Below are 65,047 nucleotides of genomic sequence, written 5' to 3' on the forward strand. Positions count from 1 at the left end.
CCGTCGACATCGTTGTTTTTGTTTACGCAGACGACAGGTGTATCACTAATAAGCAAATCCAAATACGAAAGTGGCGCCATCCGGAAATTTGGGTGGGGCTTTGTAAATCAATCTTTAAATTAATATTCCATGAAACGGCTTTTTTTCCATGCCAACAATTCGTTTGTTTACATTAAAAGCAGACAACAATAAGCGGAAACGGCAAGATCCGGAAATTAAGGAGGGGATGTGATATCACTTTTCTAGGGGGTGTGATATCACTTACAAGGGGGTGTGATATCACCCGGCCTGATATCAACTTGTGGAAATTTTAGACTTATCACATATACAAAAAGGGTGTTATTATTAGTAAACATATGATAAACCTCAAAGGTGTTAAGATATATATTCTACATTCTCGATGTAAATTAACAGTTAAGTATAGTTTAACACTGACAAGTTTTTATGTGGTATACATTTATTGTAGCACTTTTACAAACAGGAAGTAATATATACGTTATACAGGGTAACCATATATTCTTATGTGTAAGTGTGCATAACACATGCTTTGTTATTGATGTTGCTGCACGTACTGAGTCTGTTGTTTTAAAATAGTTCATCGCCGTAAAAGTATTAATGATAATATGTATTCATGAAAAGGCATACACAACATTTCAGTTCAAATAAGTAGGTAATTTAAAATGTTAGTATCTATAAGTAACGTATTTTGCCTTTCCCTGGGGTAGGCCATCAAAGCCATAGAAAGGCTATTCACAATGGCGTCCTCTATGTCTGCCATTTGTATTATCGTCATGTTAAAGATATTTAGGGGGGAAATGAAGGCATTTTATTATTTGATGTTTTTATTGGTTGAATATTAATTTTGTTGAGATATTTTATTTGTTAAAAGTGTCCCTTTGCATGAAACATGCTATACATTTATCTTGTAGTTTGCATAATGGCAAATGTATTTATTCATTCGACTATCTCCCCTGAATTTTGTTTAGATATATATACCTGTAGAGAGACAGGGCTTTGCTTCTTAGCGCATACATTGAATGATACTAATTATAACCTATGGGATATTGGCGCCATCGTAAACATGAAGATAGTTTGCACGGCACGCAAACAATTCTGTACGCAATAACATGACTTATTTGGTGAATGGTATTGAATCGTATCCGTTATTCACCTTACTTACCATGTGAATTACTAGAAAATCGTAAAATTCGTCTGAATCACCTTACGTATCGTGGGAATGGTTAGTGAATCGTATTATAGCTATTCACCTTACGTGGCATGGGAATAGCTAGTGAATAGCTTTTGAGGCGCATGTGAATGGTAAGTAAATCGCATTAAACGTGCCATGTGATAGTAAATCGTTGAATACCTCCTTTTAATCTTGTTTACCTTTTAAATGGCTAGTGAATATACCCGCTACACTACAACCATGACATGTGAATAACTAATGAACCGTAATATACGTGCTATTCACCTTAAATGTCTTGGGAGTAGTAAGTGAATAGTAATATACCGTTCACATGCCACGTATTGTAAATACAGCAAAAACAAAAATGAATTATACTGAGGATGGTACTGCGAGAATGATTGAGTTCTCGGTTGACAACATCTTTGTTAAGTTCGGTCGTAAGATTCCCAAGCAGACTGTAGGCATTCCCATGGTAACAAACTGTGCCCTTTCTTTGGCCGAGTTGTTTATGTTTTGATATGAAGTTGAATATATTGATGAGTTTACAACGTCACTTCAGTAATGTCTTGTTTTTGTTACAGTTCAATAAAGCGATTGAATATACAATATACATATTAGCATATTATGGTGACGCTCTCTCTGTATTTTAAAATTAACACTTTACTTAAAATATCACAGGATTGAATAGTATGATCTACAATATACTTTGCACTATTGGAACTAATATCAAGCTGCTATCTAAATTGATAATGCCTACCGGAAATATGTCTACTTTCTCTTTCGGTTTTGCGTTGTATAGTCCACTAGTAACTGTGTCCTGATTACGAAATCTGTATAAACAGCTGATAACATGACATTTGTGATTGTGATATTTAACAGGTGTGTATAACAGTTATTAATATAGGCAATAACGAAAATAGGGCGGGACGTCATGTTTTGCGGTCATGGTGTGTTTTTCGACTGTATATAAACCGGTATTCCCTATCATTGTTAAGGTGCAATCATGTCCTACGTGGTCAATTTAAACCCGAAAGTTGATGAAATTCTAGAATTTTTGAGCACATTAATATATTTTACGTGGCACCTACAATATCAAGATTTGGCATATATTTGTATCGGTTTACAATATTGACGCTGATTGATATAGTCAGTTGAATTGTCTATTTGATAACGGAGAACACACGGAGGTACTTTATTGTTAATACATATAAATTGTCTCTTTGTTTACTAGTATGTTGCTGTTAAGGCTATAGTATAATTCGATTTATTTGTAAAAGTGTCTCTCTGCATAAAAATACTATAACGTTATCTTGTAGTTTTTATAACAGCAAGTGTATTTCTTCATTCGACTATCTTCTCTGAACTTTGTTTAGATAGATATATCTGTAGAGAGACAGAGCCAGTGGTAAGGTTATCATTAAACTTTCCGCGTTCTGTCATATCTAGTATGGGGCAGTTAAAGGTTATATTTAGGTACAGAACAAACACTTTTTATTGTCGGCCTACGTTATATAATATATATCGATTAAACTGGCCGCGTAGACAGCTATTATAATCAAACAAACATTTGAGGTAACGTTATTGTGTCAATTATTTATCTTTTATAAGTGCTTTGTTTATACTCCACTGCATGAGCTAGATTTTTTAATAGATCATCGTCTGCTATCGTGTACTATCGTCTTTTTGTAGAATTTCAGACACAAATCAAAGGTATTATATTATTTGTTGTTTTAATAGTTGACTATTATTATTGTTAAAAATAATTTATTTGTTAATAGTGTCCATCTGCATGCAAATTACTGTAAAATGCGCCTTTAGTTTTGATTACAGCAAATGCATTTCTTCATTCGACTGTAACTATATGTGTGTGTTACAAATGGTACATGGTAGAAGGCTGTATAAAAGACATGGTCGTGCCAGATAACATTTTCCAATACACACATAAAGTTACAGATTTTAAGAGTGGTAAAGGGATCTATTAAACAGCTCGTGGTCTAACATATCTAGTGTCAACCAGTAAACGGAAAGGATAGGTACAGACAAAAATGACATTAACTTTTGTAAGAGAAACCTTTTTAAGCTTGTTTTTAAATCTATTTGGTATGTATATGTAATAAAGATGTTGGTCAATTAAAAATGGATTCTTATTGTAGCTAAAACTTATAAATATGTTAGAAGGACTATTTCGTTAAGCAATTGGTTATAATCTTGTCAAAAATCCTTCATGATAAACAAGTAGGTACTTCTTATGAGCAACTCGTGTCGGGAAATTTACAGGATTCATTATTTTATGGCGCTCTGAATCGGTAATGTTTTTGGTGAACTTTGAAATAACATGTTATACTTGTATACACAAAAATACTATTTTAACAATTCAAGCTTTGACTGCCTAACGTCTTTGAAATACAATTACAGGCATATATTCTTTAAATCAATATCATCTTCAAAATAACATCAATTATCATTAGAAAAGCGTTATTTACTTTACGTTTTAACCTACTGATATGGTATTTTGAACATTCTCAAATTATCTCTTTAGTATCCTCTTGTATTTTTCATTTAACACATATTTACTTCAAATTTCAATCGTGAAAAAAACTTATTATGCTGATATATTATGATTATATATGCATTGCTTGTGTTGTACTAAATGCTACGAGTGACATCACATCCTAAGGCTGAGTTTGATATACAAGCTTTTTTTTTAAAACATCCATAGTTACTGACAGTGGATCTTACACTGAGCTAACATGACGTCACTTAGGAGGACAATGAAGTTTTCGAAATCTTGTTGCAGAAAGATTCCGATGTATACTAAATGTAATTTCTAAACCACAGAAGAAGTTCGATAGAAGATCATTTGTAAATGTTCTACAATGTATGTTTTTTTGCCGTCAAGATTAAAGCCATATATTACATATCTCCATGACTAAAAATATCTCTGTTTAATCGATACCGTTTACCTCTCTTAGAACGATTGTTTACCTCTTTTGTAAACATACTTTGTTAGTGCTTTCGCTTTAAAAAAGAAAGTATGTTTGTATAGCCAAACTATCCTTCATTGTTTCTGTAACATGTAATTATGTTTATATTTTTTTAATGTCAGGTGAACGACGTTACCAGCTTATTATGGGTTAGAGTGCAATTATTACCAACATCACAAACAAAAGTTTATCTACAGGTCAGTATCCCTTTTAATCTTCTCCAATGCATGCTGAATTTCAAAATGATATATAAATAAATATTTGTATGTAGATTTACCTCTCAGAACGAGTGTGTATTTCTCTTTTATTCATCCATTATCAAAAAGAAGAAACACAATTTCATTGATTATATTTCATTTCTTCTATGCAAGTCATTAATGTAATTGATTTCAATTCACGCAAAAGTTAAAACACTATTAAATACATATAGTTACGCTACCGTTTCCTTTTTTTATTTAGGAAATTGGAAAAATATTGAAAGGTTTATGGTCGCCATCATGAGGTTTTTGGGGAAAACGAATAATATTTATATTGTTGATAATTTTTATTACTGTGTGTCTCTTGTTTTTGAAGCTGTTTGATTTACATGGCGAGTGTCGTGAAGTAGAGTACGCTAACCCTTCCGGAATATCTGGTCTGGTCCTCCCCGTACGTTTTCATTTCTCTATTTTGACTTGAACAAGTCTACCTGCTCTTTACCATAAATACAGTTTAGGGAATATAGTTTAGGGATATACAATCAAAATAGGGTTTATCGGTGTACTTCCGGTATTTACATCTTTCTCTGTCCTTGACTTCAAGGTAACTGTGGATATATCTAAGACAATAACAGCTTTTACCATAATACTTCTGATGTCTTTAAGAAGTGATATATATGTATTTCATTTTTCAGAAATGAATTCTGATGATGATGACACTGAGGAAGCGGAAGTGTACGCAGTCACTGACAACATGGCACAACCGACATCAGATATACCCGGAACCGGCGACGTCTACNAATCATGTCCAAATCTTCACAAGAAAGGATAACAAAACAAGATGTCTTACATGACGAAATTACCAGTGAGAAATTTATACGAGACAGCACTGGCGCAGTTTCGGCAGTAGATATATTCACCAGTGATAACGACAGCATATATACTTCTGGCGAACAGGATGTTATCGACCACCATACTGTTGAGGTTGATGAGCAGCAGGTAAGTGTTACATCTGATACACCATTTGCGGGTTCTGATGAGCAGTTTGACAATACATCGACAGCTGACGATGACGGTTGTGAGAAAGAACATCGTTCGTATGCCCATTCAGAAAAAACCCACCATGATCACCGCAAAGAAAAACTCTCAGTCACTCATCCGCGTAGCCAGGATAATCCTACCGAAACTCGAGAGGTAAGTTTTGGTAAAACATGTAATAAATCCTCAGATTCAAATTTACTTCTATACAACTAAGTTCATAATATGTTTTTGATACAACTACATGTAAATTGTAATAACAAGATATTCAATTTCATATAATCATCAATATCGATAACTTGTGGTATTATTTTAATGACCCAACATTTTCATCTTTACATTTAAGAAGATTCCAATCAATATTTCTCTTTTGTTGTAGAAAAAGGCAACCGAAAGAAGAAAGTTGCGCAAAAAAATAAAATCACTATATAAGGAAGGCAAATCATGGTTGGAAATTAAACAGTACACCAAAGGACTTGCTGTCTTTGGGAAACTTTTGCAAAGCTCACATGACCTTTCCACGAACGAGTACATCTCAATGACCATCACTCAAATTTGCACAAACCTAGATGACGCTGGTGATTCAGGTAAGTTTGTATTCCTTTTATTAGATATTTCTCATTTTGAGGTAAACCTAGCACGGACCGCAGAGACCGATACCTATATAAATACAAACAGGTGTCATCTCAAAAATGATTTTATTTTATATCAAACGTAGCGTATATTATATGTTACAGTGTGTACACACACTTGTACGTGATCACAGGTTATATCGTATGACACATTTGCACGACATTTCCGCAACGCCCGATACAAAATGCGTGACCAAAGTCGTTACAGTCTTTGTATGCTCACTGCAAGCATTGTATATAAGCCACATATATGGATTGTAACAGTAGTAATTATATTTCAATATATCCGCTACGTATCTCACACAGGACCTATGTTGCATTATTTGCAAGCAGAATGAGAATTAAACATTACTCGAGCTAAAACATCTAAAGGAAAAAGCTGGAATTTTTCCAGTGCGACAATGATGATATATAGATAACAATAATAATTCTGACTGTACAGAAAACTCCCAATGACCCGGTATTTTTTATGTTACCCACGAAGGAATTTGCCAACGCTTACATGGTGTCTATGTGTATTAGCGCTAAGCTGAAGGTACTTGTTCCACACATTTTCGTCTCTTCGTTCCTTTGCATTCTCGTAAAGAGAGGTGATGGGACGAAACGATGCCTATTAGCATCCCTTCGCGACATAGTAACGTTAATGTAATGTTAATGAATGTAAGTAAGAATAACTTAAAGATAATTATCTTGTGTTTTGTGACCTGGATACAGATGTATTGAAAAATGTCTTATTCTGTTAGTGAAGTTAATAATTCGTTTTATCGCTCCCTTTTTATCATTAACGTTTTCTAAAGCTATCGACAGGGATTAAGATACCACGTGATAAAAGTAAACAAATCAATCGTAGGTATATTTTCAACATTTTTTAATTGAATTTTCTAGCTTACAAGAGTTAGTTGTATATATCATGGTTCTAGATGACTTGTTGAATATACCTTTAAATGTATTTTACATACTGTATATTATTTAGACATTCCCGCAGACCTGATACAAGTTTCCGATAGCCACCTGAACCAGATTTTGAAAGGTCTACTGGACAGGAGAAAATGGTTCCCTTTTTTCAATATAGTCCGTAGCCACCGTGAATGCAATGCCTCCAAAGAAACGTGTATGGATCTCGTAGGCGAAATATGTTTGGAGACTGTTGTGGGAGATCCACAGTTTCTAAGAAAAACTGAAAGATTGGAAAATTTGATGACGGGATTATTGGATATAGGAGCAACTATACCGAATGGTAAGTAATCATACCCCTGTATAATTTGAAATAAGATTATTTCTTATCCGTCTTCGTTAGGAAATATATTCTTGTTATACCAATAATGTACAGAAAATTGAAACATTACAAATGAGCAACGAGTTTCATGAATCTTTTATAAAAAGGAAAAGGATTGAAGATCCTCTTACAAATCAACTGTTTATTGCTATATACAATGTTCGATGGATTTATAAAAAAACAAACACCAAACACTTATATTAACATAGTAACAGCTTTTCATTGTTTTGTATTTAATGTTGAAGTCCAATATCTGCTGGACTGCTAAAGTAACTATTACCATATGTTTTATAATTATATTATCAAACAATTATGATTATAAAACAATTGTTTTTCGTTATATATATATGTTATTGTATAGACATTTGTACGACGGCACAACGCACCAGACATGGTGTGCGCACAGCGTTCGCACATGATTCGCATAACTGTGCGAGTAAACAATCGCTTGCCCCGCTATGCGCTTCTCTCCGCACAAGTGTGCGCTTTGGTACAATTGGTTGATCAATTTTACAGGGGGAAAATCGTAAGGCTCATCACAATAGTTAAGATTATGTTTTATTTTACAATGCTTGTTACACAGTGTTACAGTGCCCCGTAAGACTGTCAAGAATATGTTTGGCTTCGGTAACAGAACAGGTAAATAATAGTTTGATGATTAACTGGAGTTTTTTTCCTGGCCTGTGCCTAACACAGAGAGCTGATATGTGGTACCATATGAACGTTATGGAAACACAACTGGACATTAGGCATTTGTTAGTTGCCTTCGTATTGGTCTATAGCTGCCCTTCACTTGGGTTTTCACTCTTCGGCGAGTTACGTAAGTGCCACGGGTGAGGAACACTACGGTTCAGATATATTTACAGCGTGGCAATGTTTAATTGTATATTGGACCGTGTCTATTTGTATTATTATTTAACATGTGTTGATTTGGGTCGTTTCAAAATCACAAAAAAACAATCATTTCTAAATAAAAAAAATAAAAAAATACATGTAGCCTATATAAGTAGCTAGAAACATACTAAAAAGCAAGTTTCTATGTTTAAACACGAAACCATATCTATTGTTAAGCCATTCCTAAATTTACACCAGCCACGATTTATTTTGCACAATGTTCGTCCATCGTGAGCACAAATGCGCGCAAGGAATAATCTTCCAGATTTGTATCATTCGCACATGGTTCGCACATTCTTCACACACCGTGCGCACACCGCACATCGTGTGAAGTCGTGCGATCCCATAACTATAAATATCGATAAGTTAAGTAATCTCATTAATATTTATTGATATTTTTTTCCTTAATCTTTAGAGGGACAAAATTGTATCCACGCATGCATAACAAATGCCCACTATAGGATCCTCCCCTTACTACTGTCGAGGGGCGCTCGTCCAAGACACCTGACCATATACAGCGGTGACACGCCTGTACATGCTGCATTAACGATCGCGCTTCAAAAAGGTCAGTTTTGTTTGTTATAACCTCAGTTGTACTCATGCATTAACGTCTCCTTAAAGCTGCGATTTTTACAAATGTGCTATGTCGATGGTGTATTTTATAAGAATAAATGTTCCATGAAAACTAATAAATGCCTTTTCCTAAATGAAAATAATAGGCCATCACATTGACCTGAAAAACAAACACTTGTTATATTATTATATCCATGTGATAAACTGGTACAACATTCGTGAGGTTCGATGACGACAAAGTATATATTTAGATGTTATCGTATGACAAGATTCATATCAACACGAAAACTCCTTTTAGATAAGATTTTAGACCAGTTTTACTGCCAGAGAAGTAGAATAAACGTTAGAAAGTATAGTATTTTAAACAGGATTCAATGTAATTTTAACTCTCTTGATTTTGCACCAGACTACGATATGTTTCGTTCCTCTCTCGCCGAGTTCAAAGTACGGTTAAAGAATATTTGCTATCATTAATTCCTTTTGTTTTACATATGAGTATCTTTTGGTCTGTGTTTCATGCATAACTGACTGTAATATTTTATACTTGTGTTGAAATGTTGTAAGTGGACCCTTGGGGTCTGTTGAATTGGAGATAAATAAATAAATAACAATAGCATCAATAATACAGATCGAGTGTAATAGAGGCGTGATTTTCCTGAAATGTTTTGAATCGGGAGTAACATTAATATGGTGGGTACTCGGCAGATATGGCGCGTGCCTGGAAGATATGGGCCGGTCCGGCACATTACCTTTTCACAGCTAGCAGTATTTAACATGCAAAATAATCATATCACGGTTAAGCATCTGATCATTTTTGTTGTACTGTAGTAATTTATCGTAGTTATGATTTTATCCTTCAGAGACTTCGAGACTTTTGTTGAGTTTCTGTTGTTGTCAAACTGACCTAGTTTCCTCTGTTTATATATGACTTTATCATGAATATAGACCATGTCGTTGGTCCCTATGTCTGTCATGCAAACTTTCCTATAACTGTTGGCAGACATCGTGAAGGGTGCCACGTGTGGTGCAGTTATCGCTTACTCTTCTGGAACACGTGTTTCGTCGTTATGTAGCTTGTGAATCAAAGCTAATTAGGTTCAACTTTCAAACAATATCTTCAATTTCAAGTATTATACAGTTACTTAATTTTATCCCATAAATGATCCATTTGATCCTTAATGTGTTACGACTGGACAAAACCGTGGGAACATATTCCTACGGCTCTACAGGGATACCGATATATACTATACCACACTATATGAATTTAAAATGGTTATTTTATCATTATTGATTGTTATTGCATTTAAAATTGTTCATTACTAAAAACAAAATCTGGAACTATTTTGCACTGTGCGGAACGACAAAACTGTAATCGGGGTACTTTGGTTTCACCTATATCGAGTCAGCTGAAAACACATTGTTGTGTTTGATTTTTTTTAATTATGTGATTAAAAGAATCTTACATTCGAATCCATGTCATACTGAATTTATTAGACTCGTTCAATTTATTCAGTAGAACATGAACACGAATGTAAGTTCCTCTATTTAGTATATGACACATATATAATTAAACCATGATTATAAGCACATTGACAAGTATGTTGCAAACATACCTTGATTTACAACAACTTTCGTTTGATAATTCCAGGACATTTCGAGGCTTTTGAATTCCTGTTAACGAAGTTCCGAGAAGATCCACAAGTATACTATCTTTGTGATCCCGTATCACAAGACAAAAATGGAGACGGGCTGCTACATCTAGCCCTTCGCCAGCCAGACGGTAGTCAATCCAGGAAAGCTATTGACTTATTGATCCAGCATATCCAAAAGCCTTCGGCGATCCTTTCAAAGAATAAGAAAGGACAGCATCCCTCAGATTTGATTAGGAAAAAACAAGAGCAAAGATGGCGAATACTGGAACCCTTTTTCTGTCGTATCCCCGCTCAACCAAAGCGGCTAAAGGGGAAGAAGAAATCACCACAAGCTGCACACAGGCGGGTAGGCAAACCTTCTTCTGATTTAAAACTTGCTGTGGAGAAACCAGTGGGCTCAGATACCGATGTTCTAGTTACGACACGAGTATTTTCTTCCATTGAAACGACAAATGATTCTGACTCAGAGCTCTCCATCGATAACAAGAAGGTACGTACATCCCAGGTACTAATTTACTTGTAAGTGGTATTTTCGCATTAACGTTAATTTCTGATTTTGCTCTTGTGTGTTGACCCTTTTGAATACATTTCGTTTTATATAATGGTTCTTCTCAGATCCCCGTTGGTGCGTTTCCTAAAAGCACAGACAAACTGACAGAAGAAATTAAGGAAGGGGAGAAGGTGAAAGATGTGCCACAAGGCGAAGAGGATAAGGAAGAGGACGTGCCTCAAGAAGAGGAGGAGAAGGAAGAGGACATGTCACAAGAAGAGGAGGAGAAGGAAGAGGACATGTCACAAGAAGAGGAGGAGAAGGAAGAGGACATGTCACAAGAAAAAGTGGAAAGAGATGAATGCGTGCGACAAGAAGAAGAGGAGAAGGAAGGGGATGTATCACAAGAGATGGAACTAGAGGGAAATATGCAACAAAAGACAAAGGCAAATGAGGATGAGTTGCCAGGAAAAGAGACAGAAATGCAGGAAAAATACGAAGGGGAGAAGGAAAAGGGAGTGATGATAACATATACAAAAGAAAAGCTGCTGGATACTGAATGTAAAGCAAAGATTGAGAACTATAAGGTTAAGGGAAAATATGACAAAGAGGATGTACAGGATGTTCGCAAAGATGAACGGGTAAGAACATATTGAAGGAATGACACCCGTATCGATTAAGTATACACCTTTAGTACCATACTTTATTTTCAGCAAAGCTTAGTTTTGACCTGAAATTTACGACTTTTGTTAGAATTATTTTATTTTTCATTCCTTATTAATACATATGATAGACTTATTTATTTCATTCCAGAAGCATCGAGTGAAATATTGGATCAGGTATTAATAGTCCTTGGTTTTTCACTGTGAATGTTTGACTCTCCTATGATTAAATATTAGTTCAGTATGTCGTAGATCGTCGGTGATATACTCTATATATATATGTATTCCCTAGAGTTAATGCGTTCTATGCATGATTAGATTTGCATATTTGGAGTATTTGGTTTCTTTTAAATATTATATTGACCAGGATGTCAAGGGTATAAAAAAACTAACAGATAATATAACGCAAAGTCAATACCTAATCGTTGAAAGAGATTCACTGATAACAATATATTATTAAAAATCTAATTTAAATCATCACCATCATCAGAAACAAGCAGAGTTCCAAGTCGTTCGTCCTGAGCCGGCTAGATATACCGCCTGTGCCAGATGTTACAAGACTATGCATGAGGCCAAAGAGCACCTACGGTTTCAACGTACTGGAAAGGCGTACACAAGTCTAGCAAAGGTCATTCGAAAGAGACACAAACACAGCAACGGGAACGAACATCGAGGACTGGTTGATGAGGCTCTGACATTGGTTACAAATAGTCTCAGCACGACCTTAAACCCTGGTAAGTCAGTTGGCCTTAAAACTGGAAACAAAGTCTCTGTAGATGACCTTTCATTCATGAATGCAAGACTCAAACCCTGGTCACCAACAGTCACAGTACAGTCTAAAATCAAAATCGGTGAGGCCACATTTCAGCCCTAAAAGTATCACATTCCGGTTAGTTAGGACTCAATACTGGTCTCTGTAAATACTAGGATTGTATCTAAACATAGCTACGTTTGGCCTATGATGAAAATTGAAAATTGATTTGATTGTTTACGATTGAAAGCGTCAGAGGAAAACAGTTTTAAATTCACAAAATAGGCTGATATAAGGTACATTGCATGGCTTTGAAAATATGCCAGTTTGAACACTTTTTGTAATAAATAATCAACAATGTATGTATTTGGAAAGGGTTTTAAAATAATTTCTTATTTTTTTGTCATTTATGCAGAAATACCAGAAGGTTTGGCAAGGATTCGTGTGGTTTTCTATCAGATGATTATAAATAACTTGGCCAAGGACGAAAAATGGAGGCAGGTTGACATCATGGTTCGAGAGAATCGGAAACATCATGGTAATCTGTCTTTGAGGGATTTTGCAAAGAACATAAACATTGCCCGAGTGATACGTCACCCGTCCTTCGTCAAGCAAGACGACCTCCTAGCACAGCTTATTGACAACATGTTGGACAGCGGAGCAATAATGGAAAATGGTAGAGTGTTCTCTCTTATGAAGAGGTGACATTGGGTATTTTATCCAACTAAACCCTCATCAGACCATATGTTCAAAATGATCTGAATGTAATTAATATTAGTCATTCGCTACAAATATTGAATCCTTGAATATAAAACCTCTAATCTCAATGTCAATATTGAAATTAAATCATATCTTTTTAAAATAGAAGCATTTGCTAATAAATGAATACAGCACACTCTACAAAATAAATGTAAACTGAATATGTATCTATATTTTTTTTTATTTCATAAAAAGGTTGTTTATCAAATGTCAATAAATATAAGTCACAATACAATATTTCGTGTTCAATGCATTTCACACATGAAATGTGATGATAACATATTTGTTGAAGTTTGATGAAACAAGGAACAATCATACTTTTAAATGAAAACCATTTATACTTCTGTGTTACAGATGGGAAGACGGATATCCTTGCTGCTATCCAGATGAATCATTTTAAGTTGCTATGTACGCTGTTCAAAAGGGGAGGTAGCCCAGTATTCTTATCTCTACAGCCGGGGGACACGCCCCTTCATGCTGCCTTGGCAATAGCCTTGGAAAGAGACAAAGGTATTTACTATTTAAGAGTGTACATCTTTTTAATGATAATTTGACCAATCAGAATGGTGTCATTTTCTATAAGGTAAATTAAAATTAATGGAAAGAAAACTAAGTTGTTGGGTGGTACAACAGGGCGAGCATTTACCTCTTATTTAGACGACATGTGTTCTGTTTCCCGATCGGATATTGAAAGGTATGGGGTCACCTGCCCGACCACGTGGATTTCCTCTAGGTACTTCGTTTTTCGTCCTATATTTAGCACCCATACGCGCTAACATCTGCACCAACAAAAGTCATTAAAATAACTTGAATTAACTTTTTTATAATTGTTGTAAAGTTTATATATATATATTTTTCATTTTAACATATTATTTTGACAAAAAATACGGTATACTGTCAAAGGGATTGGGCTTCATGCACAGCCTATGTACTATATTTAACATAACTTGAACTGTGTTGTGATGCCGCGATTAATGGTGAAAACAATTAGTTTGGTTTAGAGGGTTTAAAGTTTAATAACAGCTAAGGTAATTTAAGGACGTGCCTCCATATGTGTGTTGTATGCATGTACGTGTGTATGTGTGCTGGATGCAGTGTATGCAGGTGTAGTTGCCTCCTTGTAATAACATAAATTTGATGCCGACTCTAGAGTGCTACTATACTGAAATGCCATGCCGAAGACATCCAGCATGGCATTTCGTCCGGTCAAATTATACTGATAGCTGGTGAAGCAGTTGTAACGATCACCCTCAGTGCTGTTTTAAAGACTTTGGTATGGCACGGAAGAACAAATTGCCTTCCTGATATTCAACATTAAAGCAAAAGAGAGGTATTACCAAGCCAGGTGCATAGGGAAATGATATCAAAATGTCTAATGCAATTTTGTCTGATATAATATAAACATACGGTATATAATGTAAACTACTCGTGATAACTTATAAATCTCCACTGATCGAAATCACGTTAGATGACTCTGTTAACTAACCACTGATTCGGAACCTCTAATTATCTGGTCATCAACTCAAACTTCTGTGAAAAGTTTGATCCTTTTCCTGACATGTCACCATATTGTACTCTTTTTTTATATAAAATTGTGCTTTAAGGGAACTTCAATATCTTCAAGATTCTTGTGGATAAGTTTCTAAGTGACCCAGAGACGTTTGCATATCTGGACCCTAACCAGCAAGATGTCAATGGTGACTGCCTATTCCACCTCGTGGCCAAGATGAAATATAACAGCACCACACAAAAAGCCACTGAAGTGCTATGTGCCATGAACATATCTGCACTGGTTTACAATAATGAAGGAAAGCTGCCAAAATACTATTTAGTCAACAAAAAGAATGACCGAAGGTAGTGTAAACTTTCTTAATCAGATCTTTCCAGATGTTAGTAGACAATGCATCTATCAATTTATCGGGTTGATAAGGGATAGGATATTGAATTGCTTACTTTAAGAATCCCCGTACCACTTACAGAAACTTAAGGTACGCATTGGAAATTGCTTTTTTGCACGGATTTTGCGTTGATCAATCATTTCTAAAAGATAATTTACGTGCGGGATTCAAGTTTCAGTTGTAATTGATTGAAATATCTGTTCAACAGTTGTCCTTGTCATACTGTGCTACAGTTTTATCAAAAACGATGTCAAAGGGAGGCTACTGTGTACACGAAAAACCACAGTACAACTGGACAAGAATCTATAAAAGAAATATTGAAAGTATTGACTGTTGGAGACTGATATTGTAAATCAACTTGTCGTAGATCATATTGAGAAGCGAGCTAGGGGTCAATGTTTCCACGACGTAATATTATATTAAAATTTGATTAACTTCTGTTTCCGCTCTATCAACTACATAGGCTCCAGTACCTCCGACAGGCTGAAAAGACAGAAACCAACCCGGCAGCTATGAAGCAAATGAAGTTGAGGCTGAAGGATATGTCAGAGGAGGATGTGCTTGAGGAAGAACAGGATCAGTTACTGAACAGTGAGGCAGATGAAACGCAGTGTTGTTCTGTACTAGCAAAAGTCCCACGGAAAGACAAACAATTGATTTTTCCTAAGACACCAACCCACCGTGAGGCAGCCAAGAAAAAGATTGAGGAAATGATCTTCAATCTGCCAGACACTCCTTACTCTATATACAACCCCAAGGTTCCCAGAATGGAGGAAGGTTGGAGGTCACGAAGAAGGTCAGGTGGAGGTCAGAAGGGAGCCAGATCGCCAGACAAGAAAGATGTTCTTAAGGTATATATGCAATAAATCTTACATCAATAAATCTAATAAAACCAATTCAGATAAAGTATATTTTCAAAACGATCATAATCCATAATATCCGTAATATTTCAGGTCTACTTGTTGACCAATATTATATTGTTAATGACTTATTTGCCTACCCATCAATTAATGTGTTTCTCATTACCCAACTGTAAGATATGTCTTGGTATATTTGTCGATTGATAAAATAATCTTTATGATTCTGTTGCCAATTCATTTAATAATGCGTTTCTGGTTAACTTGTCCACCAATTAATGATGTGTTTAATTTTCAACTGATAAATTATGTTTCTGGGGGTTTTGCCCATACATAGACTTTTTCTGATTTTCCTTGCGCACTTATAAAATAAACACTGTTTTTCTGTTCATCTTGCCTAACCTTCAGATAATTCGTTTGTGGTTTGTCCATCCATAATATATGTTGTTTTTTATTCAGCCAACCCGTGAAAAAAATATTTCCTAATTCTTGGCTCATCCATAATATGTTCTGGTCACCTAAACATAGTGTTTTACTAATTACCATGTTTGCCCACTCATGAGATGATTTGTATTTGACGATCTATCAGATAATATATTTCTGATTGTCTTGCCGTCCAGTAAAAGAAAGTGATTAAGGTTGTTTTTTTCCACTCATAATATGAAGTTTCTGACTTTCTTATCCTCAATTTTTGTTTTTCTTTCTTATTCTCTTGTCAACTTGTATAATTATAACTGATTCTTATTTCCCCTTCCCACCAGTATTTACCTGTAGCATGTAGCTAAAACCATTTGTTGCATTATATTTGCTCCAATTTCTCACTAATAGCATCAAAATTTATGGAATGTTAAACTTTTCACAATTGAACGTATTCATTTGATGTTTGTAGAAGGTGAAACTTGACGGAACAGCTCATCGAGCTGATGCAGTTGCTGCGGCTGCCCCTCAGCTGGAAGAGCAGCAGGTTGGGATGAAGACCAACAGGGAGCTAGAAGCAGAAGATGAGGATGAGAAAAAACACAACGACGAGGTACACAACATTTATACTTAGTCTTAGATATAGTCAAAGACAACTGTGGATATGGAAAACATTATATTTTTGCTACAATGTTTGAATAACGTGTATTGTTACTGTTACAATATTCAATTATACAGGTAGATGTTCAGGCTTTTGACAATCTGGAATGGGAAGTGGAATGTACGGCTGATGTCTTGACAACTCTCTGTGACAACGATGTCCTTCCTGAACTGAAACGGCGCATTGTTCGTAAAATCCAGCACCTGGCCAGTGGGGAAAGGGGAAAATCCCTTTGTAAACCTGTAACTGCCAGCAAAATGCCCCAAACCCTACGACTGTTTGAGGCAAAACTGTCCAAGGAGTGTAGGATATTATGGGAACTAGCCATTGCATTTTCGCCACGGTTGAGTGAATCTGCCGAAGGTGAAGATCTTGCCGTGAGAGGAGGGAGGATCTACTCAGAGGTGATCAGAGTTTGGAACATAGTGTTTGATCACGATCACATTGACAGGTGTGTAAAAAGTATCATCAAGTCGCACAACCGCGGTGAAGAGTGCACCATACAAAAAAAGCTCAAGGGAATGAAAAAGACTCAGTTTCAGGAAGGAGCAGGTAAAACAAAATAATTATTTATATTGCATAAAAATGTATCTTAAAACCTCTTCCAACAGACGAATATGTTCCGTTTCAGTATACTCTGATAATCCAGATTTGTACTGTTTAAGATAATAGTAGTGTGGTCTAAATCTTTAAAACATTAACCGAGCTTGATGGATTGCAATCACTTCTCTCCTCTTATTTTCTCTCTAAACTGCATCGATGTACAGCCAGTTGAAGATGTGCCTAGCCAAAATGCATCTTATTAGCCTCAAACTGAAGCACGGTGTCTAACAGAGTTAAACATAGACCTGGCATTTCTCATATCTGCAAGGTATGATTCAAAATGTAGTATTAACACTGAAGTGGTTGCTAGATATATTAACACTCAGCAAGAATCTTCTATATAATATGCTTGACTATAGTGAAGAGAATGTTCAGTACTTACTGTTCATGTCGTTAGGGAGACGCTATCCAATAAGATACGAGGAAGCTGATGTTGGATTGCAGGACCAGGAGCTGAAGGAGTACCAGCAGAAATTAGAAATGCTCTATCCACTGGCCAGTAGTAATGACACTGAATACCACATCCTCAAGTTTTACTCTGTTTCCTCCAATTTAGTCTACCATGTTTTACAGAATGTAGAGACAAAGGTAGGTATCACATATCAGTGATACAGAATATAGAGACAAAAGTAAGTACTACATATCAGTGATACAGAATATAGAAACAAAAGTAAGTATTACATATCAGTGATACAGAATATAGAGACAAAAGTAAGTACTACATATCACTGATACAGAATATAGAGGCAAAAGTAAGTACTACATATCAGTGATACAGAATATAGAGACAAAAGTAAGTACTACATATCAGTGATACATAATATAGAAAAAAAGGAGTAAATAAAACAAATTCTGTGATACAGAATGTATAGGCAAACTTTAGAACTTCATATCTGTAATACAGAATATCTGTGATACAGAATATACCGACAAACGTTAGTAATATATATCTGTGATACAGAATATAGATAAATGTTAGTACTACTGAAACTGACATTTTGAATAAGGATTTACTGACGGAAGGTGATTGTGGTCAATCGGAAATTCAGTATTGAAAAATTAATCCCTTTTTGGGGATGCAAGTTTTATTTCATGAACTTATTCGAAACATCCTCCGTACTGATAGAATACGTATATGCCAATCAACTTAAAACTTCGGTAATAACAAAAGACCAACCAAGTGAGATAACGAAATTCAAAGAATAATTAAAACCATATATCTGATTTCTGGAGGAAAAATATGTTTTAGGTTTTCTATCATAAGTAAAGAATTGTATCATGCCGTTAGTATATTGGCCCGGATGAAAAAGCCAGACTTATTTCTGTTCTTTCAATAAAATATAAAACATTTTTATTCAGGTGGACTTTCCATTCCGAGTGACTGACATGGAGCATGCCATCATTAACCTAAAGTCACAGTCCCCAATCCTACTACAAGGCCGGAGTGGGACAGGCAAGACAATCTGCTGCCTATACCGACTGTGGACCCAGTTCCAATCCTACTGGTCCAAAGCAATTCAGGCTGAAACTAAACTTCTTCCCAGATATTTAGTATACAGGAGGCCAGAGGAGGAAGGAGGTTGGTATATACATTTTATATAAACATCATGTTGTTACAACCTTTTCTAAGTTTTAACTTGCGAGTCCTTAAATAATCTCCATAACATTAGTACGCAATATACTTTTGTAATTCTATCATAAAGATTCCTTGTACAATATCGAATATTTGAGTTTTCGTACATGTTTAATGTTTCATCATGCCCATTGCTGCTATAACATATTTTGACCACAAAGGTAAATATCAAAACGAAATTTTTACTAACATATGTTTTATTTTATTAATATTTATTTAGATGAAGAGGACGAAGATGAAGAAGAGGAGGATGGCCCGTCAGATAAACTCCTCGGAGCGACAGTCGGGGCAGATGGCAAAGTAGTACAGGAAAATATAGAAAAACAAGAAGAAGAACAGATCTACGACCATCTTCATCAGATTTTTATCACAAAGAATGCTGTGTTGTGTAACGAGGTAAGGGAGGCAACTCTAGTGTTAGACGACCTGAGCACATAGATATTTGGAGGTAAAATTAAGTTAACAAATTATGGTTATGTAATAGAACACTCTTACCATTGTTATGTCATATGTCTGTTAAACTGAGAAAGAAGTAAAAGGAAGAAATAAGCACACTTTGAAACTTAGTAGATATTTTAAACAGTATTTAATATTTCATAATGAACATATTTCTGACCAAATAATGTGATATTACTCATGAACTAAGTACAATATAGAAAACTAGACAGTTTGATGAATTTCACATCAGCATCCTGGCAATATAAAGAAAATGTTATGATTGAGGTTTTGAAGCCTGATATCTTTGGATAGTGGGCTGTTCAAATCACCCTTTGTCCACGGTCTATTATCTGTCCTTCCAGAAAAAAACCCATTGTTGTCACTATCTCTGAATAAGCATAAAATGAATTGTTAAAAACGTAAAATAACACAGCATGAGCTTTTCTATGAAATGTATAACATACAATATGATTGAGCCAAAAAGACATGAAGGAATTCTGGTGATTTCAAATTAAATAAGACACTGAAAATAAGCCGACAGTCATTCAGAGAAAAGACTAGGCAGATGTATATGTGATGTGCTCTTAAATACATATACTGGTTGTGAAAAGGGGATTTTAGTGGTAAATAAATGAGTATCAAGGATAACATCGTATTGGTCCGAAGGATACATTTGTGATATATAATAAACATAATTTTATTTTCAGGTAGTGGGGATTCAAAATTGTTCAAATAAAAAGGGCTGCAAAAAGCGGTAATTTGGTCAGATTGCATTCAGCGACTTCATCTATGGAACCGAGAATGGATATAAATCATATTTGGTTGGGAATATTCTTATGCGGTGGGAATTAAAAATTGTATCAGTTAAAGGGCTGAAACCCGGAGTTGAAGGATTGGGCCAAAAAGAGGATTTTACCTTGAAATGATTAAGTTTTTCACCTCACAGTCATGTGAACAATTGCTGAGTTGAAAGGCACGAATACACAAATCCTATCATTATGGCCCCTAATGTCTGACCAAACCGTTGAAGACTAGTCTTTGGGTCACAACAATGAACCATTAAATTCCCAATCCTTTAACAATATATACAATAACTGTGCATGATAATTTAGATGTATATATGCTACCAGGATTGTTCTCTTTGACTGGACCTATCCCAGATGTCCTAATTGCAATAATACTCTTAAAGAGAATATTTTGCCATAAGTGCTAACATACCAGACGAGCGATATACACCCTCTGGGCCTCTTGTTTTGAAGTTGCACCGTAGTAGGAATGTCGTCGCAAATAACCAGATAAATCACCTCACCTTATTTTGAAATAATGCAACTACTGCTGATTTACACAAAGCCCTTTTTGATATGTCAGTGTTCTTGTTCATAAGTTATATATGTTTATCTCATGACTACCCTGTTATGAGTGTTATAACACCAATTAAATAAATATTGTTATGAAAACACGTGTAATAACACCTTGGAGGGTTTTGATTGGTCAGTCTATTCACTTTTCGTGTGTGTTAATACGCATGACGTTGTCTGTTAACACAACTGCTTTTTTATTGCTACTTTCACAATCGATGATATAGTCAATAAAGACAACAGTGGGCTCGTGAAAACCATACCTGATAAAGGACCTAATATTTGGTGGTAATGTGTATAGAGGACACTTCCACATCAATGTGGTTTCAAAAGATGACAATGTCAGTCATCCAAGAGTCATTAAATGAAGAAGAATCGTTTGAGACTGCGACAGTGACTAGTCCGGCTGGTTAACATGTGTGACCTCAATTTTGTACTTGCGCGTGCTGTGAAGCGGCTTTCTGCTATGACGCGTCTGTCTGCCAGTCTGGCAAGGTCAAGTTTTAGGTCGTTGTGAAAAAAACATTGTCTCACTTGCATTAATAATAACAAACACGTATTTTCGATGTTAGTTTGCAAAGTAAAACAAAAGCTGACAATTCAAATAATAAAATGAGTTGATACTACTGTAAAGTTATGTGCATATTTGGGAACTGTGTTTAATCGCATTATGTGGAATGATATTCTTTTAGCTGTTATTCGGTTACTATTAAAAGAAAGATATTAAAAAAATGAGTTTGAAATTGATGTTTTGTCAATTTTTTACAACATGTGATAATCAGAATCTCACAATCGTTTTCATTTGATATGAGATTTATAAAACTCGTTAAGAATGTTTTTATTAAGCTCGGCAGAGCATCGCAAAATTAAAACATTCTCATTTCGTTTTATTAATATGCTATCAAATGGTAACTCATGTTAGATCCTCTACATAAGTTTAGGTAAAGAGAATGAACGATCCACTTTCATAGACATTTGTTATGATTGGATAGGTACAAAAGAACTTTCGTGGGATGAACCATGCCTGTGCCATAACAAAGAATCAAGTGGAGACCGAGGACCAGGTGTTGCCTCCACGTCTACAGGACATTGATGATTATCACTTCCCACTCTTCATGACCTCCAAACAGCTGTTGCTGATGCTGGACGCATCTCTAGGACATCCCTATTTTTTCGAGCGAGGAGAGGATGGTGGACTGAAGGTTGATGTTCAGGGCTGGACCGATGGTGAGGGCATGCTCAGCATCCTTCCTCTCTTGGCAGAGGAATCTGATGACGAGGACGATGATAATGGACAGTTTGATGATTTTGAGGATGATGATGACAGACAACAAGCTGCTAAAGTGAAAGTTGATCCTCGTAGAGAGGTTACTTACGATGTCTTCTGTGAGGAAATCTGGCCAAAGATCTGCAAGAAAAATAGTGGCAAATACCACCCTTCGCTGGTATGGACAGAAATTATGTCCTTTATCAAGGGGTCATTTGAAGCCCTGTCAAAACCCTCTGGAATTTTAGAGAAGGAAGAGTACTTCGAACTTGGGAAGAAGCGAGCTCCAAACTTTTCTGGTAGACGTACAGACATATACGATCTTTTCAAGAAATATGAGCATTTCAAGAAGCAGAAATTCCTGTTTGATGAGACAGATTTGGTACGGTCAATATACAACCGCCTTCAACAGGAGACAGATATCTCTTGGGCAATCCATCAGGTATTCGTAGATGAAACCCAGGACTTCACACAAGCAGAGCTCTGTCTTCTCGTCCGAATCTGTCAATATCCAAACCAGATGTTCCTCACTGGTGACACAGCTCAGAGCATCATGCGTGGGATAGCTTTTCGCTTCAATGACCTCAAGTCCATCTTCTACTACGCTAAAAAGTCCTTACAGGTCCACGGCAAGGTATCAAATATTGAAGTCCCAAAGCGAGTGCACCAGCTAACTCATAATTATAGGTCTCATGCGGGCATTCTGTGTCTTGCCTCCAGTATCCTTGACCTAATGGTCCGTTTCTTCCCAGAATCTTTTGACCGTCTAGAGAAGGATAAGGGTCTATTCAACGGACCGCCACCAGTATTGTTAGAGTCATGTAGCTTTAGTGACCTTGCCGTTCTGATGCGTGGCAGTCGACGCAAAACGTCACACATTGAATGTGGAGCACATCAAGCAATACTAGTTGTTGATGAAGCAGCAAGGGATAGTATCCCTGAGGAGTTGCAGCTAGGACTTATTCTGACCATCTATGAGGCCAAAGGACTTGAGTTTGATGACATTCTGCTCTACAACTTTTTTAAGGACTCAAAGGTAAACTTTTCTATCATTTTTTAAACGTGTTTCGGTAATGGCGGGCATATTTGTCCAACAGACATGGTGAAGCATCGGAACACGTTTCATCTTGTATTATTCCTAGCTCGTAAAAGTCTCGCAAAATGAAATTGAGCATCAGCCTCATATGAAATAGTAATTCATTGAAAACATTTCCTGTAAAGTAATTTTGCACGTGCTGTCTTTACTGTCATATGATAATCCCATTTGTTTTTCCTATTAATTCTTAGTACGTTATGGTAAGTACAGGTCATGAACATTGCTTAAATTGAGACCAGGGATGAAAATACTGGTAAATAATGTATAATTTAAAGCGCTAGACTTTTGTCAAAATTCCTTGCAACAATTCAAATAACATATAGCGCTTTTTAATGAATTAGGATTGTTAAGATTGTTGCTTTGATATTGATTTATCATCAAAAAGGTTACTACTTGTTTGAATATGTTGTAGTTTGTGTTCATGTTTTGATATATACCAGTTTTCTTACACTTAAACTAAAAACGTCCTGAGCCCTTTTTTTCGAAAATTCAAACCTGGACAATTGCAAAACAAAATGTGATTCAAACGTGGTGTTATGATTCATATAAAGTAAATACTTCTTTCAATCCAGGCAAACAAGGAATGGAGGGTTGTCACAGAGTATTTGGAAGAGCTGTCCATGGCAACTAAAGGAGCAAAAGTAGAGAACTCTCCATCACAAAAGGAAAGTCTTGTACAGATTGACGCTGGTAAGGACAATTAAGGTGCCATGCCGATACTAGACACATACATATTTACTATTTTGTAATAGATATCTATGTTTTTTTTATTTTTTCCATTTCTTGGCAGATATACTGCAGCAGGCCAACCGACCTAGGGCCCTGACGTTCGATGACAGTCTACACAAAGTGCTGAACTCTGATCTTAAACACCTGTACACAGCGGTGACTCGTGCTCGCGTCAATGTGTGGATCTTTGACGAAGATCAGGACAAGCGGGCGCCCATGTTTGAATATTTCAAGGCTCGCAAGCTGGTTAAGATACTTCACAGATTAGATGTAGATGAAGGTACAGTTAACCTTTACGATTTATATCATGCCTTCAATCAAATTAATTTTCTCCGTGTTTTAGAATTGTTTTAGATATTTTGGTAAACCGGTTTTAGAAATTATCACGATTCCTGTGTGTTCTGCCCGTAATTGAGGATTTGCACGCTCGTCCCATTCTGTTTCAGAGATATATTGTAGCTAAAGCCACTTTTGATTTCCACATTTTTGGCACCTGGAATCAGTGTATGATGCAGTGTTATTCATTTTAGGCGTACCATATATATTACCAATTGAATAGGTGCAATCACGTGTGTGTGTTTCGTTGTCTTTGTTAATATTTGGAAGCGTTGAACCACGAAAAATAATTTATCAATAAGAATAGAATATCATTTTTAGCTTATCATACGTGAATATACACTAAATGAATCGCTGATCGAACTCAGCCAAACATTTGCAGAAATGTAAGTGCAAACAAATTTTGTTGAAATGTAATCATTGTTGGGGGAGGTATTGCGAGGATAACTTCAATGACTATAATCTATATGCACACTGAACAGCAATATGGAAACATGATTTGGTTTAAGTTACTATTATTGTATAAATTAATGATGTTTACCGATTTATATTTTTTGAATTGGATCATTCACAAAACAGAATTAGTCAAACCTGATCACCTCACGAGTTATGGAACATATTTCGAAAAACATTTGTTTTATATTTCGGCAACTCTGTCTTATTTGGATTAGATCGCGTTAACAATTGCAATTTCTGACCCTTTTAACTCTTAGAGAGTACAGAGACCATTGGTGACATGTTTGCGGAGGAATCCAGTTTAGAAGACTGGATTAAACGAGGTGAAGACTTCATGAAGCATGCTTTGTACGATGTTGCGGCGAAGTGCTTCATTCGGGGAAGAGATCATAAGCTACAAAGAGTGGCTCTGGCTCATCAGCAAGCATTAAAGGCCTCCCGCACAAAGGACAGTCACCAGCGCATGCGAGATGAGTTTCTGTTTGCTGCGAAGAGGTTCCTAGACTGTTCTCTACCCTCACAGGCAGCTAAGTGTTTACAAAACGCTCGGGAAAGGGAGCTGGGTGCCCACCTATTCGAGAAGATTGGACTTGTATGTACAAAGCTTGTCTTAAAAAATGATATTTATTACGTTTACAACAACAAGCAAGCGCATAATATCATTTCATTTCATTTCATCAATATTTATTCAAGGTGATACATGAATAGAATTGAACAACATACTAGATCTTAAAGATGCTATCACCTGAGTCTGTTGTTACGTTCATCTTTTATGATACAAGTTGATAGACTCTGCTGGTGTATTCAATACAAAATTGTAGCTCCTTAGGCTTGATGCCTCCCTGTTCATTATGTTGTTATACTATTTGGAATTCCAACGTTTTGTCCCCTAGCGTCATCGATGAGTCCTAGAAAAAAAACAAGCTATATAATGCATTGTAATGGATTTTGGCAAACTGTATTTATAACTAAACTATTCAAGGTGCATTTTTATCATTATTTGTTGAAATGGCTAAAGTATATGATGTTAAGATTTAATGATCATCATCATAACTTGTTTTTAAACCTTATGGAATTAATTATGACTTGATCGTTGTGTGTTGGTATGAAAATTAAGATCTTTTAAAACTCACCCCTGTGACCGAAGAGGCCATGGTCTAAAATTTCAACAATTTTCCTTCTGCAAACCAAGCTAGGCTAGAATGAAATATTCTTCATGGATATAATGTTCCTACTTTGCAACCATCCCCCGCCCCTCCCTTCTGCTAAGGGGTAAAATTGCCTATAGTAGATATATGGAAACAGCGTTTATTTGGTACAGTCGGTTCGTTTACGATGTGATTGCAGTTTGTTGGTACGCCAATTCAGACTCTGGCTCACCACAAGGGGCTGGGCCTAAAAAGTGTTAAATGATCTAAAGTAAGAACAAGCTTCTAAATAAGTACCACGTCCATTGTGCTAGCTATCTAAAAGCATTAATGGATGGAAAAGTTCTAAGATGCTCTATCAAAATTATGTATTTCACCAGATTATGATATTAAATTCTTCTGGCGGCCTTCTTTTACTTACTTTCAGTGAGATATGATTCAAACTTGATTGGAATTGAAATCATGAGATGGCAGTTTGATTATCGAAAATCAAGGTCTAAACAAATTGAGGTGCACAAGATTGGAAAAGTCGTATATTACATTGGTCTGTTTTCTATTGCCAGCTTTATTTACTGCATATATCGTCTATATTGGTCCATGAGCCTCTTGTTTGAAATTAATGTGTTTGCTGGTTTTAGCTTGAGAAAGCTGGGGAAATCTACAGGAAGATAAAACGGCCAATTGAAGGCAGTCGCTGTTATGAACAACTTGGACATTTCAACCTGGCGATCGACACTCTGTGTGAGAACGAGTACTATGATATGGCTATAGACACGCTCTGGAGATACAACAAACTGCTAGAGGTAAGTGGTCTCCAGGTAAGGGAGGGTAACAACAAACTTCTAGATGTAAGTGGTCTCTAGGCAAAGGGATGGTATCAAAATAAAATTCCTAGAGCTAATTGGTCTTCCGGGCAGAAAGGGTAACAACAAACCCTTAGAGGTAAGTGGTTTCCAGGCAAGGGAGGTAACAACAAACTCCTACAGGTAAGTTGTCTCCAGGCAAGGGAGGGTAACAAAAATCTCCTAGAAGTAAGTGGTATCCAGTCAAGGGAGGGTATCAAAATAAAATTCCTAGAGCTAAGTAGTCTCCCGGCCAGGAAGGGTAACAACACACTCTTGGAGTTAAGTGGTCTCCAGGCAAGGGAGGGTAACAACAAGCTTATAGAAGTAAGTGGTCCCCAGGCAAGGGAGGGTAACAACAAGCTTCTAGAAGTGAGTGGTCTCCAGGCAAGAGAGGGTAACAACAAGCTTCTAGAAGTAAGTGGTCTCCGGGAAGGGAGGTAACAATAAACACCTAGAGGTAAGTGGTCTCCAGGCAAGGTAGTGCAACAATAAACTGCTAGAGGTAAGTGGTCTCCAGGTAAGGGAGGTAACAACAAACTGCTAGAGGTAAGTGGTATCCAGGTAAGGGAGGGTAACAATAAACTGCTAGAGGTAAGTGACCACCAGGTAAGGGAGGTAGCAAAAAACTGCTAGAGGTAAGTGGTCTCCAGGTAAGGGAGTGTAACAATAAACACCTAGAGGTAAGTGGTCTCCAGGCAAGGGAGCATAACAATAAACTGCTAAAGGTAAGTTGTCTTCAGGCAATGGAGCTGATCAGCTGTCCTTGGTCGCATTCTCGTTGATTCATTGTAATAATAATCCATCCCTATAATTCACAGGATCTGCAGTCTAAAGGTGAAGCTGTACCTGTTGTGTTATTGGACCATGCACCAGATACACTGCGTACACGAGAACGTCTTAGTCACATGGCTGCTGAGTTGCATTACCGAAACAATAACGAGGTACGAATGTTGGTGAACCTGGAGCGCCTGGAACACCTTAGTGACCGTATAACCTTCCTCAAAAACAAGGGCTACTTTGACCAGGCTGCCACACTTCTCCAAAAAGAAGGTTGGTATTTCATAACGTTTTAGATGTTTATCCAAACCATTTTTTTTTCTGGTGAACAATGATCCCTATATCAAAACTGTTCTTGAGGCACTTTTCCATTTCCATGGAAGGCGGAGAGTTCAACGATATTATCATAAGCTGCCTTTTTAAAATTTAATATTTTTTTCAAGCATTTTCAAAGATACAATGTATGTAACATAGCATATGAACACTCAAGAACCACTAATTCACACTTGCACACATTACACTAATTCATGATCATTATCGTCCTCATCATCTTTTTAACATCATCCTCATCCTCATCTCATCGTCATCATGATCATCATCATTATATAATTTTCATCATAATCATTACACTATTTCATTATCATCATCATCATCATCATCATTATCATCATCATCATCATCATCATCGTCATCAACATTATAATAAACTTAGCATAATCAAATCATAATCGCACCATAAATACATAATCATTATTATAATATTATCATCATCATCATCATCATCATCATCATCATCATCTTATTCTCAAAATTCATCATCATCATCATCATCATCATCATCATCATCACATGGAAGGCGGAGAGTTCATTCAACAATCATATTATCATAAGCTGGCTTCTTTATGGGCTTTGTGTATTGTACGCATGCCATCTATTTTGTGTCAACTTTGATTAATATACATTTCTCCCTTTACTTATAATTGGAATAAACGCTTAAACAAATTACACAGAAAAACCATCACCATTCATACATTACCTATTCTTATGTAATTAAACAAGAGGGCCAGTCTCAATACATAGCATTTCACGCACGTTTTACAGTAAAACATTTGTTAATATCTATTACAATTTACTTCAGGAAACACGAGAAAATTTGATAATAATATATCAAATCTCCTCTCGAAACGGTAAATATAGCAACAATTCTACTTTAAAACTTTTGGTTTTTCCAAAAGACATAATTAACCATAAGCATTTTTTTGCTTTTGCTTTGCTTTTTAGTTTGAACATAATGTATTGCCATAAGTTAACATAAAGCAAAGGGATTGGTACAAACAACGTATATTTTTTTTTGTCATATCCTTTTGCGTGTTTTCTGTATTTTGTTTTGTTCCCCACAGACCTCTTCCACGTTGATGGGCCGTTTAAAATTCAATATCTTACTTACTAACAAAGCAGACTTTAACAATTGTGGTGATAGTATACTTGGGCCATTGGGATCAATCGTTCTACAAATAAACCCTCCTGAAAACTAAACGGCTAGGTAAAAGGGGACAAATTGGATTATTTGCTTTGGATTACTTTACCAAATGAAATTGGAAGATTTCAACCACATTCTAGTGATAGCACTCTGTGACAACGGTAATAGAGGCTGACGATCCTAATAATCGAAAATGTGTTAACATGGGTAGAATTGTAACTAAATTGAGGGATCTAAACTGATACAAATTAAGTGCCTTACTTTGATCGCGGCTCTCCTACCAAAATATCGGACATGTTTCAATCTTATTTCCTTATTAGCAAAGAGTATTCAAAACTCTTGAACCTTTGCTGAACATTTTCTTGTGTTGTTGTTTATTACTTTTGCTCTACATAAACAAAATATATTTTTTATTTGCAGGAAACCATATAGAGGCCATTGATCTTTACCTTATCCATGGGAAGAATGAGGAGGCTGTAGAAACTGCAAGACGGTCCACAAACAAAGATCTGATAGGGCAATGTCTGCTTATGAATGCTCAGGTGATAATAAGGAAGAAACCAGAAAATAAACTTTCAGATGAACAAATGAAAGCTAAGAAAGAGGAGGTTCTCCAGATACTTCAAGAAGCCATCGATATCCTACTTCAAACTTCAAATCAAGAACTTCGGGGCGAAGCCTGCGTCCTAAAAGGGGAGATAACAAATGAAATCACAGATATCAATGAATCTTGGGGAGCATTCAACAAATGTAACCCCAGGTGTGAAGCAGGACAATTAGAGTGTATGGACTGGATGGTCCGTAACTCTGATCTCCACAACTTCCAGAACCTGTTACAAGTAGTAAAAGGTATGGACAATCTGTTTGGAGTTCTAAGTCTTCTGGTGTCCTCCGATAAATCTGGCAGTGAGAGGGTATACAAGTACTATGGATTGAGGCCGGCCTCTGATGGATTTCTGAAAATGCTTCCGCAGCAACGACCGCGTGCCTTGAATATCATGAAACGTTGCCTGACCAAAGAAGAAAGGAAACAGACTGAATGTGAAGTTGCGAGAAATATAGCACGGGATGAAATTTGTCGTTTCCTGTTGCATCGTGGTAAAACTTGGTATGGTAAAGTAACACAAGCTCTTGAAAAGCTCAAGATACAAAGCGAGCAGTGCCAAGAATATGTTCTAGGTCTGACCTGTACCAAGGCTGCAGATGGAGGCAAATGTTCCGCCAGACACGACATCATGACAGAGGAGGACCTGAAAATCTTGCTTAATATTGATCTGCTTCACTTGAAGATGGACTGGTATGTTCAAAAAGGCTGTGGTCGCCTGAGTAAGGACAACATGTTTAACCTCACTGACCTGGAGAATGACTTTCTTCCAGACACCACACATGACCCCATTGCTCGCTTTAAATCCTGCGAGGTTTTGCTTCACCACCTGATGCCAAGTGAACACTTCCCTTTCAGAATGACAGAAAAGGGACGAGCGCAAGCCAATAGATTCCGGGATCATATCTGCAAAGAATACATTCGAAATGTAGGGCGGTCGAAAGAGCGTAAATATCTAAAAGTGCAAATGGTTCGCTACTTACAAGCCAAGTTCAACTACATGAAAACCAAGGGAACGAAAACCAACGCTGATGTATTCATAAAGCTTTTCTTCCTTGCGAATTATCTTCATTTAACAGACCTTGATACGAGCAATCTGATGATGGAATTGGAGATGAAGATTCGGAATGAGCACCTCAGGAAAAACAAAACCCAAATCAGGGAAAAATTAGAACCGTTCGGATTTCTTGTTGATGATAGAGATATGCGAAATATTTCTGTCCAATGCGTAGCGAGACGATTCCATGATGCTTACTACCAACTCACTCTCCCTGGTGACCCGCTGGAGGCTTTCATCAAGTTCACCAAGTTCATCGAGACTCTGGGGCATTGTAACAAGTCTGAAATACTTCCTGAGTTTTCCGATTTTCTTATGTGGATTGAATACTTCACGACAATTGCAGTCTGCTTCGGAGCAAAGAATAATCAAGTTACAAATGCCTTTTTCCTACCAGCGTCCTACCTCAGCCTTGTTTATTTCATCGACTCTAGCTTTAAGAACAACGGACAGCCGACCTTCGAGCTCATACAGCGACACAAAAACCGTAGAGGACACGATCTAACTCCCAGTCAAACTCAAACAGAAAAGATCATTGGGGTACTGTGTGGGTCAGACATCCGAATGAATCTGGTTCGGCTTTTTTTTAAGGCGCCTTATGACCGTGCTGAGGACTACGGCCTAGCTGAGAGGTTGTTGGTCTTGTGCATGACTGTCCTGTGTAACATGGGCAAGGCTTTGTTTGCCACCAAGGAAGCTGACCTGATGCAGCAGCTGTGTCGTATTGCTCTCCCGGAAGATTGTCCCAAACGCCTGCTAAAGGCTGTGCGTGCCGTGCAGGAGGCAGATGGCCTATCAGACATCGCAGTAGCGCTGAAAGAACTTCTTCACGACCGAGATAAGGAGCATGTGTGTCTTTGTCTGTGGTCAACCTATGGCCGATATGGAGTCAAAGCAACTCGTCTTGACAAACTGGATTTACTTCCATCGACGTTTTTTGATCAAAATACGAAGAAAATGATGACAAATCCAGGGGAAGAAAGTACGACAAAAGAGGACACAGATGAAATTGCTAGATCTTTAGTCGACTTGGACACGGATATGACCATGGAGGAGAAATTAAAGTGGGAGAATGAACAGAAGACATATGAAGAGAACCAACGGAAGGAGAGTGCAGCCATGATCATTACCGGGTTCTTTAAACACATTCGCTTTCGATTGCAATGCTCTATCCTTCATTGTCTTGTAGAGGAAGAACTACAGAAAGAGCAGACTGAAAGACATCTGAAGAGGTTCGAACAATTTGGCATAGATGACCAGGCCTGTACAATCTGTGATGTCATATTTGACAAACTATCTGAAAACCTGATACAGGATCAGAGCGTTGGAGCCAATTCCGCCGGTCCAACCCCTAGTTCCGGCAGGAACCAAACCAATCATTCTTCTGCTTTAGTCAGTATAAGCGGTCATGACACCAATGTGGAGGACCCGTCTGAAGTTTTTAAGACATCAACAGATCTTACTGGATCTCTGGATGAAGCAGGTGACAACCAACTTTTAGAGGAAAGTGAAGAGTGTCGGAGAGCAAAACAGAAGTTAATACATGAGCAAAGCCTTTCGCACATTCGAAATATGGAAGACTTCAAACAACTCAAGCAGGCTTACAAAACTAAGATAGCGGCGAGACAGGAAGAGATTGTAGAATTTATCAGGAAACACAATCTCAAATCAGAAAAAGGACTTCAGAACTATGCAGACATGAAATTAGATTTGACCAGGCTAGTCAACCAATCAGACATAGCCAAGAAAGAATTTGAAACGATCCTTGCTAAGAGAGATTGGAGGAATACAAATATGTTGATGCAGTATTTCGACGAAGCTGAAGGGTACTTCCACGATGTCAAAATTTACGTTGAGGAGCGGTGGAAAAGAATACATGAGGTATGTTTGCTCATTTTACATATTTATATTAATCATGATTCCATTTTAATGATATTGTAAAAACATATGTAATGTATGAGGTGTGTTTTATGATACTTCTAGAATGTTTTGTTTACGTATGCCACAACTTTTAACTTGTGATGGGACTTCCATATGTCTACACTTTGCTTTTGCTATAATAACTTTTTCAAATAGCATTTTATTGAAATGAATCTTGGTATAACAGTATTACAAGACACAAGTAACGATAGAAGTAAAGCAAAACCTGCACATAACTAATTAGCATATTAAATCATGGTTAGTTAAAACAAAATAGAAGATTATGATGAGATTTTGTCGAAATGTATTTCAGATAACGACAAAGTCTCAAATAGAACTTGTATAAAAATCTTAACATAATGAAAACTCGGCGCTCCAATTCGGTTCCACGCTCTAAAACAAATATGACTGGTATTTTTTTATGAAATTGCCAATATTTAGTTTTTTGAAAAGCAACTTTCAATTTGAGCGAAGCTGCTATGCAATTAGGAAGCACTTAAAAAATCGTTTCTTCGTTTACTTCTTTTCAGATTTAAAATATGGGTGAAAGGAAGCAATTGTTGTACATTAAAAATTAAAACCTAAACGATAATATGACATTTGTGATTTCTGCAGCTTAATGAAGTACATTTTTCTCTCATCATCACATCCAAAAATATATTTTAACTGAAATTCAAAAATATGTTATATATAGTTACTTGTCACATTTCTATGTTTTCATACATTTTGATATAAGAATACATCAGACGGATTCCAAGTATGTCACCCTGACATCGGACTGGGATGTAATGTTCTGCGCCTGTGGTTTTCGTTTGAAGTCCAGGGTAGTAATGTTAGGGCGAAATAACATCATATGTACACTGTAATATTATATCTACCATGCAGTGTGTCATGAAGTTTCTTCCAGACCCTTACCTGAACTCCGACTAATTAAGGTCAAGGACCTCTTACAATGTGGCATGTATTTTCGCGACCCTCATTCAATGATCAAAGTTTAATGATTAAAACCTAGGATCAAAATCGTTTCGTCACGCAATTACAGTACATAGTTTCTAGACCTAATCAATTCCAAAGTAATTGCTCTTGTATGCATCTTAAGGGTAGATTGTCTATAATCAAGAACAAACTAAGTCTATCTATATCTTAAATTATTTTTTCAATTTTAACAGACCAAAGATGGAACAGCTGAGAGCTCAAAAGACCAGTTAGAAGATGTTGTCCAGGAACCCGTTCGCCATAGGGAAAAGACAGGAAAGGGGAAGGGCAGAGGGAGGGGTAGAGCAAAACATAAACAGTAAGGGGTCACAAGTAGCGGATCAGCGATGGATGGACAGTAAGGGCAGAGTAGAATAAAACATAAGGTCTAAATGGAAAGACATAAACAGGGGGGAATAGAATAGGCGGGGCTTAAACAGGTAAACAGTTTTGGTCGGGTAGATAGAACTTAAGGGACATTTATATGATTAAAGGTACTAGGCTCGAATAGACTACAGAAAAAGAGTTGAGGAAAGTATGAAAACGAAATATGGTTAAAGAAGTTATGAAGCTCTCTGAATTTTTTTTGCCAGAATCATTTCTATTTTTGTTGAAATGGATTTTCGCAAATGCAACTGTTCGAAAATATATAATATAGACTGATATGGAACATTAAAAAATATGAGAAAATAATTGTTTGTGTACTACTTCACGACCCTTTTATGTTATGTTTCCCATCGTGAAGAATACCCTGCATTATCAAATTAGGTGATTATGTTGTACAGGGATAAGATAATTTATAAGAAATTGAAATCCAAAGTCAAATGCTGTTCTATACATGTATTCGTTAAGCGCCATATATCGTGACATTTACAGTTTTAAGAATATTTTAATGATTGTTTGTATATTGCTTTTTATCTGCTGTAGATACAGATTTTGTTTGTTAAAATGTTGAATCCTTATGTAATAAACATATTCAGGTAGAATAATTTTGATCGTTTTTATCGAATTGTAAAAAAACCCAGAATGCAGGCTTTTTATCACGAACCCTAATATACCACGCACCTGTATGTAATCCCAATTAGATAAAACCATGAAATTTCAGATAAGAGAAAATTTGACTTTTAACAAATGTGCGAATTTTGCATCATACGTATATAACATGATACAAAGTTTTTTTCTAGTATATATTTTATTCTCCTTTCCGTTTATAATGTGGATATTCTATTGAGTAGGTTGATCTGTTGATGCTATAACATTATCATACCTACTGGTTTCTCAAATTATATTTATGTAATTAGTCTGTGAAATCATGTTTATATGTTTCAAAAACTTTCCATAGTCAAGACATTCGTGTATATATTTTTATTGTGGTTTCCTCCTTTGAATAAATGTGAAATATGACAATATGTATTTTTCTCTATGTCACTGAAAGTGCTATATTTGAGGAATATACTATAATTTTAAACATTGCATGACTGCTGATGCTAATTGTTCATTTAGTTCATGTAGCTCTCAGAATATCTTTTTTATATTCCCCATCCCATGCTTCTAATCAAGAATTCATTTTAGAGTTAAAAAAACCCTATTGGTAATGTGGCACGGAGTGATAGATTTGGAGACAATGTTTCAGAAATGGCATTGTCCAACGAATATAGACAACGATGTATGGAACCGTTGAATGAATGTAAATTATACCCAACACCTATAGACTTTCTACTGATCCTGTCTCACAATCAAATCTGAAATAGTCTCTAAGATAACCATTAGTATCATTAATTGATAAATATACCATGTTATTTACTCTGCTGTAATTGAACTATTGTTGTTGTGTCAAAAGTTGTTTGAAAAAATTGACATTCCTCCTTTTTATGTTTTTTGGTAAAAATGTTCAATGGCTCTCTTGAAGCCTTTTGTAATATATTTATTGTTAAAAGGTATCATTTTATTAATGTTTTTTGTTCCTGCTTTTATTCAATTTCTTGACATTTCTCAGCGGATGAGAATGTTGATTTTATTTTATGTTTTCGGAATGTATTGCATATTTTAAGGTGTGATGTCAAACTTTGCTAAACTTTGATTAAAGAAAATTTGTCCCAGTCGATGTACCATATTTTATGTTTATCCTATACGTTTTGGAGCAGAAATGAGGATATTTACATTGGGCTCTGTCTATCTGTCGCGCTCTAGTTTCCGTTAATAAATGCCTTAATTTTGATTAACATAGTGATATCAGAACAAATCCCACACAATGTTACTTCGGGACTATTGTTTTTCTATATAGTTATATCAGTAGTAATCCCGCACATTTGAACCGAAACCAGTATTTTTACCAAATGTGGATGTCACAAAAGTTCCCCTCACAAATCACTCTCATTAATAAATATTATTGTCCCACGTATTGATATTGGAACTATAACCCCACAGATTAAATATAAACTATGACAATCCAATATATACTAGAATGATATCCCCAGAATGAAAAAGAATATCATAATCTCCACATTTTCGCAATATTGTTATACATTTGTGATAATGATCAGTGCATAATTGTGATCCTCAATTTGAAGCAAGTATTTATATTTGTGTTGAGGTTTATATTTCTAGTCATCATCAGATGGTTTATAATTCAGCAGAAATAACTCAGATTCTTTTTTGTGATAGTTTTTTTTATTTGTGCATCGATTTTGTTATCACATTCTCGTTTTTTAATGACATTTATTTTATTAAGTGGTTATGATAAGTTTTTTTTAAAAATATTGTTATATAAGTAAGCGGAGAATGGAATAGCTCGGATGGTTTGATGTCATTTTACTATATTGCTTGACATGTTGGTTCTGTGGTTTCAAAGCAATGTATATGATGTAAGGAAAATGGTAAACTTCTCTCTTGCCTCTGATCAACCAGGAACCGTCGGCACTTTCCGTACACGAGTATTTTCTCGTTTACGGAAATTGCTGACGGTTCCCGATTGGGATATGATTACTGCAAAAAATGGAAATTTTCACGGTGTGGAATTGCTCGCGTTTATTAAATAAGTGCGGAAATATCCATATATATATTCATAGATTAAATATATTATTGATTATATGTAGATTTGAAATATACTTCCAACGCGAACATTTTAAAACAATAATCAGTTTCAAGAATCACAATGCGAGCATTTCCACATGCGCAAAGGTATGCTTTAATTGTATTTGTTGATGTGAGGGAATGTTCCTGTAGCTTGGACTTGGTCTTTGGAAATCTTATCATTATTTTATACAAAAGTGTATTCTGTTATGTTAAATTACATATTTACCATGTTATATCATTTGCCTACTGAAAGGCTTTTTCATTTTTCTTTATTCCTTTTTCATCACATGACACTCATGTCACACATGTATATAATGTGAGATTTATATATAATTATTAAATTAAATTCATCTTTTAGAATAAATTCATATATATATTTGCTTTCGAAATTCCTTATAATGGTCAGATATTTATGCACTATTGCTATAATTGACACTTTATACTAATTTCAAATTGTGGTGTAATGGAGATCATCAGTGCATCTTTGTTTTCTTTAAAAAGACGAACTACGCTGTGGTTGTTAACAGTTGATACCTGTACAGTATATAGCAGATCTTATAAAGGCCTTTGCCAAAGTTATTGACAACGTCTGGACTGCTTGATATTAAGTTTGTTTTGTTATATTATTGAACTATCCATTTTAGGAACATAAACGGAAGTATCGTTCTTTAACTGGAATATAATCTGTGATATTTGATTTCATTGATATGCTTATATAATATGTTATAATGTTATTAGTAATAATTTTACCATAAAAGCACCTGTTATGTAAATTAGTTATTATCTTGTTAATTAAAGCATCGCAATCGGTTTTGTTTGTTTTGATTTTTTTTACCCTTGAAATTTTCCTATTCATAAATGATATATAAATAGAAGGAAGTCCGGGGAAATCCGTAAAAATTTGTTTACCGATATAATGTTTAAAGATGTGACGTTCCGCGAAATGAGGGATAGGGGTGGTAAACCGTATTGTTGTGTCAATACTACATCCTCCTGTCGTCTCAATAGGAAAATGAGCTTAAATCTTTAAAAAGACTTTCCTTCAGAGCGATTAATGAATGTTGTCCAAAGTAGGATCACATAAGCCAAGGGAAAATTACATTCATAAAAACGGAGAGAGTCGCTTCGAAGTGACGATTGAAGAAGCAGGCGCCTATAAAAAAAGAGAATTTACTTTTTAAGACTCCTCTTGTTCAGTATGAATAAAGGAAAGTTAGTCAAATAAGATCTGGAACATTCTTGGAATAAGGGTGCTATATGTTATATAAATGGAAAGCGTGACCATGTTGGACATAAAACAGGTGCTGACAACTAGTAATTATCAAAATCGTTCCTGTTGTTAAAAAACTAGACAATATTTTATGTAAACATTCTGGCAAAAATCTCCGTTAGTCATGGAAAATGGAAAAAAAATCCTGGCAATCTTGTAATACAACAGGAGGTCATGAATGCGAGGAATTTGATACAAATCTAAGAGGTGACTCTTTATTTCAGCATGTAGATAGGAGTACAAGATCGATAATCTGAAGGAACCCTTATACTCTATATTTTACAATAGGAACAGGAGTTGGTAAAAGATACTGAATATAATAACCTCCTGGATATAGTGTAGCTTGGTTCAGCTTAGTATGCAACGGGAGTTAGACTAGTAACTATTATGATTCTAAACACATGTATTAACGATTTTTTGGTTTGTACGTTTTTGACGTCCTATTAACAGCTATGGTCATTTAACGACGTGGCAGGTATTGGTGGTGGAGGGAAAACGTAGTTCCCGGAAAAAAAGCACCGACCTTCGGCCAGTACCTAGCGACTGCCCCACGTAGACCTCGAACCTCGCGACCCACTGGAGAGGGCTAGTGGTAGCGGAATGTCAAACGCCTTAACCACTTGGCCACCGCGGCCCTCAAAAATCGAAGCGAAAGTTGAAAAAAACGTATAGCTGATCCATTTCCTTAGTCAGAAATATCGGGACCCGTTACCACGGTTATAAATCCGAAAAAAGGAATTGTCTTGGTAGACTTTATACCAAAACAAAACAAAGAGTGTACCTATAACTGAACCGAGATATCTGAAACGGGGAAATTCAGGGAAGTGTGATGGCAGAGGAAGGTTTGGGGGAGAGGAATAATCATAACTGGATTCAAATTAGTCATAGTATTCTGACATGGTATATCTTAGATTGTTAAAGGAAATAGCCAAGATTATACGTAATCCCATGGCCAATGATAGTCAACACCTCTTTACAAGAAGGAAATGATTCTCCATCAATCATGAAAAATTGCAAATATTAATGACCGCTCTATTCAACTAAAGCGATCAGAATTGGGAAATTATGGCCAATAATTGATTAGAACAAGTATGGCTTGTAACACTATTGAAAGTACCCCAATAAGTTAATTGAAGAAAACACGTTATTTAGTAGGACGATTTGGCTTACATCTTCGTTATACACTGCTTTAGATGCCTAAAATCATTGATGAATGAACTGGATATAGCATACATGGGCATAAGGATCCCTGTCCAACTGCACTGTATATAAAGTAGTTTCCACTAAATTTCATTTTGGAAAAATAATGTAGCGCAGTTAGGGTTAGGGTTAGGGTAAGGGTTAGGGTAATACTCTTCCATTGACCAGGTTGCTCAGTCGGATAGAGCTAGTACACTGTATAACAATCTGAAGTCCATGGTACAAATCCGGTCTAACATCTCTGAATTAATTTTCGCTCAGAAGACTGTAGTCGTTTACGGTTAGTTTATTTCATCTTTATATATTTTTTTTCATGAAAATTCTGCAAGGTATGTTTTCCATTTTAGAAATAGTTTATCAAAGCTATCGTCATGATTGACAAATCAATTTCCGGTGAGTAATAACATAACTGGGCTATGGTACGGGGATCCTTAAAGGGAGGCATTCGATAAAGTTCCACACAGAAGATCTTTAAATGTAAGTGTATTCCGCAGCTATGAATTTAGTACGCAAAAACTCTGTTGAATAGACTCCGAATACAGAGAATAATTGTTATCGTGGAGTCGTTAAGGAAAACGTGATATAGGTTAAAACCTTTCGTTTCATCGATCTACCAGAGTGCTGCACCCCTTCGAGAAGGCCGCGGTGGTCGAGTGGTTAAGATACCTGACCTATATAATCACTAACCATCAACCACTAGGTAGCGGGTTCGAGGCAAGGTTCTTACGCAGGGCATCGGGTTTTTCCTCGGGTACTCCAGTTTTCCGCCAGCATCAAAACCTGGCACGTTCAAATGACCATAGCTATTAACATATAAAAGGCCCAAGGGAACCAAACATCTTCGGTAACTTTGATTTTTGTTGATGACTCTATATTGTTATAAGCAATATCAGGCGATGTCAATGAAAGCACATTTTAAGATGATTATATTGCTATTTGATGAATTGGTACCACTGAGAAACACTTAAGAACGAAAAAATCAATTCTACGACTTAATCTACCTTTTTATACCAGTTAACTTCAATTAGCATCGAATTTTACAAAACACAATCTAAATCATAAATCCATGACCCAACTTAATGACGTACCAGCTAAATAATCTATGCATGGCTAACTTAATGATGTACAATCTAAATCATATTTGAATGGCCCAAATTACGGAAACACTCTCCAAATTAGCGGAGCACCATTTAAATTTAAAAACCATATCCAAGTTATCGGGACATGGACCAGTTTTCAGGAACAACAACCAATTTTCAGGGACAACAACCAATTTTCAGGAACATAACAATTCAATAAGATTGTGCCTTTGTTCCCGAAAACTAGTCGTTGGCGCCCGAAAATTAAGTCGTTGTCCCGCTCACTCGCACAGCGGTATTCCCTTTGATGTAGCCGCGCTCCGGCGAAGCCCGTACAGGTGAGGCAGTCTATAGTCCCTGCCTTGCTGGCCGTGTTGTCGGTATAGCTATGCAACGACGGTTGCTCTAATTCCGTAATCAAAACGATATAATAACACAGGTCGATAGTACACTTATATTTACTTCGAATGAAATAAATAAAGACCAAGGAAATAATGCTTATTTTGTACTACGGCCAGGGTTAGGATCGAAATGAACGACCATTTGAGAATAATGCATAACTTTTACCGTATTGCTGAACTGGTGCTTTGATACATCACTCCAGGGACACATGAAGCCAGTATATACGTCTCTGATCACTCATATAATAATCAAAGACACAATATGAACTCTCAATATTAACGATATTTAATGACGAATGATAAGTACGTCCCGATGTCGTATACAACTTATATTACGTAAACTATATCCCCCGGCTCCGTTCGGTCCGAGGTAAATGTTCATAAACGAACCACTGTATATATATATATATGTTAAGACAGTTTACGTTCCTATTTTGCTTCATATACCTTTCAATCGTTTTTTATGTTGTTAATAGTTTTGTGATTTATATAATCCTCTTAGTAAGGAGATTCCCGATCACCTGTCCTCTCAGCTTTTAATTTCTATTGTATTTAACATAAATGTATTTTATTCATATTTTGGTGTTTTTTTAATCATTACTGATATAATTTCAATTAAATGGAACTTTATCTTTCCTGTACTGTCGTAAGAATATCCCTTCTGATTTAATGTTTCATGTTATAATATTTAAGGTTGAACTTTCTATTTAGTTTAGGTTATCGGGTGATAAAGAAAAAATAATTTACCCGGGTTCCATTGTAGTTATCACCCGATAACCTAAATTGAATAGAAAGTTAATCCTTATATTTATAGCCTTTTTCTTTACATAAAACGCGTCCATTTATGTCATCAAAGTAAACGTATGTAAATGAACACACAATCCAGCCGTCCTGTCAGTCAACAACGTGACGTCATCGGAATGTATGAATTTCAACAATGTATATTTACATTTCAACAATGTATCTTTTGCATGAATACACTAATGAGTTACACATCTGGTATCCGAGGTACTCCTGTTAACTTCCTAAAACAGCAATGTAAGCTCCCGGGTTGTTGAAACTTCGAGTGATAATGACAATGATCTCCACAAAGGCTTTCATTAGAAAAAATACCATTTAAGTTACGTACACTTATGTGTTTAAAGTGAACGAAATTTTCGAAATATCTTGTTTCTTTATTCATTTAAAGCGAACTTAACCATTTCAGAAAGATAATGTGCATCCGTATGTCAGTTATCAAAACTGTATAAAGTAAAGAGAGAAAAAAAATAGAGCATTATTCTTAACCAGAGACGTTATATTACAATATATACGACTTTGGTGTATAGTCTAAACAGTTGCTCTCGTCTAACGAACCTGTGATTACTAAAATTTAGAACCTATGAAACTTCTTATATAAAAGGCTAAGCGTGATCCGGTTGTTAAATATATGAATTATCAGAATTAATATTGAATATTGTATTACCTGTCTTCAGACAGAGACATATAAAGCCGTAAGTAGTATATACGTTTCCGCTTCAGGTCAACCATGACAATCAGAATAATATATAAACTAAAGGTATTTTGTTTTGGTTTCCTTTATATCATAACCAGAGACCTTCTCTGTATTAACGTAATATGTTAGGTATCAGTACATTTTACTCATAGTTCCAGTAGTATTAGTAATCATTATCATATACATATATAGATAAAATATATTGCCGTGTGAATGATGTAATTGATATACAGTAGGTGTTAAGATAAGTTCTGTGCACTGATCTTACACGAAAATGGCACCGTTTCATTGGTTGATATACCTGTCAATCACGCGCGGTAGAGAGGTGGGCCCTCGCGATGATTGGTTGATGTTCTTGTCGATGCTCCGCTGTTGTTTGATTGACAAGAATATCACGGGCCGTAATTCTCGTCACACTCTGGTGCATGCTGTGTACACAACCGCCAGTCATGTCGTCGTTGAACAGCACTACTACGTGATCTGTTTCTGTGCCGGATTATATATATTGCAAAGTTACTGTACCGCTACGGTCCAAATATACGGAAATGTATCAGTAAAAATATTTACAAAATAACTTCAACGTTGGTGTCTTCTGTGTTTGAATGTCAATAAAACGTATAGCATATTTTCGGTATTACCGTTTAATGACAAATCGACGACACTGTGTCGTCCTTATGTTAGGTCGAAAATTCAAATAAACAACAAAATACCGACAGTTACACATTTGATATTATTCAATACAGTACTTATTGATGTGTAATGCCACGGACTTAGATATAATTAAACATCTTTGTTCAATAATGAAAAGCATCTCGATCCACTCCTTGAGCCGGCTTAGGTGTGAAATTTGCGACAGGTACAAAATACTAAACACACCTGTGTCCAGTGCTTGATTGATAGGTTTTGCGTCCGCTTCACTACCGAGTAGTTCGGTCAATCACTGGTAAGATGTACAGGTGTGAAAACCACGTGATTATGTGGATATCCAATGCAATAACCTGAATTGAATTAATAATGTTTAATAAGATACAATGTATCATAAACAAAATTATAGCGGATACGTACGTATATACTGGTTTTATTCGTCTTTGATTAGAATTATGATAACGGAATATTTTCAGTATATAGGTTGTTTCTATAATTTTGTAGAGGTAGGGGTGCTGCCATGATATAAATGTAAATTAGAAATGTTTTATAATACTTTGGCAGTGCGATCACATTACATTATTACCATGCTGATATGATATTTAAACATTATTAGCTGTATACATGGATAATTACAATGGCACATGTAGTCACAGGTAAAGCATAGTTTCAGGTAGATTCAAGCATATCACACCTGCCGGTTGAAATAACAGACCTGTGCTCTAAGGGGGTTAGAGGTGTGATCAAACACCACACAAGTTCTGTATTACCACTGTCATAATTATGCTGTAATGAGTTAATTGGAGATTCCCAGGTAAGACCCACAGGTAAGAAAACTGTACCTGGTAATCCAATTCAATTCAGTTTATTGCTTTGAAAAGCCACATAATCACGTGGTTTCACACCTGTATATTTTACCTGTGATTATCCAAACTACTCGGTAGTGAAGCGGACGCAAAACCTATCAATCAAGCACTGGACACGGTGTGTTTAGTGTGATGTACCTGTACCCAAATTTTAAAACTAAGCCGGCTAAAGGAGTGGATCGAGTTGCTTTACATTATTGAACCAAGATGTTAAATTATAACTTGTGTATATTACATGTATATGGAGAGAAAAAGTTTAACCTTCATAATTCAATTATATTTTCGAGATAAATATAATCACGGACTCAGATTATCTAAGTCCTCGATATAACTTAGCATCGCATCAATAAGTACTGTATTGTATAATGATATTCAATGTGTAACTGTCGGTATTTTGTTGTTTATTTGAATTGTCGACCTAACATAAGGACGACACAGTGTAGTCAATTTGTCATTAAACGGTAATACCGAAAATATGCTATACGTTTTTTTGACACTCAAACACAGAAGACACCAACGTTGAAGTTATTTGTTAACATTTTTCACTGATACATTTCCGTATATTTGGACTGTAACGGTACAGTAACTTTGCAATATATATAATCCTGCACAGAAACTGGTCACGTAGTAGTGCTGTTCAACGACGACATGATTGGCGTTTGTGTACACAGCATGACAAAAGGTGATTACGTGTTGTCATCCAATTATAGGCTAATGTCGATTGGATGTCTTGTGATATATATTAACCCTTATAATAATAATTTATTTTATTAAAGAGTCACATATCCATTCACAATTTAAAGTTTCTAGTTGAAACAAAATTGATAGAATTAATTATCCGGCCAAGTTGACCTATGAGACACTATTTCAACGTTAAATACAGATTACTGTAAAAGCATAATATTTCGTTGGGGATTTAATTTCGTTTATTTCGTGGTTTAAAGAAAACCATGAAATATAATCCCAACGAAATTTTAATCGCACGAAATAGAAATTAGCGAAAATATGAAATAAACTATTACTTTAATTACAAACCATGCTGTATTTACATTTAGACACAGGTCATGATAAACGGTGTACTTATCGTCACAGACACAGAGTTAAACACTTATAACTATAGCGCGTCAATCAAGCGTTTGTTACATCGCTCTTTGTATGTAAATTATAGAGCATGACGGATTTGACCGATACCCATAGTGTGAGTTTATCTCGCCGGGTCTTACCTGAACCTCGCAAGCAGTACGGTGACCATCGGGCGATGGTCGATCTATTGTTTTCCACTGACTGGGGTGAAGCGAGGTGTGAAAATTTCACCTGGAGTGGATGGGTGATCACCTCGGGCGATGTACGGTAAGTCTTATTGTCCAGGTGTCAAACATAAAATAACTGGGTTTGAAAATATTGATTTCACGAAATATTTTCCCCACGAACTTGTCCCAAATCCAAAACAACGAAATTTAACCACCAACGTAAATATATGCTTTTACAGTATACTATGATTTAAAAATTAAAGTACAAATCAACTTCTCCACGGTCGGTTGCTGGTTACTTAATCAGATAATGAAATAACAAGATTTTTCCTTTGTTAAAGAAATAATTAACTGGGCCAACCTACCTGCAAACATATAAACATGCACACGTATGTACAATCAATCATATCAACATGTTTTTTTCATAACAACCACTTACCTATACATTCAACAACATTTTGCACATACTTGTACAATTATACCCTCTTGTCAAATACAGCTTTTTATACATTACATACCAAGTCAACCCACTTTTTCACTAACATTTTATGCGAGGACCAGGCTGCCTGCGCTAAGTAAAACGAATTCAGTACAAATGTCACTTTAGTATTTGAACATTGTGTTAGCAGGAAAAAAGTATTTCAGTATTAGCAATAGCAAAACAGTCCTATAAATAAATATTTGCTTTTGTCTATTATATTTTAACATGAACACCGATAATTCTCATAATACATTGTCACAGTTCCTTAGTTTAATGATTTTTCCTTGACGCTTACACATAGTGATTACATTTAATTATCCTTCAATGCTTAGTTAGAAAGTTCATACAGACCAACAGCTATATTTATACACCTACAATTTCAACATACATGTCCAATACAATGTACATCCACATGTAAGGTTTCTGTGCACGATTATACATTACAAACAAAGTAAACCTACTTTCTCATAATAAAATTGTATGCATGGGATGCTTGCACCAATTAAAAAAGAATTCAGAACGGAATTCAGAACGAATGTCACTTTCAAGTTTAAATATATTGTACAACAGGAAACAGAAAAAGAAATACCAAATGTCACTGCGACTACATGCACCAGAATGTGACGAGAATTACGGCCCGTGATATTCTTGTCAATGAAACAACAGCGGAGCATCGACAAGAACATCAACCAATCACCGCGAGGGCCCACCTCTCTACCGCGCGTGATTGACAGGTATATCAACCAATGAAACGGTGCCATTTTCGTGTAAGATCAGTGCACAGAACTTATCTTAACACATATTGTATATCAATTACATCATTCACACGGCAATATATTTTATCTTTATATGTATTTGATAATGATTACTAATACTACTGGAACTATGAGTGAAATGTACTGATACCTAATATATTACGTTAATACAGAGAAGGTATCTTGTTATGATAGAAAGGAAACCAAAACAAAATACCTTTAGTTTATATATTATTCTGATTGTCATGGTTGACCTGAAGCGGAAACGTATATACTACTTACGGCTTTATATGTCTCTGTCTGAAGACAGGTAATACAATATTCAATATTAATTCTGATAATTCATATATTTAACAACCGGATCACGCTTTACCTTTTAGATAAGAAGTTTCATAGGTTCTAAATTTTAGTAATCACAGGTTCGTTAGACGAGAGCACCTGTTTAGACTATACACAAAGTCGTATATATTGTAATATAACGTCTCTGGTTAAGAATAACGCTCTATTTTTTTTCTCATTTTATTTTATACAGTTTTGATAACTGACATACGGATGCACATTATCTTTCTGAAATGGTTAAGTTCGCTTTAAATGAATAAAGAAACAAGATATTTCGAAATTTCGTTCACTTTAAACACATAAACGTAACTTAAATGGTATTTTTTCTAATGAAAGCCTTTGTGGAGATCATTGTCATTATCACTCGAAGTTTCAACAACCCGGGAGTTTACATTGCTGTTTTAGGAAGTTAACAAGAGTACCTCGGATACCTAACTCATTAGTGTATTCATGCAAAAAATACATTGTTGAAATGTAAACATACATTGTTGAAATTCATACATTCCGATGACGTCACGTTGTTGACTGACAGGACGGCTGGATTGTGTGTTCATTTATATACGTTTACTTTGATGACATAAATGGACGCGTTTTATGTTAAGAAAAAGGCTATATAAGGATTAACTTTCTATTCAGTTTAGGTTATCGGGTGATAACTACAATGGAACCCGGGTAAATTATTTCTTCTTTATCGGCTTCGCCGATTATTTATCACCCGATAACCTAAACTAAATAGAAAGTTAAACCTTAAATATTATAACATGAAACATGTACTCAGAAGGGATATTCTTACGACAGTACAGGGAAGATAAAGTTCCATTTAATTACAATTATATAAGTTATGATTAAAAAAACCAAATATGAATAAAATACATTTTTGTTAAATACAATAGAAATTAAAAGCTGAGAGGACAGGTGATCGGGAATCTCCTTACTAAGAGGATTATATAAACCACAAAACTATTAACAACATTAAAAACGATTGAAAGGTATATAAAGCAAAATAGGAACGTAAACTGTCTTAACATATATATATATATACAGTGGTTCGTTTATGAACATTTACACAATCGGTTCATCATTTGCACGAGTTTATCAATAAATACTGGACAACTAGTACCTCGGACCGAACGGAGCCGGGGGATATAGTTTACGTAATATAAGTTGTATACGACATCGGGACGTACTTATCGTTCGTCATTAAATATCGTTAATATTGAGAGTTCATATTGTGTCTTTGATTATTATATGAGTGATCAGAGACGTATATACTGGCTTCATGTGTCCCTGGAGTGATGTATCAAAGCACCAGTTCAGCAATACGGTAAAAGTTATGCATTATTCTCAAATGGTCGTTCATTTCGATCCTAACCCTGGCCGTAGTACAAAATAAGCATTATTTCCTTGGTCTTTATTTATTTCATTCGAAGTAAATATAAGTGTACTATCGACCTGTGTTATTATATCGTTTTGATTACGGAATTAGAGCGACCGTCTTTGCATAGCTATACCGACAACACGGCCAGCAAGGCAGGGACTATAGACTGCCTCACCTGTACGGGCTTCGCCGGAGCGCGGCTACATCAAAGGGAATACCGCTGTGCGAGTGAGCGGGACAACGACTTAATTTTCGGGGGCCAACGACCAGTTTTCGGGAACAAAGGCACAATCTTATTGAATTGTTATGTTCCTGAAAATTGGTTGTTGTCCCTGAAAATTGGTTGTTGTTCCTGAAAACTGGTCCATGTCCCGATAACTTGGATATGGTTTTTAAATTTAAATGGTGCTCCGCTAATTTGGAGAGTGTTTCCGTAATTTGGGCCATGCAAATATGATTTAGATTGTACATCATTAAGTTAGCCATGCATAGATTATTTAGCTGGTACGTCATTAAGTTGGGTCATGGATTTATGATTTAGATTGTGTTTTGTAAAATTCGATGGTAATTGAAGTTTACTGGTATAAAAAGGTAGATTAAGTCGTAGAATTGATTTTTTCGTTCTTAAGTGTTTCTCAGTGTACTCCAAGATGATTATTGCAATCTGATAAATTGGTTGGATATACAGCTCTTAAAAATGCAAAATTATTTAAAGGTTTTAAATGATGACCGGTCTGCAAAACACAGGAAGATACATCACATCGTTCAACAGACAAGGGAGGAGGAATTATCGAACTTAATCAAAGAATAGTTAGGGTGGATTAAGACTTAAGATTTAAAACGCATATTCAACAATCAAATTAATTCATATAGGTGTCATAAAACAGACATTTGGTTACTTGGACGGAAAAAAATATTCACAAATGTTCGTTCGGCCTCATTTAGGTTTTAAGTACATATACATAGCAATGGTATACTCAACGAACAATTAAGGGTAACACAGGGATAGTAAACGCCCATATGTACAATGCTGTTCCCTTATGAATATAAACGTTAGCGAATGATTGCCGATGGAAAGTTATTACTCTAGCATAAAGACATTTGTACGGAGTTATGATAAACACAGCTCATGAATGTGTTGTCTAATTCAATTTGTGAAATGATTTCTTTGAGTTCAATGTATAAAGGAAAGTTCAAGGCAGTCAAGTAATACTCAAACAAAATTGCCTTTAAAACTTACAAATAATAAATCATGACTGTTCTTAAAATATAGCTGATGTCTAGATTGATATACCTCGTCATGTTTCATTAACACTGTAACAGTAACTGATGTTGGGAATAACTTGGTGCACGAATTCCGGAGATAGAACTTTGTATGAAATGTGATCACAGTTCTTATTTGAACAGAAAAAACACTTGGAGTTTATTTAAACAATAAACTGCATAGATGTAGCAGACCAACTGGTATAACTGCCACATGTGTCACAGACAAACTTATCATTGTGCGCTAGTTTGTCTGTGACATATGTGGCAGTTATACCAGTTGATCAATCTAGACATCAGCTATATATTAAGAACAGCCATGATTTATTATTTGTAAGTTTTAAAGACAATTTTAAGGGGGATGGATAGAAAAAGCTTATTCACATTTTTTTTCGGAAATAAATTTTAAAATGTTAGTACAAATTGAGTTGCATAGCCATACTGCGTCTTCTCATGGTAAACGAATGACTGAACCATGGAAGTGGTAACGGTTCGATGTTCGGCGATATATTAATACACTGAAGTAGTTCATTATCTGTCAACTGAACCTTGAAAGTGGTGATGCACACAAGTGGTTCATGGTCCGTCAACTGAATCTCCGAGATGATATTTATCAGATGTAAGTTGATTATGTTTCCGTATCAATGCTGCAAGACAGAACAGACATACGGCCACGCCGTGGGAGGCTGCAGCACTGTAGTATGCCACCGTGTAAGTACCCGTCAGGTCGAGTAGCCAGCCTGTAATGTAAGTAAAGGATTTAATAATAGAAAAGGTGAAAACGCAATTATAGCCGTTATATATTACTTTCGTATAGAGTACAAATGTTTTATGTTTTAAATTAGCTCACCTAATTTGTAATGGTTACGGTAGGCTGTCCTCCAATGATAAATGTGTTAAACATCTAATTGTATTCTTTCATTCAACAGGAAAGTCAATAACAACACATGACTTCCGATTTTACTTTCTAATTAGAGTTTCCAAAACATTATGGACCCTCAGGTTTCAACTATTACGAAGAAGAGACCATGGGACGGGACAAACTTAGCATATGTTTTTGTGTAGAATATCCGTTATCAAAAAATAATCTAACAAATATGTAACATCCATTTTTTCTGTCATCTATAAAAATATTATATAGTGACAAGTAAGAAAGAAGAAAACAGAAGGCTACTTATATTAATTTTCGAACTAGAGCAACTTGGACGTACGGAAGATCTTAAGGGTCATGTAGAAAAAAAATCGCTTTTGCATGTCTCTTAATCGAAATTTCGACAAATATCGGGATAATACCTCGAAAAAACAATCTTAAGATATATTTTATACGTGGCCATGAAGCTCTTCAGTGGGAATGTATAGACCCTCGACCAAAAGACACTTGAACGGAGACAATTGCGTATTAATTAATTTTTTCTGAAGAAAAAGTTATAAACTTCCAAAATTTTGTTTTTGGGAACGGATAGGTCACCAGCAGGTTATATTTAGTAGCAACAGTAAAGGTTGTTTATACAGAGTGATAACTAGAGCGACTCCGTGACCATTGTAGAATTCATACATTAATGTATATAAATAGAAACTGTATTTATTTTACAACAATTTAAAATAATCTCTCTTGTTGGTCCAGATGTAATCGCACGGGGTTCCTTAATGTGGGAGGAAAACTGGAGTACCCGGAGAAAACCTTGGATATTTGGCAGGTAACCCCAGATTTTTCAGGTCCGATCGGGTAATTGAACATCTGCCGCCTGGGTGTAAGGCGAGGGAGTTATCCACTGCGCCACCCTACCTTTCGCAGGTTATTAATGCGACGGTTTATGTCGGCCAAATGAGAAATCATGTGAATATTAAAGCACATGTGGAATATCTAAATTTGATGACAGTGATTTAATCAATATATATATCAAGGATACATAACCTAAAAAATACATATAAGTTAGAAACTTATAATGATAGTTTAATCTCCTGAATTCAACTATGTATTTATTTATTTTTTATTCATAGCTGAGCAATGATAGCATAAAACTCTCTTCGTGTATTTTGTACTAAGGGCATCTAAGCTTGAGTGTGGTAATCAAAGCTGAGGTTGTCTACCTGTACTACTGACACAGCGCATGCGTACCTGAAATGGTCCCGGCACACACGGAACTGACACCGGTAACCGTCATCAAGATCCCAACACCAACAGAGTAATTAGCTAATCCAACAAGCTTAATGGTCGTCATCGACATCACCGTTACATTGCTTCCTATCGCTAGTCCGAATCCACACATCAGAAGGAGGTGTTGTTTATATGTATTTGCAAACAATAGTCCAACAGTCGAAATACAACTTATGATTGTAGTAAGTGCTGGTATGACCAGTGAACTCACATGAGGTATGTACTTACATAACCCGGGAATCATTCTGCCCAGCGTGTTGGCTACATTCATAAAGAGATAAAGCAGCAATGCTTCCTCACTGTCAAATGACTTTGTCTTCAGAAATTCTATTATGTAAATCAGAATACATATAAAAGCAGGAAAAGTGCATGTCATACCAAGGATGTAGATGATAAAGTCATAGCTCTTTGACAGCAACACCAGCTTCATGCAACAATGTGTATGCCCGTTAGAAGTGTTTAGTCCAGTATCATTGATTTGATGCGGCTTCAAATTGCTTTTATTTGATTGCACATATTTTGACTGTGCCAAACCGACTGTTAGGGGTTTACAAATGGCAAACAGCCAGATCATATTCGCCATGAGTCCTCCAACGATGAGTAAACATCCTCTCCAGCCGAACACGCTAATAAGCCTGTCCAATAGGTACGGGAAAACCATTGAACCACATCCAGATCCACATGCCACAAAGGACAAAGCCAAATGTCTGGCGTTTCCAGTAAAATACTCACCTGTTGCAGTAGTAGACGCTACAAACGCCAATGACAATCCTAGACCTGTAAGAACCAACGTGTTTAGTGTGAATATGTAGCCGATGGAAATGTTACATCAAAATCAAGTCATTATCCCTTTTTTTTTGCGCAAGATTGAAATGTTACATCAAAATCGATTCATTATCCTTTTTTTTTTCGCAAAGAATGTCTCATCAGGTTCTCCAACTGATGATAATGATGACAGGGATGACATCAAAACTTAAAGAGTTCAACAGATTTTTATACATATATACAATGTATGTCAATAAGTGGAACGTTTCTCCTGAAATATAATTTCCATTTTCCTACTGTAAACGTATATTCATAAGCGCATTTATTCATTCCTAGAGAAAATGCAGTTATGTAGCTAGTGACTCACACACCACAGACCACACCAAATATTCACCTTGTGCATTGTTCCATCATACTAACGTTAGGACATCTATTATTTCATCTGTTGCATGGTTCTGGCAAGATTACATGATCACACTCATAACTTCACCTAGTGCTTGATTCCCCAATTCTCACCTGTCACATCATTTATTTCACCCAACATATGATATGAGTAATTATCATCTATATACTACTTTATACCACCTACTGCTAGCATGAACATGAAAAGGGATTGTCCAATTTGGGAATGTATTTTCTAAAATAAAAAATATATAAAACGACGGAGGAGCCTATAGCTAGGAGTCGTTTGGAAAATACGGTGTTAAGTTTTCTTTTTTATTTATGAAGAAATACATAAGGTAGTAGTATATTAATGATACACATTTGATCAAACAATGTTTTCAGGGTTTGAGAGATTGTTCTCAAGACAAACCCTGGGAACACAGAATGATAGCTTATAATTGCTTACCTGTTATTATACCCACAGTGATGACGAGATAAGGGATGCTTGTTGCAAAAAAGGAAACAGAGAGTCCGACTGAAGCCAGCAGTCCGGAAAGAATGCCCATTTTGCGTACTCCAAATCTGTTTACGCTTTGACCGCAAGGGTAACCTGCCATTGCAAAAGTAACATATATTGGTATTCAACCATTTAGTGCATTATTCACGTATGGAATGTCTGCAATCTTATTTTAACTGCCTAAAATGTATAGGGATAGGGTGTGCAAAATTGGTTGATTAACCTTAAAACTATTTAACAGTAGTCCATTGTCGGTCATCATCCGGAAGTAGCGTCATCCGTCCGTTGCCCAGATCACAACATTCGTATTATTATATTTCATTTTGTTCCCAAACAACATTCGGCTTTAATGTTTAACGTGTTTTTCAAACCAGGAAGAAAGTCGGTTCTGTTCCAAGACCGGGAGAAGCCAAAGTCCTTAAAAATGGTAGATATTATTTCCTACTATACCTTCAATATTTTGGTATATTGCAACAACTGAATTACATGATGTCAGTATAATGTAACCGGGTTGAATACCGGGCTAGGGGCTTTTGGCATGGTATTTCAGGAAGATAGCGCTGTAAAGTCGGCATCAGATCTGCGGTATGACAAGGCGGCAAATAGACCAACATACCACCTCCAGCACACTACACACATACAATCATATGTCTCTCACATGGTGGACCTGTCCTGAAATGTCCTTAGCTGATAATGGCACGTTAACAAACCAAAAGCAAATCAAGTGAATGTGGAAGACATTGCGGTTGCTGCGTTGTAGGAGCACACTGAAAGCGGTTGGTTTAATCATTTAGCAGGCAGGTGTACTTACCATTCTACTGGATATGGAATAAGCCGTAAGAGGCTATGGATAAACATTTACAGCAGTGTTAGATAAGTGCTGTAATACAACACTGGACTTCCCTACTCAAGACTGATTTGACAGCAGGATGATAAAATTACGCCTAGGCAATTCCACTGGGCAACAGCGAGAGTTTGACATTACTAACCCGGTCGGGGTACTTCTGGAGGACGTCAAGTATAAGCGCCGAACCATAAACAACTAAAGAAAAAGGAAAATTCACCCGAACATGGAACTGATCAACATTGAAATATTCTTATCTATTGAAGGTGTTTTGTTTGGTAGTGTTTTATTTTTCTATTTTTTTTCCAATTTATTTTTTGATAACAGACTAGAATAAAAAACGAAATCAATCCTGTCAATTAAGTTTCGAGTTAAGTCGGTTTTCAAATTCATGCGATTCCTCACCTCAGATATCTTAAATAATTGTCATCAGTTTAAAAATATGTATTGCTAAATGGATTATATCTCGAACATTTTATGTGTCTGTCTGTTCAGTGTGCTTCCTGGAGTATCTTAATCAAGTTCCATATACATTACACTTAATAGGGTGTTGATAAATATGTCCAAGTTCCGCTCTATAACCTAAACGTTATGTAGATACAATAAAACCGATGAACTTAAAAGTAAAGGACAATACAAACTAGTCTACATCAGTGTCTTACCTAGTTCTTCAGTTACAACATGACCACCGGAGACAACTTACTGTTAGGATTTACAAAAATCCTGATGATTCCGGTATTCCGATCGTAAACATTCCCTTTCTTAATTGTAATATAATGGCTTCCCTAACCTACCGGGATTACATATCGCCGTTGCTTCGGTATGCAAGATATTGCTCTTAATATCATGATTTCCGTGGCATGTTGACGGATGACAGAAAAATTGTAAAACATAATTCTAAAGTTGCTACAGTTTGGTATTCTCTGCTTCTAAATTGTTATTGGAATGTTGTATTCGAATTAGATTATAAGCAAGCGCGTTAAATCTGAATATTGAATTAGATTATCGATTAACACGAATGTATCCTTAAATGATTTTGGCCACAATTTTTCATAATTTCAAATTTTACGGTCATTTGATGCAATAATACGTGTAGTGACCGAGACCCCGTCTCTCTCGGTAATCATAGGATAGACAGGCCATGTGACGCCCCATCTATATCAGCCTAGCTAGTGAATATGCATGTTTTAAACTCAGTACGAAGTCACGTGATGTGTGACGTCATAGTGGCAAGACACGCCCTTTACATGTCATATGAATATATTATCTGCATAACCGAGTAAGTAAAGACAGCAATCAATATATGTTGTGTGGGTAATATCATCAATCAACAAATAAAGACATCGATAATGTTCTCCGAAAGAAAAGTTATACATTCAGGCCTGAATCGCGGAAATCTAATTTCGTGCCTGCATCAACTACATTCAATATAACTTCAAGCTGAGAGATAGTAATACACAGTTTACACATCGAAATATCTTACCTGTGATTCAAATAGTATCTTATTTACCTGTAGTTCTTATCAATTAATATTATAGCCAAATGGCATTTACGATACCTACCTGTGAATTAACAGATAAACTTATTACCCCAGAAGTGTTACCGGTGACGGTCATGGCCCAATGGCAATTATAACCGATCCTCCAACTAGCACAGGTAGTATGGTGTACCGGCGCGTTTCTTTTTGTCCCCAGTGTTAGAAGAAACAAAATTGTTGAAAGGATTAAAGTAAATTTCAGCAGTGTTTACCTGTATTGTTCATGTTTTTTTCCTTATGCTGGACTGAAAACTGACGATGTTAATAATTTTATCGCCGATACTTTTTTCTATGCACATTAACGACTTTGAATCGTTTTTTTTATCTCCAAATGTATAAACCACAATGAATTTGAAGAACTGAGTCTGTTTTAATTGCTATATGCGGACGACTTAGTGCTATTTTCTGAATCTGTCGAAGGATTGCAAAAATTACTCGATAATCTATCAGATTATTCAAAGAAATGAAATCTGACTATTAATACGGATTAAACAAAGCCTGTGGTGTTCCGTAAAGGCGAAAAGGAGAGAAACAATGAAATGTGGAACCTAAATGATGAAGGTGTCGCAGAACTTCACATATCTAGGTATTAAATTTAAGTTCAATACTAACTTTAGTTGCATGCAAAACGGAGCAAGGGCGCAAAGCCATGTTTGCCTTATTCTCAAAATGTTCTACATTGAATCTATATGTGAAGATTTTGTTAAACCTTTTTGTCACTTATGTGAACAGTATATTGTTTTATGCCAGTGAAGTATGGGAAGCAAGTAAAATATTACATTTTTGCGAAATTTCTGAATACTAAAGCTTCATTATGTTTATAGTTATGGTGGTTTAACATTCCTAAATGAACGTTTGTTTAGCAGCCTTTTAAACAAAAATATATCTTCAGCGACGGATCCTAGAACTCGTAATGAGTACTTGTGGCACACTATTTTCAGAATAAATATGTAGTTTATGCCAAGATTCACACTGTAAGACGTGTAAATTGAAACAAATCAGAAATATATAGGAGGGTGTAGCTCCTGAACCCTTGCTACCTGTTATATCGACAAGTGACCCAAACCGTGCCACTCTGACGTCACAAGTACCACGTGACATGTAAGCTCGTTAAAAGTCTCCCCAGTAAGGAGCGATCACCTTTAGTTGCTTATATCTAGGTAACGGGACCCTTCTGAACGCGCGTTGATGGATGATTCGGTATTCATTTAAGTATATTACAGGTTTCGCTTATTTTTACAGAATGTTAATATCGTGGCCAAAACCCTTTAATTAACTAACAAAACCAACTTGTTGGTATACTCCCACCTGATACATACCTGCAATTAACAGTGTTCCTGAAATAACAGACTGTACAAGTGCCGTTTCCGCTTTACTTCTCTCGAATACACGTAAAAATTCCGTGTTTAACACTGACATATTGAATGGAAATCCAGCACAGAAAAACATGTTGAAAAAGCTTGCAACGAGCACCAACCACTTCCGGACTGATGTGTCGTGTTGAATCGCCATGTTTCAGAGTAGTGTGTTGTTAAGATTCTGTGAAGTTTGCCTGGGTGGTTATGTAAGTTCTGTATGTCACCTGTCCTGTCATAGTGTAGAGACCTGATTGTGCAACCAGGCATAAGAAACCGGTTTTAGGAAACTGATACATGTGTTATACAAAGTATTTAATATGTATAGGTATACATCAGCTCCTTGTGAATAATAATTGTATGCAAAATAAAAACATAGTGGTAGAGATGCCTTTTGTTCACTGTTGTCTGTTTACAATTTTGTTACGAGAGCAGCAGCACAACCCGCCTCTAACTTCTTAAGGCAGGAGCTTTAGCCATGTAAGAGACTTGTCAACCTGGTGAAATACAGGCCGTATACACAGCCTTGACTAGGGTGAATATATTTTAGGCTTGAGCGGTAGAGCATCAGACTAGTAAATGAAAGGTTCTGGGTTTGTTTCTTAGAGGAGATATTGACTGATAATAATCATGAATTGTATAACATTAGCGCCAACGTAAACATGAAGATGTTTTGCACAGTATACCCGGTAGATAATGAAACGCGACTGATTTAGTGAATCGTTATGAATTATACCCGCTATTTACCTAACCTACTTTATGAACTGTTAGTAAATCGTAAAATACCTGCTATTGACCTTGCGTATCATCTGAATGGTTATTGAATAGTAATATACCTGGCAGGTGATTAGCTAGTTAGTCGTAATATACTTTATATTTAATTAACGTAGAATGTTAATAGATTGTTAATCGAAATATATCTCCTATTCAAATCCTTGGTATGTGACTACCTAGTGAATCGTAATTTACCCACTATTCACGTTAGTTGTCTTGGGAATAGTTAATCAATGGTAATATACCTTTCACATGCCACGTAAGGTGAATAAAACAAACACTAAAACAAAATGATGGAGTTCCTGGTTGATAATATCTTTGCTGAGTTCGGTGGCAAGATTTTCCAACAGACTGGGTATTCCAATGGGCACAAATTGTGACCGATTTTTTATTTTTATTTTTGAGAAGCTGAATTTATTCATGAACTTATCAAGACACGTCAGTATTCTCTTGTTGTTTTTGCTGTAGTCCAATAAAGTTATGGAATATGCAATATACATATTAGCATGGTATAATTGCGGTCTCTTTATATATTCTTTTCTTTGAATTTTCCACTTTAACTATAGTTAAAATATAACAGGAATGTATATTATGACCTACAAAATACTTTGTACGATAAGAACATAACACCCAGAATAAAAATCGCTATCTAAAAATAAAAATGCCTACCAGGAATCTATCTATTTCACTTTCGTTTTTGCGTTGTATAGCCCACTATTAAATGTGTCCTGATTGTGAAATCGATATAAGCAGCTGATAACTCCTCATTAAGGCTGTTCACCAACTGGTGAAAAGACCTATTGTTTTTTGTTTTGTTTTATTACTATTAAGCCCCCAAACGAAGTCAGGGTGTGTGTAAAAGACCTTTCATTTTCCGATCAGACAACAAAAATGGCCGCCATGGCCTCTGATTGGTCGAAATTAAATATTGCTCGATTTTGCTCAAAGATATGAAGGTTTAATTTTTCCATCTTCGAGACAATGGGAGTAGTTTTGTGAATTAGTACTTGTTATAATTATTATTATTACAAGCTAACCAAAACATAATATATATAATATTCTCCATGTCTGCAACAGCAAAAAATGAATACATGGATTTAATTATGAAAATAGATACAATATATAGACAATAGGCAGACAGGTTTAGGTTTTCCTTTGTCAATAATGTTACATTGTCATCAATTATATATATAATCGCATTAAAATTGAATAGAGTTATCGGGAAAGAAGCATTTCAATAACGACCCCTCTTTTTAAGTACTTGAATATGGTTATGTATGGTGATAGGGTTGCAATTCTAACTTTTTCTTTTGATGACGGTGGACTTAATCCCCAGAGTCAGGGACTGAACCATGTGGCCATTGTCGTAGCATATGTGTAAACTTTTCTTGCCTGCCCAGCAATTGTATTGTATAGCGTTGGTATCTCTACTGTTTACGTTATAAACATCAAATTGGTCAGCAGCACCACAATCAATCATAGTTTCACTAGTGCAGTAAATGTCTTTCCATGTTCAACAAACAAAGATTAAAGGTCTCAATCAGTATTTGGAATTGAGGTCAAAGATCAAAAGTCAAATTGACCTTGTAACAACAGCTGATATATGCTTCACTGAAACCATTATTTCAGTACCTGAAATCAAGGTCATCCAAAGGTCAAATTGAGGTCACAGTGACCTCATTTTAGGATGGACATGCCGACATCCTATGATGTTCCTATATAAAAGGTTTGAAGGCAAATCACCAAACAGTCGTCGAGATATGCTCTTGAAACCATTATTTCAGTACTCGATTCAAGGTCAAAGGTGAAATTGAGGTCACAGTGACCTTGCTTTTGGGATGCCACACCGCCTTCCCATGATGTACCCATATAACATGTTTGATACCCATTTATGAGCAGCTAAAATATGGTCTGGAAACCATTATTATAGTAATCAAGTTTAGCATCAAAGGTCAAATTGAGGTCACAGTGCCTTGTTTGAGAATGTGAGGTACCACATTCTCATGAACTTCATATACAAAAGTTTGATACCATTTAATGCAATAGCAGCTGAGATAATGTACGGCAGAAAAATTAGTCGGAGCTTTGAATTTTGCGATTTGATTTTGCATAAATGGTACCTGTAATCTAGTACATGTTCTAACACGGGATAATTATTGCTTATCTTGGCCAGACATCAAAGGGCCATAGTCTACATGAAGGGAATGCATGCGACATAAAGTTGCAAAACGTTGGAGTTGTGGCCTGAAAAAAAGAAAACAAACAATTCAAAATAAAATGTCTTTAATTTCGCTCTTCGTTCCTTAAAATATATGTAGGTTACAATTTGTCCTGTCATGATGTATAACGGTTTGCTGCCCCAAACTTGTTAAGGTTGTAGTCTGGACAAAGGACCATATAACTCTGCAAGTAAAGGACTCAAGGCCCTAAATATAGTATTTGACACTCCGTCATACCAAGATGTGTATGTTTTTTTTTAGTTCTGTAGTGCTTAGTTAAACATTGGAGACAATTATAGCGTTGACAAAGAAGATGAACAAAGGGCCTTAACTCTGCCAATATGGGGCTTAGTAGTATGTGCCAATCAATGATGCAATTGGACAAAAATGTCTCAAAATGTATAACTCTGCAAGTATATTGATTTTGGGCAAGAATTATATATGTAGCATACTCACTATTCCGTACTAAAATTTTTGGTACGGCGCTTAAGTCAAAAGTTGTATAAGTGTTATGGTCTGACAAAGTAAATAAACAAAACGAAAGTACTCCGTCTTTCAAATTAGTAAGTTTCCCAGCTCTACGATATTAGTTGTGAGGTAAGGATCTCAATTTTTCAATGTTATGGTCTCCATAAGTGGGGAGACCACCTTTTGTTAAAGGTTAGGGATACCAACCAATTCCAAGTTATAACCTCTTTTGGGCCCCCCGTTTTAGCTCCCCAGAGGTTAGTCCTTCCATTTGTACAATGTTGGATCCCCTGGACCATCCATCGAGTACAGCACACATACAATCGCATTGGTCCTTAATTTGGACCGTGCGAGCTAAACTTTGGACACAATTCAGGATGACTGCAACTAATCTATTTGTTTAATATTTATCTTCAATTCAGGATATTGCTTGTCGCTGGCTTTGCATGGCCTGAGTAAAAGCGGCTCTTCGGTGTCTTAATTTATTCTCTATAAAAATTCATATAAAAATGTTTCATCGAGAACTAAACCTTTGATAGATAAATTTGTTAACACATTTTTCATAAATGCATAATTAATCCGTATTTAACTGTGTTTGTAATGACAAATTTGTGCTTGTCATGACAAGTAGACTGAAGCTATTTAAGGTGGGAATATAGTTACAAACTGAAGTTATATATTGACCAGTGTACATATCTTTTAAATTAATTCACCATGTAATTAATCTTCTATGCATTACCAAAAAGTTATATTTTATATATTTCCTTAACCATACTTATGTAGACAAGTAGTACTGAAATGGGTCATTTGCCTGCCACCAGGTAGCTCAGTTGGTGCTATTAGTAGAGCATCCATCTAGAGTTCAGAGCGTTTTGGATTTGAATCCTAGTCTGACAGTGCATTTCTGTCGCCTGTTACGTTTTTTGTCCAAATATATATATATAGCCCCAAAGAAGGTGGTACAGGTCATGTACCGTGTGTGTTCGGAGTCGATTTAAGTCTTCAGTGAGGAATACCAGTCTGGCAGTGCAATTTGAACTTTATTTAGGAAATTTGGTTCAGAAGAGCTTATATTTATTTCTCTACTACATAGCAATAGTATGTGTGGTATTTATAGTGTATGTTGATAACAACACTCAACTCTTGTTCAAATTTATCATACTCATTCAAATATTTTGTAATACAGTATACCTATTTGTGAAATCATTCAAACCATGTCCTGATCTATGAGGCGCCATAAACTTAGATCTATATAGAGGTTATGAAAGTAAACTGTCTTTCATGATCTCAAATTTATCATATATAAAAATACACGCTGGTCGCATCAATACCATGTTTTAACTTAAAGTGACGAAAATAATATCTTATATGGTATATGGTAATTGTCAAATATTTTTTCTTAATGTTGTTGTTGTTATGGCTGTGATGCAAGAAGTCTGAATGACATCTATATGCTTCGCTGTTTAAAGAGATTTAAAACATATCTGTTGAATCTTACTATGACTTTCATGTTCTCAATTTTTTTATACACACATAAGAATACACTCTTGTCGCATCAGTAGCATGTTTAAACTTAAAGTGACGAAAAAAAGATCTGATATGATAATTGTCAAATATTTTCTTCTTAATGTGGTTGTTATGGCTTTAGTTTGCAAGAAGTCTGAATGACATTTACATGCTTCGATGCTTAAGTAGCTTTAAAACATACCTGAATAATCTTACTATGATGATGCAGTCACGTTGTCAGTCCATTCAATATTATGTTCGGTAGTTCAATGTTGTTATAAAGAAGACATTTGTTAGCTGAAACTCACCAAATGGGTGCAATTATCAATTTACTCTTAGAAAAATACATCAAACAGGAGAGGTATAATAGGCTTGGAAGTTCTTTGTATCAGGAAATCATATTTTCTTAAATAGCGTAAGATAGCAGAGACTAGTCTATGGTGTTGGATAAAGTGTGTGTTAGTTTGTTTAATCCAGATATGTTTATACAGAAATGTTAATTTATAAGAAATATATAAACATACACCTCACTATATAGGCAGTTGAAGATGCATGCATCATTATTGGCAGTAAGACACAGGTAATGATATTTGATTGATCACTGAATACTTGAAAACATTAACATGATATATATACACACACTCTCACACACACACACAGCTAAAACTACTCGTGTACTCGTGGCTCAGCATAATACTAACCACTATCACCATTATTTAAACTCATCACAACATTCATCATCATCAACATACAATAGAATGGCATCATCATCATTACACTCAGTCATCCTCATTCTGCCAGAGTTATAGCTAAAATTTATAAATATGTTAGAAGGACTATTTAGTTAAGCAATTGGTTATAATCTTGTCAAAAAACCTTCATGATAAAAAAGTAGGTACTCCTTATGAACAACTCGTGTAGGGAAATTGTCAGGATTCAATTTTTGTATGGCGCTCTGAATCCGTAATGTTGATGGTGAACCTTGAAATAACATCATGTTATGCTTGCATAAAAAAAATCGTTTTCACAATTTAAGCTTTGATTACCTAACGTCTTTGAAATACAATTACAGGCATATATTCTAAATCAATATCATCTTCAAAATAACATATCAACTTTCATTATATAATTATCATATATTTTCTTCAAATTTCAATCGTGAAAAACCCTCATTATGCTGATATATTACGATTATATATTTATTGCTTGCGTTGTAGTTAAAAAGAATTAAAAATGCTTCGAGTGACATCACATCCTAAGACATCACATCCATAGTTATTATTGACAATGGATCTGAAACTGAGTTACCATGACGTCACTTAGGAGGACAATGAAGTTTTCGAAATCTAGTTGCAGAAAGATTTCGATGCATACTACATGTAATTTCTGAACCACAGAATAAGTTCGATAGAAGATCATTTGTAAATCTGCTACAATGTATGTTTTTGCCGTCAAGATTAAAGTCATATATCACATATCTCCAGGTCTAAAGATATCTCTATTTTATCGATACCGTTTACCTCCCTTAGAACGAGTGTTTACTTCTTTTCTAAACATATCTTGTTAGTGCTTTCGCTTTAAAATGGTAACTGTATTTGTATAGCCAAACTATCCATCGTTGATTCTGTAACGTGTACTTATGTTTATCCTTTTTAATGACAGGGGAACAACGTTACCAGCTAATTATGGGTTAGAGTGCAAATATTACCAACATCACAAACAAAAGTACATCTACAGGTCAGTATCCCTTGTAATCTTCTCCAATGCATGCTGAATTTCAAAATCATATACAAATAAATATTGGTATGTATATTTACCTCTCAGAACGAGTGTGTATTTCTTTTTTATTCATTCATTATTAAAAAATGAAACAAAATCTCATTGATTATATTTTATTTCTTCTATGCAAGTCATTAATGTAATTGATTTCAATTCACACAATAATTATAACACTATTAAATACATATAGCTACGCTACCGTTTCCTTTTTTTATTTAGGAAATTGGGAAAATATTTAAAGGTTTATGTTCGTCATTATGAGGATTTTGGGAAAAACGAATAATGTTTATATTGTTGATAATTTTTATTACTGTGTGTCTCTTGTTTTTGAAGCTGTTTGATTTACATGGCGCGTGTCGTGAAGTAGAGTACGCTAACCCTTCCGGAATATCTGGTCTTATCCTCCCCATACGTTTTCCTTTCTCTGTGTCGACTTCAACAAGTCTGCTTGCTCTTGACCATAAATACAGTTTAGGAATATAGCTCAGGAAATAGTTTCTCGGTGTACTTCCGGTATTTACAACTTTCTCTGTCCTTGACATCAAGGTAACTGCGACTAAATGTAAGAAAATAACAGCTTTAACTCTGATGTCTTTAAGAAGTGATATGCATGTATTTAATATTTAGAAATGAATTCTGATGATGATGACACTGAGGAAGCAGAAGTGTATGCAGCCACTGACAAAATGACACAACCGACATCAGATATACCCGGAACAGGCGACATCCACACACTATACGATAGAAGAGCTCAGCAGTATCTACAACTGTCAGATGGAGGGAAGGCGTTGGCTAATGCGGTGAAAGTTGTTGAATACAGAAATGATTCATTTACCGTGAGCACCATTTATTTCTGGTTAAAACATGAAAATATTCACCTGACTGTATTAAAGTTACCTCCGTTTTTATCATTTGGATTCTTGCACATTGCACCTCTGGTATTTTAAATCAGCTTTTTTAGTTTCGTGTTTTTATCTTAATTGCTATTTTGGGAATTATTTGTCCATTTTCAGTAGGAAATGGTTCAAACTTGTTTGGAATAATTATGATAAAATTGAAATTAAAAAGCCTCAGAAAGTAAGGTATTGAACAGCTACTTCAGGGGTAGGCCAAAAGTATTTCTTCCCATGTGAAACCAAAATAATTCATTTTAATATTTCTTATTTTTTTCCCCTTTGAAGACATGAACTGTTATGCACTTTTCTTTGTTTACATGCTTATTATTCCACTTAATGTCTCAATAATGAAAACCTTAGTACCTAACTTATAACTCAGGTGACCACAAAGGCATTGGGGTCTTTTATAAAAATGTTCCCTCATACTTGTATAATATCAGATATACTTCAGACTGATGAACTACATGTATAGTTAATCTCAACTGTCTTTACATTTCCACTTAATGAAACATTTGAGTGTCAATTAAACCCAAACTCTAGAAATGTGTTGATTAATGTTGATGTTGACTCTTCCACTTACAAAATTTAACTAAGCTTCGTGTATCTTAAAAAGATTGTTACCGCAGAAGCAGTTACTAATATGTCATTGTATAATATAAACTGAACAAAAAAAGAAACGCACAAAGTCCCCTCCCC

At 35.7% G+C, this 65,047-nt stretch overlaps 2 protein-coding genes across 3 annotated transcripts; one reads left to right on the plus strand and one right to left on the minus strand.

The window, feature by feature from the left end:
• The first annotated feature begins 5,180 nt into the window (after positions 1-5,180).
• On the plus strand, positions 5,181-40,138 carry LOC110450984 (TPR and ankyrin repeat-containing protein 1-like). The gene is made up of 24 exons (XM_021498802.1): positions 5,181-5,564; positions 5,788-5,995; positions 7,014-7,277; positions 8,626-8,775; positions 10,432-10,925; positions 11,051-11,566; positions 12,078-12,321; positions 12,754-13,014; positions 13,452-13,607; positions 14,702-14,951; positions 15,459-15,846; positions 16,742-16,882; positions 17,008-17,482; positions 17,931-18,121; positions 18,893-19,112; positions 19,387-19,562; positions 21,955-23,265; positions 23,898-24,015; positions 24,116-24,334; positions 25,104-25,438; positions 26,633-26,797; positions 27,658-27,889; positions 29,517-32,638; positions 33,847-40,138. The coding sequence occupies exons 2-24, from the start codon at positions 5,947-5,949 to the stop codon at positions 33,973-33,975; spliced, it is 9,606 nt and encodes a 3,201-aa protein (XP_021354477.1). The 5' UTR covers positions 5,181-5,564; positions 5,788-5,946; the 3' UTR covers positions 33,976-40,138.
• A 9,334-nt stretch (positions 40,139-49,472) lies between these two features.
• Positions 49,473-56,920, minus strand: LOC110450985 (monocarboxylate transporter 6-like). Of its 2 annotated transcripts, XM_021498804.1 has the most exons (4): positions 56,674-56,920; positions 52,923-53,066; positions 52,040-52,084; positions 49,473-49,889 (listed from the first exon to the last, which is right to left on the minus strand). In XM_021498804.1, exons 1-4 carry the CDS (start codon positions 56,864-56,866, stop codon positions 49,726-49,728), a joined length of 546 nt encoding a protein of 181 aa, XP_021354479.1. In that variant the 5' UTR covers positions 56,867-56,920; the 3' UTR covers positions 49,473-49,725. The 2 variants fall into 2 exon arrangements, with proteins under 2 accessions (XP_021354479.1, XP_021354478.1); XM_021498803.1 differs by lacking the exons at positions 52,040-52,084; positions 52,923-53,066; positions 56,674-56,920 and adding an exon at positions 51,269-52,011.
• Positions 56,921-65,047: the final 8,127 nt, after the last annotated feature.

The sequence above is a fragment of the Mizuhopecten yessoensis genome, unplaced genomic scaffold (genome assembly GCF_002113885.1).
Source record: "Mizuhopecten yessoensis strain PY_sf001 unplaced genomic scaffold, ASM211388v2 scaffold5625, whole genome shotgun sequence".
NCBI classification, from domain to species: domain Eukaryota; kingdom Metazoa; phylum Mollusca; class Bivalvia; order Pectinida; family Pectinidae; genus Mizuhopecten; species Mizuhopecten yessoensis.

Bases quoted from the DNA above. Each gene is read 5' to 3' on its own strand.
- LOC110450984 (XM_021498802.1), top strand. From the start codon at position 5,947: ATGACCATCACTCAAATTTGCACAAACCTAGATGACGCTGGTGATTCA. The intron at 13,015-13,451 runs GTAGAGTGTTCT...TCTGTGTTACAG, and splicing joins CGGAGCAATAATGGAAAATG to ATGGGAAGACGGATATCCTT. The intron at 32,639-33,846 runs GTATGTTTGCTC...CAATTTTAACAG, and splicing joins GGTGGAAAAGAATACATGAG to ACCAAAGATGGAACAGCTGA.
- LOC110450985 (XM_021498803.1), bottom strand. From the start codon at position 51,968: ATGGTTTTCCCGTACCTATTGGACAGGCTTATTAGCGTGTTCGGCTGG. The intron at 49,890-51,268 runs GTACGCATGCGC...CTTACATTACAG, and splicing joins GTGTGCCGGGACCATTTCAG to GCTGGCTACTCGACCTGACG.